The 72,089-nt window shown below is 43.7% G+C and overlaps 1 protein-coding gene across 1 annotated transcript; it reads right to left on the bottom strand.

Moving 5' to 3' along the window:
• Positions 1-22,692: 22,692 nt before the first annotated feature.
• Positions 22,693-65,469, bottom strand: LOC103176335 (endonuclease/exonuclease/phosphatase family domain-containing protein 1). Its single transcript, XM_042346044.1, has 8 exons — positions 65,067-65,469; positions 64,457-65,021; positions 41,889-41,940; positions 29,578-29,688; positions 27,917-28,051; positions 26,817-26,952; positions 25,949-26,143; positions 22,693-23,874 (listed from the first exon to the last, which is right to left on the bottom strand). Exons 1-8 carry the CDS (start codon positions 65,380-65,382, stop codon positions 23,675-23,677), a joined length of 1,710 nt encoding a protein of 569 aa, XP_042201978.1. The 5' UTR covers positions 65,383-65,469; the 3' UTR covers positions 22,693-23,674.
• Between the last annotated feature and the right edge of the window lie 6,620 nt (positions 65,470-72,089).

Raw genomic sequence — 72,089 nt, 5'->3', positions numbered from 1 at the left:
CAAGCTCTCACCACACGGACCGAGAAGCTGGAATGAATGTCTTTAACCTAACAGAAATTAATCCTCTGCCCTGGCTGTTTCTCAAAGTGTCTGTCATGAAGTGTTTGGCTATGCATACCCGCTCACCAGCAGGATTTCCATTATTACATATAACTGTTTTTCCAGGAGCAAAACTCTGCTCCCAAGGAAATAAAAAAACTATAATGTAATAATAATAATAATAATAATAATTCTTGCATTTGATATAGCGCTTTTCACGTCGGGAGGACGTCCCAAAGCGCTTCACAGAACGCACTGTAAAGTGAATTGACTGTATATTTGTGGGCGAACGCGGCAGCCAATTGCGCACAGCAATGTCCCACAAACAGTCGTAGATTGAAAATGACCAATTTATTATTGTTTTTTGTTTTGGAGGAATTAGGCGTGTGGAGTAAGGAAACTTGCCCAAGGTTTCGCCCTGCCTGGAATTGAACTCAGGTAATAATCCCTGCATGTGATGTAGCGCCTTATCACATTGTCGAGACACCTCAAAGTTTCACAGAATATACTATAAAGTGGATTGACTCTGTATTTTGTGGGAGAAATGCAGCCGTGGAGTGAGTGAACAATATTATTTGAGGGATTGTTGGCCAGGAGACTGTTAGAAACTCCCTTCTCTTTTCGAATAATGCCATGGGATCTTTAACATCCACCTGAACAGGCAGACAGGACCTTAGTTTCACGTTCCATCTGAAGGATGGAACCTGTGACATCGCAACACACACCACCAGTACTATGTTGAAGTGTCGTCTTAAACTATGTGATTCCCAATCCAAACAGGGCTTGAACCCGCAACGTCTGACTGAGAGGCAAGAGAGCTTCTACTGAATCAGGCTGACATACAAATTTCCTTCAGTGAAATAAAATAAACTGCTCCCAGAGAAATAAAACATAACTGCTCTGAATAAATAAAACAATTCTGCTTGGGTCCACTGGCTCCCCATCCCCCAGTGGATGGAGTTTAAGATTGTGGTCCTTACCTTTAAAATCCCTCCATAGTCTTAACCCACCCTAACTACCTCTCCGACCTACTCAAACCAACAAACCTGATCCCTCCCTCCACTTCTCACACTCAGCCTGTTTCACGTCCCCCATTCCACCACTGATGATCGTGTATTTGCCCCGACTCTTCATCCTGGAGTCCCTTTGACTTACCTCTTCCCTTATCTCCTTATAATAATAATAATCCTTGCATTTGATATAGCACTTTTCATGTCTTCTAGACGTCTCAAAGCTCTTCACAGAATATACGGTAAAGCGGCAGCCAATTGCACGCAGCAGTGTCCCAAAAACAGTTGTGAATTGAGAGACCAAATTTTTTTTTTNGAGTTTCCTTCTAGGTCTCCCTCAAGACCTTCCTCTTTGCCCGCGCTTTCAGCCATCTTCGCCCACCTCACACCCAAACCTTAGTCTGTCCGTGATCTTGGGGCGTCCTCCTGACGTGAAAGGCTTATATAAATGTAAATTTGTAATGTATTGTTTTCTAGTTACATTTGTGCTCACTTAGTAATCTTTTATGTCAACCGTAGCCCTGTTGTTATTTACCTTGTACTTTGTTTTGTAGCCTAGAGAAGTCGGATCACGGGATATTCTCCCGATGTGAAAGCGCTATACAAATGTAATTTTGTATTGTACTGTATCGTATTCTGGAGTTTTTAAATGGCCACCTGGACCATCTGCTGAAAGCCGTGAACGGATTACACCTCATCCTCTAAGTCCCATCAAGGAACGTTATTTGTTCCATAAAGACTGAGCGCTTTCAACCATTGCAACATCAATGACTTCTCATTGTATTGTCACTGGCAAAACTAAAAATGATGCGAAATATCCATTGCGATGTGTATCTCTGACAAAATATCTATTAAAACAAAGCATTTTCAACCACTGTAATCAATGATTGTGGAGTTAACAGCCTAAATGTGTCCCATTTTAAAATTTGCAATGTGACACATCACTGGGAAACATAAAGACGAATTAACATGCAAGGTAGAATTCAAATGTAAGAGACAGAGACGCAAAGTTTTCATCCTATTGCAGTGAATAGCTAACGATTTGAGAAACCATCATAGGCTGTGAATGAAATGAATTGTCGCTGCTGCTTCTTTGGCCGCTAGATGTCACTAAAGACTTTCTGCCTGAGCGACAGTACTGGTGACTGTGGCTGGTTTAGGATTGCGTTCTTAATTCGCATATTTCTGATCGTTGACCACGACCTTCTAGCAGTAGCAATCGGCGTGTGCTCAGCTAAACTTGTCAAAGTGAGGATATTCAATAAGGCGGGGGGGGGGGGGGGAAATAGTTGGGATTATAGTATAAGAATCATTAGTATTGATCATGTAGTGAATAGATGAATTAAGTAGAATACAATGCCATCCTGACCATCTGTGACCAGGGCTCCCTCTGCCTCCTCGTCCTCCTCGACCTATCTGCAGCATTTGATACGGTTGACTACGCTATCCTCCTCCACCGCTTGTCCTCCCACCTCAACTTTCAAGGCCCTGTCCTTGAGTGGTTTAGGTCGTACCTCTCCCACCGTCTTCACTTTGTCTCCTCAAATGGTTTTTCCTCCGGCCCCCGCACTGTCTCGTGCGGTGTCCCTCAGGGCTCTGTCCTCGGTCCCCTCCTCTTCACCCTCTATATGCTCCCCCTTGGTGACATCATCCGCAGACATGGGGTTAACTTCCACATGTATGCGGATGACACCCAACTCTACCTTTCCTCCTCTACCCTCAACTCCACGACCACCGATGTCCTGACAGCTGCCTGTCCGACATCGAGTCCTGGACGAGAGACAACTTTCTTCAGCTCAACGTGCGCAAAACCGAGGCCCTCCTGATTGGCTCACGTCAGCGCCTCCGCACCTCAGGCGCTGACAGCATCAGCATCCAAGGCTGCACTCTCCACCTCTCAAAGCCGGTCAGGAACCGGTCAGGAACCTCCGCGCCACAACTGGCACCGCCTTCCATCACCTCCGGAACATCGCCAGACTACGGCACTACCTCACCCCTCACGCTGCTGAAACTCTGGTCCACGCCTTTATCACCTCAAGGCTGGACTATGGGAACTCTCTCCTCGCCGGCCTTCCCGGCACCTTCCTCCGCAAGCTGCAGGTCATTCAGAACTCTGCAGCTCGTGTACTGTCCCGCACCAGGCTTCGGGATCACATCACTCCCACCCTCGCTCACCTCCACTGGCTCCCCATCCCCCAGAGGATCGATTTCAAGATCCTCACCCTCACCTACAAGGCCATTCACGGCCTTGCTCCCTCCTACCTCTCCGACCTACTATCCCCCTACTTACCTGCCCGTACCCTCTGTTCCTCCGGCTCCGGTCTGCTCCACATCCCCCGCCCCAACCGCCCTACCATCGGTGGCCGGGCCTTCAGCCTCTCAGCCCCAGGCTCTGGAACTCCATTCCCCCAGTGCCTTCGCTGCCTCCTCCCTTTCCTCCTTCAAGGCCGGTCTCAAAACCTTTCTCTTTGACCGTGCCTTCAGCTCCCCTCTCGACTCTCTACCCCTCCTCGCTCCCTCCCTTCCCTCCCCTCACCCTGACCATTTCCCCCCGATGCTCGGGTCCTGACCCAACTGTACAGCGCCTTGGGACGTCCTCCCGACGTGAAAGGCGCTCTATACATGGAATCTTGTTGTTGTAAAAGAAATAAAAACTGCCATGTGACACACACACACTCACACACAGTCCTAGTAAAGAGGCACCGAGCTAGTAGTACAAGGGCATGTGACCCATGGCCAGGGAAGATAAGGATAGCTGGATCTAGAGAATGGATGGTAGGCCATCTGCGCTTACAAGGGCATGTGACGTACAGACAGGAGAGATAGGAACCTGGGATAATTGGACCAGGAGAATGGATGGGATACAAACTTATCAGAAAACTTAAAGTGAGCAGGTCCCATGGACAGAGTTAGAAAAAGGACTGAAGCTTCAGGGCCATAGAGTCAGGTGGTTTGGTCAGGCTAGATAAGATGGAATAAGAGGAGTATTGTTCTCTTGCAGAAGATACTACGAGCTGGTACAAGGAGAAACAACTTGAAGATAGGAAAAGAATGCCAGGAAAGTGCAGAGAGTGTGAGAAAGAAGTCTTGGGAAAGAGTTAGAGCGTAGCAAAAAGGGATATATGAAAAAGGGTATAAAAATCGATAGCCAAAACTAGTTAGCAGAGAGAGAGAAAAAAAAGAGAAGAAAAGAGGAGAAGAACTGTGGGAAGAGCCGCAGGACCAGACTCGGAAGAGCCTCGAGAGGAGACTTGGAAGAGCCGGGGAGAAGAGCCTCTGGAGAGTCTCTGAGGAGCCTCTGCGGAGCCTCTGAGGAGAAAGGTAGAAAGGGGAGAAAGTGAGAAAGAGAAGAGAAGGGAGTGAACCGGAAAGAGGATAAGTCCAGCTCTCGCCGGAGTTGACCTCAAAGAGGACAAGTCCGGCCTTAGACGTTTGCAGCCAGCAGCAAGCAAGAGACAGTATTTAACTTTTGTGCCAGCCTTAGAACTTCGTCACGACTTCCTGCCTGCTTGGTAGTATCTCTCCTACTTACTAAAACACGCACCCAACATACATACAAAACAGTTAAGAGATTATTTAGGCACATTTCATATATCACATCGTTTTTTTATATATGTTTAGAATTTTAGTGTTGAGTGTATTTTCTTAAGTCGTAATTTAGTAAGCTTTAGCAATGTACCTTGTTAAGATGTGCTTTAGTAGTCATTTAAGTGTGATGAGTAACGTGTCGGGTGTAATGTGATGCTTATGCTTGTGCGTCTTTATATTTGCTAATAAAGCGATTTAATAATATCCTTAGTGTGGTTTCTGATAAATACTTGAACCCAAAATTTCACAGGGGGTCTCTATCCTGGTTTGTCGAATTCATTAGGGAGTCCTGGAGCTCACGGTTAGGGCACACACCTTTTAATTAGTTGGATAAGAGTGCATAGCAGTGAAGATTTTTATACACACCCTTTTCTTATCTATTTCTGATTTTCCCCGAAACAGAAAAACCTTTCTCACTCGATTTGGGCAGGGCAGGGGTGGGGGGGAGGGGGGGGCAAGGATCTGTAACTAAAACTTCCATCCTTGGGGCTTTGGATTTACTAAATAAGAAATTAACAAGAGGCTATCCCAAGATAGACAGCTGTAAGCTAGAAATATCCCTTCAAGATGGTCTGCCTTATTTGTACTCTAAAGTTAAAACATTGTTTCAAAGCTTGCAATGTATGCAATTCCTGTTGCGTAGTAATTACTGCCCTCGCCACACAACCGAGAGATCCAGGTTTGATTCCGGGTGGGGCGAAATTTTAGGTAAACTTCCTTACTCCACACGCCTCTGTTTACCTAGCAGTAAATAGGAACCCGGTTGTTAGTCGATTGGCGGATCGCTTTTCGTGGGCAATAATTCCTTAAAAAAATAATAAATTGGTCACTTCAATCCAGGACTCTTTGTGGCACACTACTGTGTGCAATTGGCTGCAGCATTTCACCCACAAAAAACATACAGTCAATTTACTTAACAGTATATTCTGTTAAGCACTTTGAGACATCTCGAAGACTTGATGAGGCACTAAATCAAATGCAAGGATGATTATTATTATTGTTAATAGTAGGAATGTATTCCTCAGAAGGTTCATGGGACTGAGGAGCCTTCTGGCTGTGGGCACCTTGCTTGATGGCCTCAAAAATTTTCTGACTGCCCATAGCTTCTCAGTGGTGATTGAAATACGTTAGGACTTGAATTTCAAAGATGGAAGAGATACATTTACTTACAATGCTCTCTGCTCGTTTTCCAAAGTTTGTCAATTACATGACATTAGTATGGGGATCAGAATAGCGCAGCGATTAATCATGCGATTCAGTCGCTTGTGGACCCTTTGCTTTTCAATTCCATTGCTTCTGTGTCAAAAAAGTTGATAGTACAATACAGGATGATAGCAGGTCAGAATGACTAATATCCCTTGTGCTCCTAGTGATTATGCCATGGTACACAGCCGTGTGAAGGATATTGCTGAGCATAAACCTGGCAAGAGCTCCAAAGAAAAGCTAATAGCTCTAGCATTGAAAAAGACTTTGCTGCTGAGGACTGTTGATTTGATGCTGACATGATACATTATGTGGCTTCATCAATATTGTGCTGACAAAGCTCAGCTAATCCTTCACGCCAAACACTGGCTTTGGTTTGCACAGGCTTTCACCACTTATGCTTTTTTCATTTGGTACAATTAATCTTGAGACTTGTCAGCATTACCTCAATAAAAGACTGTCAGGGAGATGTACAAATCCAGGGAGGCAAGAACAGAGATAAGTTGTTGTGCTGACATATATTACAAGGTACCCAGGGACCACATTCTTGAAATGTAGTTTGGAATTGTGGTGGAAGATAAAATCTATCCAATGGATGAAGTTTCTGATACTTATAACCAACTAGCTGTATCGTTACAGTCAGGGATCGGGGGTGGGGGGCCGCAGGGGGCAGGGTTGGGATGAGGGAAGGCAGAGAGGTAGGAGGGTGGCTGAAGGCACGCTTGAAAAGTACAGCCAGCCTGGCCCATTAGCAGGACCTGGAAGGGCAGATCAATCACTGGCAGGGAGTCATCCTACTCAGCTCCTGTTAACCCTGCAAACCAAAGCCCTAATGGGTTAGGGTGGTCCTAGCTGGACAAGTAGCGGGAAAGTGTGCCAGACAGTGTTATCAATGGCAAGCTCCGCAGTTGTAGCTGGTTAGACTCCAGCAGTACCCCAACGCACACTCTGGGGTCCACAAGCTTTGGCTCTTGCCAACCTGCGCCTAATACTTTCCACAATTAGGTACGCAGGAAGCGAGCGAACATTCCATTCCAACAATTTTATCTCTGGGATTTCCACGTGTTGGTGGGATGCATGGAATTCACAGTTTGTTTTGGATACTCTTAAACATTGTGATGGGTTTCCGCATGTGTCAGGCTCCCGGCTGACTCAAAAAAAAAGAAACCCATGATTCTTACAAAACACGAAAAAAAATCCAGCAGTTGCAATCCAAGGAAATAACAATTAACCCAACAATCCTGCTTGTAATTTTCTTAAATCAGATTTTATGTACTTGAAGTTTGCTTCTTTGGTCAGATGACAAGTTCATTCCACTCACAAAGGAAAATGGATTATAATACACATCCTGCACTGTAGGGCAAGCCACAGTAAATGCATTTTTAAATGATTATGCACCAAAAGGCATTGCCTTTGATCCACTTTTTGATCTTATGATGCTGGTCTGTGAGAGTCAAAACCCATCAGTTGTGCTTGCGTCTGCAAATTAAACTGAAGCATTTGGAAATCTAAGCCCAGAAGTTGTAACTTCCAATTCTTACTCTCATATGTGGACATGAATCCATTATCTACCAGGTTGCTGGACAGAGCACTGCGCAGGAACAGAACATTTGTTCTGTTAATCATGGAGCTACCCTGCAAATTGTTGGACAGTCTGGATATTGGAACACTCCTTACTTCAAACTGCAGGAATAAATGAGTCAGTGAGGCTTGAAAAAAAGGATTGAAAACTGGAAAGAAATTTTCGAGAATGTTTAGTTGGTTAAACCTTTAAACAGCAGTAACCAACACACACACTGGGATCTCCTCTTAATTTGGCTCTTACCAGCCTGCGCTTAATGCGCTCCAGAGCAGAGTAAGCAGGGTGTGCCCAACAACAAAAACAACTTGCATTTGTATAGTGACCTTGATGCGGTATCTCAGAGTCCCTCCAGAGTGCGTATTCCATTCCAGAGGCCCTAAAATTTTCATGTGTAGGTGGCAATGCAGGTGAAACTCTGCCTGGTCTGAATACTCTTTCAGTATGAAGTCCTGTAGCTTAGTGGATAGAGCACTCACCTTGTAAATGAGATGACCTGGGTTCAATTCCCAGCAGGGCAAAACGTTGGGCAAGTTTCTTTACTCCACATGCCTCTATTTACCTATCAGTAAGTAGGAACCTGGTTGTCAGTTGATTGGCAAATCGCTTTTCCGGGAGAAATAATTATTTTTAAAATAATAATAATTTGGTCAATCAACCACGACTGTTTGTGAGTCACTGCTGTGCACAATTGGCTGCCGCTTTTCACCCACAAAATATGATGTTAATTCACTTCACAGTGTATTCTGTGAAGTGTTTTGATTTGTCTCAAAGACATGATAAGGCGCTATATCAAATGCAAGGATTATTATTATTGTCAGAGGTCCCTTATTATTATGGTGATGGGTTTCCGCATGTGTAGGCACCCATCTGTCCAATACAAAAAAAATTAATGTTTGATATACAAGGCATTTGATGTTCTCTGTCATAAAGAGAAAAATCTTGGGGGCTCTCGTGTCAACTTCATTTTCTACATCTGTTGAATTATGGGCAAAATGGATGAAACCAAATAGCTACATATCTAGCTATGCTATCTACATAGAATCTGAAAGAAAGGTGGTTTAGCTCTGTAATTACTTATTAATGCTAACAAGTCATCTCTGCTTAGCATTTTATTTGTTGAAATAATGTGCATATGCCCACAAATATGCAGTCAATTCATTTTACAATATATTCTTTGAAGCGCTTTGAGACATCTAGAAGATGTGAAAAGCACTACACCAAATGCAAGAATAATTATTATATTATTGTAACATCTAGACTTTGAAATCTTTGCCCTGAGTGTGCACCCTTAATTCCACATCAAACTATTAATAGTCCTTTATTGAAGCTGTTCGAGTAAAATATTTTATGCACTTTATAGAGATTAAGAGTTACAAACACTGCATTTAATCCCATGTGTTGACCTCTGCTAAAGTTTGTCTTAAAGGATAAAAGGCTTTCTGAGTGAACAATAACAGCTCCATCAGTTACAAAGGAAGTTGCACAGGCCAGAAGGAGGTCAAATGATTTCCTGTCACTGCAGAAATCCACTCACTCTTTCCTGTGCTGTTCATACACTTGTTCTAGTTGAGGAACTGAGTAGTGTTGCTGATTGATAGATGTCTAATAACTGCAAGTAGCGAGCTAAAAAGATGGAAAGGTAATGTGTAACCGGAGTAACTTCATTTCTGACATAACATTGTAGCACTTTTAGGACAGGAAAGATCATCAGAGTGATTTGATTGAAGAAAGCTCTTCAGCCATTTTGTTTCATCCATTTTGCCCGCAAAATATACAGTCAATTTATTTTACACTATATTCTGTGAAGCACTTTGAGACATCTTGAAGACGTGATAAGGCGCTATTTCAAATGCAAGGATTATTATTATTATCTTTCCAGAATACCCATCCCAGTGTTCTCCCAGAAAGAATTATGATTAACATCCGTTGCTATTGATGTCACTGGGGAAACTGACTCAAGAGTAATTAATGAGGGTGTTAATTAATAGCAGCAGACAGACTGCTATCAGTGAGCCCTCTGTATTAATGATTTTCACACTGCATGTTAACTCATCTTCTTGTATCATCTCATTGTACCCAATGGCCAAAAAAAGCATTTAAAGAAAATCAATATAAATTGGATCAAATGCATAGTTCTTCCAGCAAGATGACACAGACAATATGGGCCAAATGGCCTCCCCTCTGTATTATAATCCTTGCTGTATTGTAAAATTGAATAATAAAAAAATCCTTGCATTTGGTATAGCACTTTTCATATCAGGAGGATGGCTCAAAGCGCTTTACAGGATTTACTGTAAAGTGGAATGCCTGTGCTTTGTAGGAAATCGCGTCAGCCAATCTGCGTACAAGATTTATTAATGGATTTGCAGACCCAGTGTAAGATGTGGAATCACAGGGGACAACAAGGGTCTTACAAAGAAAGCTTGATAGGGTATGCATATGGACTGATACTTCGTAAATTAAGTTTAATATTAATAAATGCAAGATACTACATATAAGGATCTAAGAATAGGAAACCCAAATGCTTTGTGGATGCCATTGAAATTGCCAAGGGGGAAACTAAAATAAATCTAGGGGTGTCAGTTGACTCATTGCTCTCTACATCAAAAGAGTGTGAGGCAGCAAAAAACAAGGCAATCAGGATGCTGAATATTGCTAAATCAGTTGATCTTAGATCCCTAGACGTCATTCTTAGGCTGTACAGTGCTCTGCAGCTCAGTGGTTAAAGCACTCGCTTTGCAAGCGAGACACCTGGGTTCAATTCCAGGCAGAGGGCGAAACCTTGGGCAAGTTTCCTTACTCCACACAGAGCCTAATAATAATCCCTCCAAAACTAAACAATAATAGATTGGTCATTTTCAATCCACGACTGTTTGTGGGACACTGCTGTGCGCAATTAGCTGCCGGGTTTCACCCCAAATATACAGTCAATTCACTTTACAGCATATTCTGTGAAGCGCTTTTGAGACGTCTGGAAGACATGAAAAGTGCTATATCAAATGCAAGGATTATTGTTATTATTATGGTCACTGTGACATTAGGGGGCTTTCTAGTCCCTAGAGTCAGTATAGAATTCTGACAAAAGATCTGAAACATTAACTCACTTTCCTCTCTCCATAGATGTTGCCTGACCTGCTGAGTGTTCCCAGCGACTTTTTGGTTTTTATTTCAGATTTCCAGCATCTGCAGTATTTTGCCTTTAGTTTTTCAATGTTATGGTTTGATTTTCAAAAAAATAGATTCCTCATAACTATGACATTCATGTTTCGTACTTGACTTTTAACTTGTCTATCCCTGTTCAGCTTTCACTGTATGTGGGTTTGGAATACAGCATTATGATACCCTCTTTGAAATGATGATTCAGTGGCTTGGGAGTTACAGGCTGTGTTTAAACCGGGTTTCAAATCCCAAGGCTTTGTGTGTTGCTCACATCATCCTTCATAGTTGCAATGAGTGCAGGCAGCCGGCTCTTATTTAAGTCAAGGGGATGGTGGTCCTGATAGGGTTGGGGGGTTGTTAGTTGTTGTGTGTTGGTTTCTCTTTATTTGAGATATTTGGTAATCTTAGAAGTAATCTGATGGTGTATTTTAGTGCAGAGAAAGGTTATGTTAATGTGGTCTCCACTGAGGGACAATCAGGTGAAACAAAAAATCACTACAAATAAGCCTTAGATCGAAGGCTGTGGCATTTTTCTCCTGCTCTTGGGAAGATTTAGTTTATTCAGAAATAAAAACAGCAAAGTGAAAGCTTCAATATTGTAAAAAAAAGTCTTCCTCAGAGTGTGATTATTAACCCCTCAAGTTTGTTCAACTGAGCAGGGGCTAACAACCATCATTAAAGTGGTGGATTCCCCCTCCTCACAGGAGATCCACAGGACCCCCTCTAACAATCAATGGCAGAAGAGATGGCAAATGCTGATTTGCTTCCGCTTGAACAGCAAATTCAGAATGATGCTGAAGGAAGAGGCCAGAGAATGAAATAGATGCTCCTTATTGCTTCTTCTGTACTTTGGTGGCTTTTTAGAGATTGAGTTAACTCTTCCCATCCCTTTTTGAGAATCCCATTAATTGAATAATAACTCTTGCATTTGATATAGTGCTTTTCACGGCTTCTTTCGTTTTTCAACCAAAATTTAAAAAAACAAGCACATGAACCAAACAAATGAATGCATCATTAGAAAAAGCAGCTTCAACAATTAACCAATTAAAATAATTATCATCAAACATTCAACAAAGAGACGATTTTGATGTTAAAAATTATTGAAAGTTGGTTCCTTTTACCTCTCCCCCTGTAGGATTTAAAACCATATTTGCAATCTAGGTTTTGTTTCCCAAATGTTTTATTAAGCGCTCTGAGCAGCTGCCCCACGTGAAGGGCAATTTGTTGTTATCTGAGGAATACTCGATGGATAAAGAAGTCCTGCTGAGTTTATGGAAAGACGGCAGCATCATAAATAAAATAGTACACAACAACACGTGCAGCAGGCCGGAGCTTGCTGAGCGGAGGGAGCAGGCGGGTTGGTAGGGGGTTAGGAGGTCGCAGAGGTAGGGTGGGGCGAGGTAATGGAGGGCTTTGTAGGTGAGGACCAGGATCTTGAACTGGATCCTCTGAAGGATAGGGAGCCAGTGGAGTTGGCCGAGAATGGGGGAGATGGGGTCACGGAGTTTGGTGCGGGAGAGGACACAGGCGGCAGAGTTCTGGATTATCTGCAGCCTGTGGAGGGAGGAGTTGGGAAGGCGGACGAGCAGGGCGTTTGCATAGTCGAGCCTGGAGGTGATGAAAGCATGAACAAGAGTTTCAGCGGCCTGAGGGGTGAGGTAGTGGCAGAGTCGGGTGATATTAGGGAGGTGGGGGAAGGCAGAACGGGTCATGGCTTGGATGTCGGGAAGAAAAGACAGTTGAGGGTCGAACAAGACACCTAGGTTCCTGACTGGCGGTGAGTTGAAGTGTGCAACCATGGAGGTTGATGTTGCCAGAGCCTGAGGTGCAAAGGCGCTGGCGCGAGCCATCAGGAGGGCCTCAGTTTTAGGATTTTATTAGGATTTTAGAGAAGGAAGCATTGTAATACCAGTGTCTGAAGTCAAAAGGATTTGTTAATCCAGTGATAAGCAGTAAAACCTCACTATATTAACCCTCCAGTGTTGGAATGGGGCAGGAGCAGTCTCAGTTACTATACAAATTGATCCTAAATTACATTATGATGTTCAATGTGTGTATTTTTTTAAAAAAAGCACTTGGCATTAATTGCATTCCAGTTATAAAGATCATTTAAAATTCTCAGAAAACAGTTTTTTCTCTCTCTCTCTCTGTGATTCAATGAGCTGCAAGTTTACACTACTACTACTAATAATAATCCTTGCATTTGAAAAAGTGCTTTTCACATCTTCTCGACATCTCAAAGCGCTTCACAGAATATGCTGTAAGGTGAATTGACTGTATATTTACGGGTGAAACGCGGCAGCCAATTGCGCACAGCAGTGTCCCACAAACAGTCATAGATTGAAAATGACCAATTTATTATTGTTTTGTTTTGGAGGGATTATTATTTGACGTGTGGAGTAAGGAAACTTGGCCAAGGTTTCGCCCTGCCGTAATTGAACTCAGGTGTCTCGCTTGCAAGGCGAGTGCTCTAACCACTGAGCTACAGGACTCCACGAGTTTGCATAACGTTGTGTCTTTCGAAGGTTAGAAATGAAAGTCTACAGTTTATCAGAATCAGCTTTGGATTTGTGCCATTATAAGCTTGTTCTCACTTAACTTAATTTGTTCCTAAATGGTACCTCTAAGGTGTCCAAATTCAAAACAAAAAAAAATCAGGAAAACAAAATAGTTGAGAAGACAATCTTGGCAACATTTAACAGAACTGATTCTCAGAGAGAAGCAAGACTGCAAGAAGCTGTATTTCAGTTCCAGATCAGTGGGTGAGTCTCAATGTCTTGCTGTGAAATGTAAACCACCTGCACAAAATTAATATGCAGTGTGAGGAAACTGAATTGCCTTTGATTCATCCCATTTATTTTCTGCCCAACATCCTGGAGAAGGTATCAATCAGTGTGAGATTCTTTGTCTTTTCAACAGTTGGATGAGACTTCTGATATCATCCATCAAAGACTCGTGGAGCTCGAGGATGCATCATTAATAATAGGAGAGACGTCACTGTCAACAGCTTGGAGCTGCTCACTAGCATATTGATAAAGCAAAGGGAGAAGAAGCAAGAAGCAATCCTGTTAAATTGATGTGGTGAAGACAAGAGGGACAGAACTAACACATTTTGATGCAATGGTAATCTTAGGATTTTAGGAATTTTGTGATAGAATTTTTACAGCACAGAAGAAAGCAATTCTTTGTCAATCCCAGACCTTTTAATATCAATTTTTCTGATCCATTTTTTCCCTTCTTCCTCACCTTTCGTCTAGTTCTGATCAATGCACTTCGACAGATTCCAGTTGCTCGCTCAGTTCAAACCTGTCCTCACCCAATATCCATACACACACACCTTCCATCTCTTGTCAAGGAGACTGAAAATGTACAAAGGTTGATCCTTTGATACCAGATAAAAGTCTGTTCAGTTCGTTTAAAGTGGCTCTGCAGATTGTGACCTGCAACTTCAGAAAAAAAGTACAGTAACATGGCCCTGTGTGGACAGCAGTGTATGTAACTGAGCTCAACCAGTCTTCATCAGCGTCCACCTGACCAGATAGATGGGACCTCTGACAATGCAACACTCCCGAGTATTGAACTGGAGTGTCAGCTTAGAGAATGTGCTTCCGAGTCCCCACATGGGGCTTGAACGTACAACCCCAAATAATTCCCCACATGCAAAGTGAAAAAGTGTATGCTGCTGACACAATGTAACAAGCCCTGGATGGACTCTGGATGATACATCCTAGATATTCTGATGGAATGAGCTGGTTAACCAGTCACTTGCCTTCGATGTGCTATTGTGCATGCTATGGTGAATGACTGATTTGATACAGTCATTAACAAATGTGTTCATCATTAAATCCTGTTTCCTTCCATTCCTACTCATTCGTGCTCTGGATAATGGTCACCATTGACAGCTGTGACCCAATTTACAGATATTCTTTTTCAACCAACTCTTACATAAATCAAAATATCTGGCCAGCTATTTATTTTTAATTGTTTCTTCCTACTGCGCTTGCAACTGTGTTCAGAAGCAAATTATTCAAGGATTTACTGATCATGAAATCTGTATCTGTAGGTCTTAATACAGTAGAATGACCTATACAGTACTTATGTAGCGATAGTTAAACAGTTACACAGTTATTAACAACAACAACAACAAGATTACATTTGTATAGCGCCTTTCATGTCGGGAGCACCTATTTAAGTGTTTGACATTAGGCTTTTCCAGAACTGAACCAATCACAGAAATTTACATCACAGAATTGATAGCTTTCTCTGAAAGCCAGTGCTATTCCCTGCCCCGCCCTATTTCCATACTCCTTCAAGCCTCTATCTTTCACATGCCAGTCTTCTTTCTTCTTGAAACCCACAAATGGACTCTGCCTCTCCCACTTTACTTGGAACGGCATTCTACGTCCCTTCAACTCTCTTTGTGGTGTGACGGACTGGATAAAATTGTGTGGGTTAAGGATCTTCTGAGAATTTCTGATCATAGACCAGATCAATCAGCCAGGACATCGAGGGCCACATTTTGCCCAGTCAATTCACTCTACAGTGTATTCTGTGTAGCGATTTGAGACATCTCAATGACATGACAAGGTGCTTTATGAAGCACTTTGAGACGTCTCGGAAGATGTGATAAGGCGCTATTATCAAATATCAAGGATTACTATTATTATTTCAAATGCAAGGATTGGTATTATTATCATTGCCCAAAAAGCTGTTTGTTTAGGACTTTGGAAACGACCAAGTAAAATGCTCCCCCACAATGTTAAACATCCTAATTCAGTCAGGGTGGAGGCTATAATGACAGTGGACATGAAAAGAAACCTGCAAGAGCTGGGAATCTGTGGGTCACCTGCAAGTTTTAGAATACTGTAAGTCTATTTACATTTTACAACCAGACCATACAACACAGCACTGTTTTGCATAAAAATATTCTCCAAACTACTGGATTATGAATGGCAAAAGGTTACTTCCTAAAACTGATATCATCGTGAGTTTACCATCTAATTTATAACAGTGGTAAAAGAAATACAAAACTTGCAACAAAGGGAATACTGAAAACCTGACCTGAAGGTTCTCAAAGTAATTTTTGATTGAACACAGCAAACTGAAAAGTGGGTATTGTTAAAATCACCAATTTTATTTTATTTCCAATGAAGGGGGGGGGGGGGCGGGCTCGACTTCCAAAAAGATATGTGGTCAAAGGACATCAATGTAGTGACAGGAAAAGGCACCAAGAGACATTGTTCTTTTGTAAGGAATAAGGACTGCTTCTCTTTTCCTTAAGATAATTTGGACGGAAATGATTTATGCATTTACAATAGAGAATAAGGGATCAATTCTGAGTGATTATAAAGCTCCATAGTCTAATTGAGGCATTTGTACAAGAGACTCATGCAGACAATTAGCTGCTTATCTGAACTGCTGACAAACAAAAAACAAGGTGCCAGAGAGCATTTTCTGGGTTGCACACCGCTTCCTACCCTCATTTAATCACTCAGTTTTGGTGCTGACTGTGGCTGCCAGTGCTATTGCCTGGATCAGTGATAACATTCACACAAAAGGATTAATAGCCTGTGACATCACTGCTGCAGATTAACCCAGAAATAATCTTTTATTCGTTGCTGGGAACTTCAGCAACCAGTACACTGTACTATACACACCAGGGCAGCACTTTGCTGAAACAAGCAATCGTTTTGCAGCCCATGTCGTTTCCCGCACCAGGCTCCGCGACCCTATCACCCCCATCCTCGCCCAACTCCACTGGCTTCCCATCACGCAGAGGATACAGTTCAAGATCCTGGTCCTCCCCTTCAGAGCTTTCCATGGCCGTGCTTCCCCCCCTACCTCTGCGACCTCCTAACCCTCCACCAACCTGTCCACTCCCTCCGCTCAGCGGACTCCGGCCTACTTCATGCCCCCAGCCCCAACATTTGCGGGCGGACCTTCTGATGATTGGGCGGTCGGGCTGGAGACCTGGAGCATTGGAGGCAATGAACAGGTTGATAGGGAGGTCAGAGATGAAGGAGAGGGCAAGGCTGGGGAGAGCCTTGAAGATGAGGACGAGGATTATGAATTCTATCCTCTGAGGGATGGGGAGCCAGTGGACCCGGGCGAGGTTGATGGGGTCATGTGGTCTGGTGTGGGAGAGGACACGAGCTGCAGAGTTCTGGATGATCTGCAGCTTGTGGAGGGAAGAGTTGGGGAGGCCGACAAGGAAGGAGTTTCCATAGTCAAGCCTTGAGATGACAAATGCGTGTATGAGGGTTTCGGCGGCCTGAGGGGTGAGGCAGTGGCGGAGTCGGGCAATGTTGTGGAGGTGGGGGAAGGTAGAGCGGGTCATGGCACGGATAAGGGGGAGAAAGGACAGTTGAGGGTCGAACAGGCTCATTCACAGCTCTTGGGTACATTTAGTATAATAACAAGAGCCTCAGCAGTTCAGAGGAAAACATTGCGAGTAATTCTTTGAGGCACTAAAAACAGCTGCAATCACCTCCACCCTGAAAAACCCTTCCTTGGACCCACCCCTGCCTTCTAACTATCAGCCCATCTCCAACCCCCGTTTTCTTTCGAAGGTCCTCAGAAGAGTTGTTGCTTGCCAGCTTCACTCATTCTTCTACCACTCCCTTCACGAGCCCCTCCATTCCAGTTTCTGTGCTGCTCACAGCATGGAAACTGCTCTGATCAAGGTGACAAATGACATTTGTCTGCCTCCTCATCCTCCTCAATCTCTCTGCTGCCTTCAATACGGTGGACCACTCCATCCTCCTCTACCGCCTCTCCTCTCACCACAACCTTCAAGGTTCTGTCCGTGAATGGTTCATGTATTGCCTCTCACACCATCTCCAATTTGTCTCAGCCATCGATTTCTCTTCCAGCCCCCGCAGTCTTGTGTAGTGTTCCTCAGGGCTCTGTCCTCGGCCCCCTCCTTTTCAACCTCTACATGCTCCCCCTTGCTGACATCATCCGCAAACATGGGGTCAACTTCCACATGTACGCAGATGACACCCAACACTATATCTCTGCCTCCACCCTCGATTTCAGGGTCTGTCAGATTGACTGTCTGACATCAAGTCCTGGACGGTAGCCAACTTTCTACAGCTGAATGTCAGCAAGACTGAGGCCCTCCTGATTGGCTTCGTACCTGGGCGAAGAACCCTCCTCTTCGACTGTGCCTTCAATTACCCTCTTTCCCCCCCCGGCCATCCACCCTCCCCGATACTGACCCCCAGCTCAAGTCCGAAACATTGACTGTCCAGCGCCTTGGGTTGTTAGTCGATTCAAAGATTGCTTTTCCAGTGGTAATAATCTCTTAAAAAAAACTAATAATAATTTGGTCATTCAATCCACAACGGTTTGTGGGAAACTGCTGTGCACAGTTGACTGCTGCGTTTTGCCCATTAAATATACAATCAATTCACTCTACTGTGAAGAGCTTTGAGATGTCTCAAAGACGTGATAAGGTGCTATATCAATTGCAAGGAATATTTTATTATTTAGAAGCATTCAAGGAATGGTACATCTGAGCTCCCAGGTTTGTTCACAGCTGTTGGGCACATTTAATATAACAACAAGAGCCTTGGCAGTTCAGAGGAACTCATTGCAAGTAATTCTTTGAGGCACTGTTTTGTGTTTAATTAATGAGTTACATTTACAACCAGAATTACAAGTACTAGATTTCCATTCAATAGTAAATACTGCAACAAAAGACAAACGGGGTAATTCTTCTGTAAAGAACAATGAAAATCAGATGTTGATGTAGTTTGTTTCAACTTGGCATCAGTCCAATGGTTTGCACTCAAAATTTCTCTGCTCTCGATTGTGGCAATCAACATGTGAATTCTGCTAAAAACAGGACAATTACTGAATTCAGTTAATACATAGTGAAGTAGCTTAAATGTTGTTTCTGTAACCTAAAGTAATTGGATCAGCCATATGACCACATCCCAAGCACTAAGATAGTGGCAATTTCGGGGTGTTCACTGATTATGGCCATTCTTTGTTGGAAAATTGTTGCATTTCATAATGTGCTATGTTTCAACGACAATTTATTTATCATAGCGGGAGAACATCTCAAAGCACTATTCACAGCTAACTGGGAGCCCAAGGTTGGGGTGGCGGGGCTGGGGGGATCAAAAATATTCACATTGAATAGAGTGGAATTTGAAACAATATGAAAATGCTTAATTCTTAATGTCATGATATTTTGGATTTATGCATTTTGATGCATTTTTATGATTAAAGCTCAAAATACAAATAAAATATTTATTTCCAGCACAACTGATCCTTGGGCCTCCTGAGAAAGCAACAGAATTGATTCTGTTTGTTAAAGGAACTATAGGACTCTTAAACCTCAAAAAGACAGACATCAAAGGGGTCCGAGAAAGGTTTGCAAGATGCTTAGAGAGAAAACAAACCCAGAACAATCCAATAAGATATGCCAAGGTACAAGGACACATTACATAGATTATACAGCACAGAAACAGAATACTCGGTCCAACCAGTCCAAGCCGGTGTTTAAATCCAAGGCAATTGGCTGCCGCGTTTCACCCACAAAATATACAGCCAGTTCACTTTACAGTATATTCTGTGAAGCGCTTTGAGACGTCTCAAAGTCGTGATATCAAATGCAAGGATTATTATTATTACTTTACTCCCTTCTATTTTCATCTCCAACATTCTGAAGATCAACACTATCTGATTCAACCATCAATGGATGCAGCTACACTATCAGATTCAACCATCACTGCAGGCAGTGAGTTCCACTATCTCACCAGCATTTGGTGAAGTAGTTCCTCCTAAATACTACTCTAGATCCCTATCTATCATTTTGAATCCAAAATCGAGGATACGTTCCCCCACCTCTGTCCTATCCACCACCACCCCCACATCACCTCTCCCACATGACCCACCCCTCACCCATTCCCCTTCGACCCTATCGCTCCCTCCTCCCTCACTGCCATCATTTGTAAACTTAAACCCACCACCTGCTCCCTCGATCCCATCCCCATCTCTCTCCTCATGCCCCAGCTCCACCTTCCGGCCCCTCTCTTGTCCGATGTCATCAACCTCTCCTTGGCCACCGGTTTAGTTCCCACCCACCTAAAAACAGCTGTTATCACCCCCACCCTGAAAAAACCTTCCCTGGACCCATCACTCCTCTCCAGCTACCGCCCCATCTCTAACCTCCCATTCTGCTCTAAGGTCCTGGAACGGATCATTGCGTCCCAGCTCCACTCCTTTCTCTCTCGCCATTCCCTCTTTGAACACCTCCAATCCGGCTTCCGCGCTGCCCATAGCACGGAAACAGCCCTGGTCAAAGTGACTAATGACATTCTGAACATGTGTGATCAGGGTTCCCTCTGCTTCCTTGTCCTCCTCGAATTCTCTGCACCTTCGACACTGTAGACCACTCCATCCTCATACACCGCCTCTCCTCTTTACTTAATCTTCGCGGACCTGCACTTGCCTGGTTCAGTTCCTATCTCTCTCACCATCTTCACTTTGTTGCCTCTAAAGGTTCCTCCTCCAGTCCCCGCACTGTCAAGTCTGGCATCCCCTAGGGCTCTTTAATATCTACATGCTCCCCTTGGTGACATCATCTGCAGACATGGTGTCAACTTCCATATGTATGCGGATGATACCCAACTCTATCTTTCTGCCCCCACCCTCAACTCCAGGACCACTGCTGTCCTGACAGACTGCCTGTCGGACATCAAGTCTTGGATGAGGGCAAATTTCCTAAAGTTGAATGTGAACAAGACTGAGGCCCTCCTGATTGGCTCGCACCAGCGCCTCTGCACCTCAGGTTCTGGCAGCATCAACCTCCATGGTTGCACACTTCAACTCACCGCCAGTCAGGAGCCCGGGTGTCTTGTTCGACCCTCAACTGTCTTTTCTTCCCCACATCCAAGCCATGACCCGCTCTGCCTTCCCTCACCTCCGTAACATCGCCCGACTCTGCCACTACTTCATCCCTCAGGCCACTGAAACTGATATTCCAGAACTCTGCAGCCCGTGTCCTCTCCTGGACCAAACTCGTGACCCCATCTCCCCCACACTTGCCTGACTCCATTGGCTCCCTAACCTTCAGAGGATCCAGTTCAAGATCCTGGCCATCACCTACAAAGCCCTCCATGGTCTCGCCCCACCCTACCTCTGCGACCTTCTAACCCCCTACCAACCCACCCTATCCCTCCGCTCAGCCGGCTCTGGCCTGCTCCACGTCCCCTGACCCACCCACCTCACCATTGGCGGGAGCCTTCAGCCACTCTGCCCCCAACCTCTGGAATTCGATTCCCCAATCACTCCGCCTCGCCCCCTCCTTAACCTCCTTCAAGTCTGCCTCAAGACCCTTCTCTTCGACCATGCCATCAGTCAGCCCCCCTCCCTCTCCCTTCTCCCTCCCTGACCCCAGCTCGGGTCTGAAAAGCTGTACACTGGGCCTTGGGACATCCTCCCGACATGAAAGGCACTATACAAATGTAATCTTGTTGTATCTTATACTTGCATCCCCTGGTTACTGACTTTCCAATCAGTTAAAAATACCAGGAAGATATTTCTTTATGCAGAGGTTGAAGCTTCAAGCAACGTTACCAATAATAACCTCACATTTAATATCATGCCTATAAATGTCAAAACACTTAATCTTGAAGCACTTTTTAGATAATTGATGTAAAGCACAATGACTGTGGGACCTTGCTGCGTGCAAATCAGCAGTTTCATTTGCCTGCAAATATTGCACTACAGGTCATCACACTTTGCAGTAAAGTCCAGTGAAGTACTTTGAGATATTGACAATGTGATAGGGTGCTATATTAAGTGCAAGGATTATTATTGCAATATGTCTCAGTGCCTAGACATCGGATGGAAAGTTCAGCAGCAATTTCAGTGACCTTTTTGGAAAGTCTCCAATATGTAGATGTCAGATGAAGAATGGCGATTTAGGCAAATATGATGCCCATGAAACTTTACTCAGTCTGTGCCTTCAGCAACATGTTTGTTCACCATCCACTCTTACACTCTCCAAATGGCACCCAGTGAATACACTCATACAATATTATGGCTGAGTAAATTTCAATAGCAGGAATGCAGTGAAGAAGCTATTTTACTGCCGCAAACCCTAACAAATAATTTTTTTTCTCTTGTGAGTGTACCACATAATATATAATGTATAATACAAATCAAAAGCATAAACAAATATCATACTCTTGTCAGGTTACAGTCAGATTTAATAAAGGAAATTAATTTTATTGCTTTATTTATTGATTGGATAAAAAAAATCAATTCATTAACCTGAAATAGAAGCTCCTATTAAAAGTGATTGAAAGATTATCAATGCTGAACATGGAAAATAATCAACAAATAATTTCCTGTACTTTGAAGAAGTACAAATTATCATCATCATGAACAATAAATCTGGTTATAAATGCCACAAACATTTAAAGTGCAACTAACAGTTTGACAGATGTGTTGGTTCCTCTGATTGAAGGTGGAAGATCCTAATTTCGTTATGTGGTGGTTTTCCCAAAGTTCAACATTTATACAGATCTCAGAATAGGAGGTTTAACAATAATAATCCTTGCATTTGATATAGCACCTTATCACATCATTGAGATGTCTCAAAGTGCTTCACAGAATCTACTGTAAAGCAAATTGACTACATGTTTTGTGGGCAAAATGTGACATCCAAATATGCACAGCTGTGTCCCAAGAAGTCGTGGATTGAATGACCAAATCATTTATTTATGCATTTATTTTTAAAGGGATTTATTACCCCTGGAAAAGCAGTTCAGCAATCGACTAACAACCAGGTTGCTACTTAATGCTAGTTCCTCATTCTGCATAACACCTTAAACAATGACAAGGTTGGAGTAACCCAGCCCTGCAAATTCAAGGCATCGACCTATAATAAACAACCAGAACACATTACCACATTGCTGAACTACATGAAATGGTTTGTCCAAGATCAACGCATGTTAGGCAACAATATGTTGCAGTTTGTACAGAAAAAAAAGGAAGCTATTACTGTACTCTGCTTGTCAAATACTGCCACTATCTTCAGTAGCACAAATAGTTTAATAGTCCAACAATCAAAACAGCACATGAAGAGTTTGGTCCCATTTGCTGTCAACATTTATTAGCTCATTTCAATGTGCAATTTAGAGTCACACAGTTCATATTACAGTTATATTTGTAGTAACAGTCATAGAAGGTACCATTTTGGTGCTCAAGTCACAGGCTCGGTAGACAGTCAGCCCTCAAGTGTCTGTGGACTCTCACTGTCTGCCAACAGGCCAGCTTCACCATCAGAGGGGTCTTGTAACTCAGAATCTTCCCTTTACTTCCCACCATGTAAGCAAAATGTAGCACCCACATCAGCATCAATAGCACACTGCCTACAGGGAACATGTGCAATCTTCCTGTAGCCATTCTTGTTTTATAATATATATATATTTTGTAGTACCATCAAGTTCAGTACAAATAAAATCCAATATTCAATTTATGATATTGCTATGCCAGACTTGGCAACTACGGTTCTGTGCAAACAAAACAAAATTACAGAGTAAAACGATCTTCCCCATCACGGCTATTCCAGCTTGCTAGTTACACAGGTCCAACCTTTCACTTCAGCAGACCAATACCGTTTGCCAGGAGTTTCTGTGCTCTAGCTAGGTATAGGTTAGTGGTAACAAACAAAAATAGTGCAGTACTTTGTAGAATATTTTTGGGGGCTATAGAATATTTATGCCTTTCTGTTGCATTTTTTTAAAATTACTTTTCGTTTAAACAGGATGCATTAGTTTGCTATCCATCGCCAAGTTACTTAGCATAAAGTGTCTTTTCATCCATTTTTAAAAAAAAATCATTTCCCCTCCCTCTAAATTATTATTAGGTATATTCTTTTATTTATTTTCATATAAAAAAATACTCATTTGCAGCAGAAGGTAAATACTAAATCACAGACGAAGGTTAATTGTTAAAAGGCAGATTAGGTTCTTTCACATTCAGTCACTCACAGGCTTCATTGAGGATATGATGAATAATTCTCGCTCGTAATTAAAGTCTAATAACACGGTGTGGAATAGTGAGTTGTGCGTCATCGTTCATCCTTTGTGCTTCCTTCTGTTTGTTCAACAGTCACTCCATTGCCATTTCCAAATGGCCCTTTTCTGTTCAAGTCTTTTTCCACATAGAACTCTGCCCAGACAGGACAGTGATCAGATGCCACTCCACCCCATGACCAGTTGTCAGGAATCCACGGATTAGTCAGCCCTTCCCTAACAACGGCCCACTGACCTGGAATAGGGCGGAAGGGAAGAGAATAAAACATTGAGAAAGGCAAGCCATGGAAAGTCCAAAGGACCATGAATAGGAAACCATCCGTGTAATAGCGCGTCATGCTTGTGGACGCAGAGTGAAGCTTCAAAACCCTGTTGGAGCGCAACCAGGGGTTTCGTCTCTGCCTCTGTTCCTCTCATCCTCCTATCCCTATTCTCCCTGGCCTCCACCCTTCCTGATCCCAAACCCCTGCTCGGGTCCAAATCCCTGACTGTCCATTGCCTTGGGACGTCCACCTGATGTGAAAGGCGCTATTCAAATGTAATTTGTCGTTGTTGAATCTGGGAAGCAAACTCGGAGATTAAAGGGGGACAGGGAAAAATTAACCCACCAAAAAACAAACCCTTACAACAATCCAGTAATTATACAAAGGAAATGACAGATGGAATTCTCAATCAAGGCAAGTCTGGAAAAACAAGAAACCTGTGCAGCAAATAAAAACAACTGAGCAGAATAAATTAACTGGGAGTGGAGAAATGAGAATCACATGACAGTAGCAGCTAAAACTACCCAAATGCACCAATTAAAAAAAAACAGTTCAAAGTACGTGGAAAATGGTATGAGAGCAGCTTTTACATAAAGTGGTAAACTGTGTTGTGGATACACTACTCTTTGTTTTTTTTCGCACCATCACAATTTACAAGGTTTGCACCACATTTACACCAGGAGTAATCAGTGATGCTAACTTACAATACAAATTTACGTAGCACCAATCCTGTTGGGAGAATCTAATAGAATGGTGGAACAGGCTTGAGCGGCTGAATGGCCTATTCCTGTTACTCTGTAATTGTCCCAAGACACTTAACAGTCCTGGCTTGCACCCGAGCTGGGGATGGAAACCAAGGTGGTTGCACAGCTATCTTTGTTGAAAGTGGACACTGGGAAGGATATCATTATAGCAACAACAACAACATCTTGCACTTATATAGCACCCTCCACGAAGGGTAGCGTCTCAGAGCGCTTAATAGTGGCAGGAGTGGGGGTAGGGTGGGCAGGTGGCCGTAAGCACGGTTGAAGAGGAAGATTTTCAGGCGGGACTTGAAAAAGGGAGGGGGCAAGGTGGAGGGATTGAGTGTTCGAGAGTTTTGGGGCGTAGTAGCTGATAGGGTGACCTCCGATGGTGGGGCGGAGGGTGCAAGGGACGAGCAGGAGGCCGGTGAGTCGAGAGGAGGCACCGGGTGGTGGATTGGGGAGTGAGGAGGTCGGAGAGGTCGGATGTGCCAGGGATTTGAACACGAGAGTGAGGATCGTACTCGTAATGTGGGGTAATGTGTATCCTGTCCCTCTACCTTTCCACACTCAACACAGACTGAGGAACTTACCAGTTTGGAGTTTTGCAAAGCACCCAAAAAATGCTGCTGTGTGCAAAACCCGCAAGTTTATCAAACTGTGCAACTTCAGATAACAAATTGTGAATCCCCAATTGGCAATCTGATACTCACAAACCACAAATCACAATTATCCACAAATCCATTTGTTTGCAAATATCTCAGTTTAGATTTCAATCTGTGGTCAAGTTCCATAATTTTACAAATAACAAAAAAACCTAAATGCTTTGACACTGTGTCTACCTGAAGCGGCACCTAACCAAATTAGTGCTCACGTATTTTTCTCTTCCAGATGCTGATTGTCTCGCTGTAAGCGTTTCTGATTTTGTATTAAGGATACACTATGATGACTGGTTTCATATATTTTTTTAAAAAAAACAGTATTTGTTGGTGATTAATTCACTGAGAAAAGGAGGAAAATAACTGACACCCATTGGAGAGGATACAATTATTCCATTCTCAAGCAGCATAAGCATTGCCAAAGAACAGACAGGCTCACAGCATGTTTGCTGTCGTCTTGTATCCTGTGTGATTTTAATGTCACAAGATGGCACCAATGGAAAGTGCACAGGAACATCTTAATTGAATTCACATGACATCTGTTCCTTGAATCACATGGTTTATTTTAATTGGAAAATAATCCAAATTGCAATCACTTGTCCCACGTACCCAATCTGTGCTGATAAGATCCGTCCAGTACATACCTGAGTACATCTTCTTCAGTGAGCGACTGATCCAGATATTATCTGTAGACTTTGAGCCCTGAGGGTTCTTAGTGCTAATGTTTGTGAAGGTATTTGCTGGAACACAGTGAACAAACTTCTCTTTCCGCAGGAGATCAATGTCGCAGGAGTCTGGTGACAGACTGAAGTCTCCCAAAATAATGATATCCTTCCCACCTGAAATGAAAGTATGAGCAAAGTGATCATTTTATACAGTCCAGAGAACAGCATCATTTACCGAGGCGATGTTATCAGAATGAAACCCAACTCTGTCATGGTTCTGCCACCAATATGGAGAAGTGTGAGCAGAAAGCCCATGCATTCATACTTGGGGCAATTTGGCAGCACCGAGCCACCAGTGAACTAGAAACTCTGATTCCATTGGGAAGTTGAGGAAATGCAGAGCTTTCCTTCTGTGATAAACTGGTACTTGAGTAGCTCTGGTTTGATGCAAAGCCATTTTCTCATTCGTAACAGCAATGTGATCTGCCTGTCAGCATTTCTGATTTTGCATTAAGGATCCACCGTGAGGACTGGTGGGGACATTACCTTCAATAAAAAGTGGGTTTTCGGCTTGAATGTGATACAGTGTGATACTGAATCATAAAGAACAGAGCGGTCTTAGTTTGGACCTTGATCTGTACTAAGTTTCTGATCTCACATTTAGTGGGAACACCACATTTAGCCTCAGCATTCCAAATCTAGCGAAAGGGCTGAGAGTTGGGGAGGGGCGGGATACGTAGACCTGCGTTTGTGGAAATTTGGGGTTTGGGTTGCATGCAGTGTGTAGTGGATGGGGGTGGGTAGGGAGGGTATTCTGTTCTCCAAAGATCGAAAGTGTGTTCTTTACCTTTCAGGGTATCTTGCAGCACATCTGTAAACAGGGAGGTTTTCTGGCCCTCGGGATGAGGTTTCACTGTGTTCTCTCCCAGGGCAACAGCAGCTTTCATGTGAATATTGACCAGCATTACTTCAATTGTTCCAATCTGAGTACAGAAACAAGTCAGAGTGAAATCACCTGCGGTGGAATGCTGCAGCTTGTTGAAATAAGTATATGCTTCTCTATCAGGAGGTTAATAATAAGATAATCGTCCTCGCATTTGACATAGCGCTTCCACATCAGAAGGATTGCCCCAACACGTCCTTCATAGGACACACTGCAAAGTGCAGCAAATGTGTAATTGTAAACAAATGCGGCAACCACTTTGGGCCCAGCAATGACCCACAAATAGCCCTGAAGTGAACGTCCATTTTTATTTGGGGGCTTGTTGGCCTTCTTTTTTTGAATAGTGCTTCTGGCAGGCTGACGCAAGGATAGTGATTAAAAAAAATCTTACAGACACAGGTGCAATAATAATAATAATCCTTGCATTTGATATAACGCCTTATCACGCCTTCGAGACGTCTCATAGCGCTTCACAGAATATATTGTAAAGTGAATTGTCTGTATATTTTGTGGGCGAATGAAGGAGACTCACTCAGTCATACTCACTCCTAAGTGCCCGTTCTTCGTGCCTCTTCTAACTTGGTTCTGTGGTTGTACTGTAAGTGTTGCCCTATGTTTTCTGATTAAAACTCACAGCCATTTCCATCCGGACTGTTGTTAAGCACAAGCACAAAACCTTTTGTTTTGCTTTTCCCAGACTGAAGTAACCCAATTAACAGTAGCAGGAGGTGAAAACATCAGTGACCTTACTCCTGACCTTCCTGGTTCTACTGTAGTTATTTAGCTAATGGCAACTGTGATGGTGAGGTGAGGTGGGGGTGAAAGACAGAGAAACTGTATGACAGTATGATGGTGAAACAAAAAAATCCCAGCACTATTCAATGGAAGGTCTCTCAGGGCCTGATCCATTTGCTCTCCCCTTCACATTTATTCCTTAATAAATGAACATAAACTCCTCCAGGAGGATTAATGTTGAACTGGCAGAAACAAAAGCGAGTGCTTACTTTGAAACGGGCAAGGTAAGGCTTGGAGAGGTGGAGTTTCCCATTCCCATTGGTTTGTGCGTTATCCAGGAGGATGGTGGTTTTCATCTCGAGCCCTGAGCTGCTGTCCCAAAGGTAACCAGCGTACTCCACACCCTGAGAGCGATAAAGACGATAAACTGTCACAGATGTTGAAATGGCGATCAATGCATTTTCTCTCAGGACAAAGGAAAAACAAGCCGTTTGTTCAGCAAACCCTCAATAATCCAGAGATTGGTAAAATAAACAGGCATTAAAGCAAGTCAGGTAACAAACACTGAATGCAACCCATTTTATAATGAAAAATAATAAAGCGCTTCTCAGAACATACTGTAAAGTGAATTGACTGTATATTTTCTGGGCGAAATGGGGCAGCCAGTTGCACACAGCAGTGTCCCACAAACAGTCGTGGATTGAATGACCAAATTATTATTTTTTTAAGGAATTATTACCCCCGGAAAAGCGATCTGTCAATTGACTACCAAATGGTTCCTACTTACTGCTAGGTAAAGAGGCGTGTGGAGTAAGGAAACTTGCCCAACATATCTCCCTGCCGGGAATCGAACCCAAGGAGTTACAGGACTCCACAGGAAAAAAACGGGTAACTTGTCAAACTTCTAATGAAGGGATGAAAAGTATTAACTCATGAAAATAATTTTAGGAAATTCCCCATGGAGTAATCAATTGCAAGAGTGATTCAAGCAACTCAACATCAAAGATGTTTCATTAACTAAAGTACCTTCTTTATGCCATTTTTGCACAAACTGCTGGCACCAAAACTGGATATAGGCAGTAGTTCATTCTTTGTTGGTCATAATAATAATAATACTCCTTGCATTTGGTATAGTGCCTTTCACATCGAGAAGGTATCTCAAAAAGCTTCACAGGATAAACTGTGAAGTGTAGTGACTGTTTTTAGGGTGAACTCTGAAGCCAATTTACTCACAGCAAACACTGCACTATAGAAGAAGAGGTAGTTTCTTCTGGAGGTGTTGAACACCATTCTTTGGCAGGGGGACGGGGGTGGGGCAGGATAGGGGCGATTTATCCCGCATCAGAGATGCACAAAGGGATTGAAAGGGTGGAGCTCTTAAAGAGTATGGTGCTGGCCGGGCAGGGGAACGTGGAGCAGGCTGGAGCCTGCTAAGCGGAGGGGACAGACAATATGGCGTTAGCAAGTCACAGAGGTAGGAAGGAGCAAGGGAGTGACTATCCTCTGGGGAGTCAGTGGAGCCGGGCGAGGGTGGGGGTGATAGGCTCACGAAGCCTGGTGCAGGAGAGGACACGAGCTGCAGAGTTCTGAATGATCTGAAGGGAAGTGTTGGGAAGGCCGATAAGCAGCTTCACCCGCTTTACGGTGACAAAATGGCAACGTGAATGAGTTGGAGACTTCTTAAGGCAGTACGGACAATGCCAAGCGGAGGAGCTTTAATGTGCGTTTCATGGGACGGCTGGTACAAAACACATAGAGACAGACGAGTGTCGTGTTCAGTCAGGATTTACTGCCCAGCATGACGGCCACAGCAGTGATAAGTGACTCCATTGTATGTGAAAACAATACCTTGCAACACTGTAAACATTTTTTTTCTCCAAAAACATTTCAGAGTTTTGCATTTCAGGTGAAATTTTAATTGGTTTCCAACCTTATGAAACTGTCCAGATGGTTTCTCAGACACAGCACATTTCCACCAACCCCTCGGACCTTTCCACCTACGAACATTAGGGAGAGTCGGCTGATTCATTTCCACACAGAACTGCAAAGTAGAAATTCAGACTCAGTCAAAGGGCCTCTGGATTAATTATTGTGAAAAGGTTAAAACATGACCCTTACAGAAAGGATTGTTTCACATTAAATAGACTTCAAAATACATCCACAAAATATACAGTCAATTCATTTTACAGTGTATTCTGTTAAGCGCTTTGAGACACCTCGAAGACTTGATAAGGTACTATATCAAATACAAGGATTGTTATATTATAAAATATTATAATAATAAAATTGATTATAAAATATTATAATAATAAAACCTCACATATGTGGTATCAGTTGGGACCATACATTTTGTATGACTTATGAGTCATATGAAATATGCAACGTACGAGTTATGTGAAACTTAGAAATAATAGAAAATTTAACAGGATTTAGGCAGATGTACGAATTAGGCGATTATACGATTTATACAGTTCAGAATTTTGCGAGTTTTACTATACTCCCTTCAAACCAATTTTGAGTTTAAAAAAATCCAAAAGCCTGGAAATTAAATGAAGGGAACATGATGGTCCTACATTAGATAAGATGTGTTACTAAATATGTCACAGATGCCGACAGAGAGCTGCAATTACTTTGCTGTAAAAGGTTACAGCCTCCAGCTATAGGATTCTTATTGATCAAAAGCCAGCGTGCTGCAAGAAGTTCATAAGATTTAAGTGGAAACATTTTTTTTTGTCTGTGTTCAGACTTTTCGTTAAATATAAATTCAACCTAGAGCTGCGCTGAAGTACACATTGGGAGCAGAGGTTGGCTCAAGACACAAAACAGCACTGGTTTTATTTCCAATCTGACCTGACTGCAGTTCCAAGTCATGGTCACACCAAGTGAGTTTTCAGGTCTCTTCTGCAACAAGCGGTTACAATACAGTGGCTTCAACAAACACTCTTATCCAGTCAGTTCAATGTTTCTGAGAACGACAGCACTGGGACTTTGGATAGTTGAAGGGTGAAACAACTTTCTTTGTCCTCTGGTTTCTGATGATCTGAACGACGTGGATTTCAACAAATGACGTGTTGAAACCCGCATCTCCCTGGCGTGCCTACAATCAGTGTTTTTGTGGGTGGGGGGAGGGTGGTGGGGGGAGGGCAGCGATGAAATTTGAAAAACTGTCTATTAAAATATATTCTAAGCACAGTTTTGAGGAATATCAGGGTGGGTGGGGGAGGCACAGTAGGCTTGCGCACTGGTGCTTTCAGATCTGGAAGTCAAGACCAGAGTAGGGCGGACTGAATTCCCTCCTCTCTGATAGGCGACAGTGAAATATGTCCAAAGCAGCTTGACGTCAGCGTTTAGCGTATGATAGTGATGCACCTTCCTTTTTGATTATGCTTACGGTCACCTCCCCGCTCCCTCTCCCCCTGGCTCGGGGGTCAGACTCCGCCACTGTCAAGCACTCTGGAACACTGTCCCGTGTGAAGGACATTGTTGCTGTTGTTGTAAGGGGTAAACATCCAACGTGAACAAAAGAAGCGCAGTAACGTCAAAGACAGGTGATGGCCTGCCTCTGTTCCCAATCCCATCAGCTCTACTCATCCATTTCCCCTGACCCCACTTTCCCAAAAGGTGGCAATATGGCCTGGCAGCATTTGATGTAGACACTTGTTGCTAAAAATGAAATTGTGGAACCATTCCCCAGAATTAACAACCCACATCGTCACAACCAGGAAAAAATTAAAAGAGTGTGTGTGTGTTTTTTTTTNACAGAAAAACACCATATTGACAAATTAACTTGTAATCCCTTGTTATCCTGAAGCATAAAAATCCTCAAGTGAACAAATGCGTTGTGGGTACCTGGCAAAGGGGCCTGGAGACAGTGATCCTTGACTGTAAGTCAAAATTACTTCTGTCGATTATAAGGATTTGTCAAACCTGGGCCTCCTAAATGCTAAATTGTATATACAGTACCTCAGTGTGCTGAAGGCAGCACCTGTAATGAATCTAAATGGGTGTAAGCACTGCACATATAGTTCATGCCTGGTTTACTCTTTAACCACATCAGTACATTTACGTGCACATGAACATATTTACCATCCTCAGTACGATTACTTCTATGCTGGCAATACATAACCATCTGCAGTTTTTTTTTAGAATGATTAGGTCGAGTCAGCACATCGATGAAAATCCTCTACACTGCACTGGACAACATCACACTCGCCTGCATCGTTCAACAAAAGCCACCCCATCATGAACTTCTCTCTCACTCTGACCCCTGTTAAGAGACTTCACCAAATCAAAGTTAAACAAGCAAAAAACTTGCAATATTCTTCCATCTCCACATTAGAAAACCTCCTGGCCTGCGCTTCTCCCCTTCCCCCAGTCCTAACATCACAGAAACAATTGCGTAGAGACCCAAACACAGGTCCAACCGAGTTTGCGTCTAAGATATGGCAACATAAGGTTCAGTAGCTATGCACCACGTGCAGTGAATGTCTCAAACGTGCTGCACATACTAAGTCTGTCATGTGCACATAAATCCTTTCTCTCTGGCTGTCAGGTGAAGGGCGAGTTACAAACCCTGTAAACATTTTATTGCTGCAGCAGCAGCAGCTAATGAAGATCAGTAAACCCTGAAAGTTAACTTATCCCCTGGCTTGTAAACACGTTGATTAGACACATTAGAACCTCCGTGGGAAAAGCCTGCAGTGTATTTACACGTTTTAGAGCTGATCTGAGACACGGCAGCACGCTCCAAACAGGAGCGCACCCAAAACACAGTCGTGTGCAATAACGCCTGCATGCTCAGCACTCGCGCGCGTGAAGATATCTCCTTTTTAGGTGCGCTACCTCCTCGCAAATTAAAATCTGGCAACTAGAGAAAGAAGGTCAAACCAAAACGTTTTCAGATTGTGGTCACCATTTAGCCTGTGGCTAAGACTTGTGAACTCGGTCCTGAAACAGCAAGCAAAAGGTTAACTGGCTGCCCCCAGCTACGGAGGTCTTGCTGAAAATAGCATATGGTTACTGATACACACGTTATACACTCGGGTCAACTGCTCGAACGTTCCTCACTCACTTCATCCCACCACCTGTGACTGACTCTTCAGACTCTGAGCCCCTGCTCTCTCCTGAAATCCCATTAACTTCTTTCTCTCACCGTCTTCAAAACTTTCTTTCACTATGCCTTTAGTTAACATTCAACTAGTTAACTGTAGCTCAGTGGTTAGAGCACTTGCCTCGCAAGCGAGAGACCTGGGTTTGAGTCCCGGCAAGGCGAAATGTTGGGCAGGTTTCCATACGCCACACGCCTCTGTTTACGCAATTGGCTGCCGCATTTCGCCCACAAAGTATACAGTCAATTCACTTTACAGTATATTCTGTAAAGCGCTTTTTAGAGATGTCTCGATGACCTGATAAGGCGCTATATCAAATGCAAGGATTACTATTATTAATATTCTTCATTTCTGCACCTCCCTGTTGAGTCCCTCTTCCCTCTATTGTTTCAATGAAGTACTTTTGAGACGTTTTAGCCTGCATAGAAAGCACTATATAAACCCATGTTGGCACTTTAATACTAGAATGGTGAATCTTCATGTAAGCACGGACGCCAAAGCTCATGCAGTATTAATCAATTTTTACTTTGAAGATCAAAAAGACACAGTGTTATCTGCTATGAACAGCTGATAGTTTTCACTAAACAGCATGAACTGGGAACTGGATGTCAGAGTTTTCAGAATCATGATAAGGATGATAAAATTCCACTGAAACAATTTACTCCTTTGTTTCGAACTCTTTCCAACTCTGACAAACATAACAAGTGGATACAGAAAAGGCCATTCACAATCTCACATCACTCCCTCCACAGTCCACAAAAAAATTATCCGGCCTCTTCTACAATAGAGCCACTTCGTTGAGACGTCTCAAAGCGCTTCACAGAATATACTGTAAAATGGATTGACTGTATTTTTGGGGCGAAACTCGGCAGCCAATTGCACACAGCACTGTCCCGCAAACAGTCGTGGATTCAATGACCGGATTTGCTTTTGAGGGATTATTACAAAATACAAAATTATATTTGTATAGTGCCTTTCACGTCGGGAGGACGTCCCAGAAAGTGAACTGCCAATCAATTATCAAATGGGTTCCTACTTACTGCTTGGTAAACAAAGGCGCGTGCAGTGAGGAAACTTGTGTATGTGTGTGTGAGTGGCGGAGGGGGGCAAAATGGCTGACAGTCCTCCCACCAATAATGGAGCGGGTAGGGAGGCGACAACAAAGAAGCCGACTGAGCGTAGCAGAAGTGTAGGATTGGGGCATTGCAGTAGTGAAGGGGAAGAACAAGAAGGGGAAGATTCATGATAGTCATGAGCATTTCTGCTCATAGCTTAAATGGATGCAATTCAATTCCCCAGTGCCTCGGTGCAATGATAGATTTCTCTTCCTCATGAAAATAATTGAGAAAAAAACACGAACGATATCTTAGATGGACAGAGCACGATTGCCAGCATCAACATTTCATAACAATAATTCCAACCAGATGGATGGATTAAGACTAAACCACTGCTATCAACAAGTTCAGCGAATCATTGCTTCACTGCTTCTGCTGCTTTTCACTTAAGGACATTCCATCGGGATCAGCCTACGGCACAGATGGAAAACATCGGTAATAAGATACCGTAGCATCATTTTAGTTCTATTGCAACTAACATCATGAAAGGAGCCACTAATACTTAGCAACATTTAGTTACAGCATCAGGCCATTACGCCCAGAGAGTCTGTCCTTCTGGGAGTCAACAGATCATTCAAATCCTTCTCTTTGAGACTTCTCAACAATGTGACAACGCACTATGTCAAATGTAAGGATTATCATTTTAACATTAGTCAACGAAAACTAACATTCCAAAGCACTGTACTCCAAACTGCTGTGATTTAAAATTTATGAAGCGGAATTATAAAATCCATTTTTTAAAAAAAAAACGTAAAATTGTTTTACTCCTGCACAAATTACAAACTTTCTGGGTGTTCAGCTAACGAGACGCCCCTGGCAACCATGCTATCCTTTTTCGGCAGGATAGAGTCATTCGATTCCACCCTCGACACTTCACCTTTTGGGCTGACCGCTTAATCTTCCCATTCCTGCCAGGCTCAGCAGTGCTGACTGAACCGCAGCATGATCTTTGGTCGTGAGAACCTAACTGCTGAGAGAGCATTTGGATGTAACGTAAAGGTCAACAAATTAAGCAGTGCCAGCCAGCATTTTGGCCTACGTTCAGTTGTTACACAGGGAAAGCAGCCTGCTTCATGTCCCCCTCTTACCCACACCCCACCATCGCAAGGCAGACTTTCAGCCATTCTCTATCCCGCAGTCCCTCAGATTCGATCGCTCCTTCCCCTCTTTGCGGGTCTGTCTCAAAACCTCTTTGACCGTGTTTTTTCTTAACTTTCTGTTCCCCACTGCCTCGCCTCCCACCCCCAGCTCGGGTATCCATCCACTTAAGCACTTTGAGACGACCTCCCAAAGTGAATAGCGCGAAACAAAGCTAAACTGTATTTCACCCAGAAAATATACAGTTAATTCACTTTACAGTATATTTTGTGAAGTGCTTTGAGACATCTAGAAGACATGATAAAGTGCTATATTAAATGCAAGGATTATTACTATTGCATTATCTACTCAACAGTAAAGGTGATGCACAATGATCCGCAGCTATAACATACATCTTTTTCCTCAAAAGACCACTCATATAGCAGTAAACCTGGTTACATGCTCCCTCTTCTGTTACTACAACAAGAGTTTGTATTTATTGAACAGCTGTTCCTGTTGCTGCCCACAGGAACAAACCACTCCAACTTATTTTGGGAGAGTGCAGTAAGGCCTTGATTTAAATCTAGTGTATTTAAGTTGCACCATTCAAACATTTCAAGATCTAAAGAAAAAATAAATACTGCAAGTGTAATACATTTTACTGGGGGTGGTGGGAGTGGGGAGTGGGAGAAGAGAGAAAGATCGAGGATGAATATTCATCTCAGTGGTAACACATGGGCCAGATTCACTGAACCAAGCAAAACATGGTTAATGGACCAATTGTTTTAATTATACGACACACCCGCAGCTTCGGACCAGCTGGGGTCTTAAATGTCTTCATTAAAAAAGTTTACAGCTTTTGGTGTGCAATTACGTTATGATTTGAAATCAGGTTGGAACCACAGCCCTGCTGTTTCACCACAACCTTGACACCTGGGTCTCATCGCTTCCCAGACAAAAACAGAGTGGAGGAGAAGGCGGCCATTACAGCTTCTCTTCCCGAACCTCCACGGGAATGGGGTTTGTGATATGCTGTGAATCAAAATGGATAAAAATAATACTTTTTTTTAAAGAAAAGGATAAAAATAAAAAAAAGCCTGTTTTGCTGTTTCTTGTAACTAACATTGTGCAAAGTGTTGCCTGGTGACTTTCAATATTATTTGGTTCCAACAGAAATGGAATACAGCAAGAGCTTGTCAGTGTAAATATCCAAAAATAAAGCAATAATCAAAACTATAATCGAAACTAACGACCCAAAACATCCCTCCATAGTTTTTGCCATTTCGTTCATTTCAAAACAGCAGTAAAAGTGTATATGAACCATGTAAATGTTACAATCATTGCTTTTAAAAGAGCATTTTTTTTACAAAACAGCTAATGTTAGCAGTAGAATTGATAATCGTGTTTTATGCTGCATGTTGTTTTTCTCAATCAGTTCCAGTCGGCTTTCAGTGGAGATGTCAGAGCTATAGGAAATTATGAGAGATTAATGTGCCACTGAAAGAGTATGTGTTGCAACTTCAGAGACATGGGTACCAGGTTTCAAATGAAAATCTGCAGTGGATTAGATGATGTGACACCGTGAATGGATTTTTCAATGCTTCAACCCTTTTCACATAATCTGAACAGGATAAATATAGAAAAGCTATAACCACTTCCTCCAGCGGGCCACTAAATCCTCAACACTTAAATCTCAATTCAATATGTCCGATGTGAAAGCTCACCTCTTGTTCAGCATCGTAACTGAGCTGACAAAGAGCACTGGTCAAAGTAATGAGTCTATAGGCACAGAAGAAAAAAATGAATGAAAAATTAAACGTATAAATGTATTTAGATGATATGAATATAAGAAAGAGACTGATGCAAAAAGAGATATCTAAAGAGAAACAACAACGAATTACATTTGTATAGCGCCTTTCACGTCAGGATGACGTCCCAATCATAGAATTATACAGCACAGAAGGAGGCCATTCAGCTCACCGTGTCTGTCCCAGCTCTTTGAAAAGAGCTATCCAAATCAATCCTACTCCCTCGCGCTCTCCCATAGTCCTGCAAACTTGTCCTCCCCAAATAATTATCTACTTCTCTCTTAAAAGTTGTTATCGAATCCGCTTCCACCGCCCTTTCAGGCAATGCATTCCAGATCCGAACAGTAACGTCCCACAAGCAGCCGTGAATCGCTACGTGAAAAAAAATTCTCCTCACCTCCCCTCTGTTTCTTTTAACAACTATTTTAAATCAGTGCCCTCAGGTTACTGACCCACCCGCCAGTGGAAATAGTTTCTCCTTGTTCACCCTATCGAATCCCCTCATAATTTTGAAAACTTCTATTAAGTCTCCTCTTAACCATCTCTGCTCCAAGGAGAATAATCCTAGCTTCACTAGCCTCTCCTGATAACTGAAGTCCCTCATTCCTGGTACCATCCTGGTAAATCTCCTTTGCACTCTCCCCAATGCCTTGACATCCTTCCTAAAGTGTGGTGCCCAGAACTGAACACAGTACTCCAGCTGAGGCTGAACCATTGTTTTATAAAGGTTCATCAAGGCTCTGGACAGTCAGGGATCCGTACCAGAGTTGATGGGGAGGGATAAGAAGGTGACCAAAGGCACGGTCAAAAAGGAAGGTCTTGAAGGAGGCAAGGGAGGGAGCGAGGCGGAGGGACTGTGGAATGGAGTTCCAGAGGGTGGGAGCAGAGAGGCTGAAGGGAATGACACTCACACACAACTGGGGTAACGTCTCAACATCCTTCACAGAGATGGTGGCGAGCTTTGAATGGGGGACAGACTTTTGAAGGCAAGCAATATTCTTCTGATTTTCTAGGCTATACCTTAAAAAGGCTATACCTTGTTGTCTAGTATCAGAATATCATGATTTGATCGGCACTCATTGCTGCTTGTATACTGTAAACAAAGGTGCGCCCATATGCGTCCAGTGTGGTCATATTGCCATTACCCCCAGATGATTGAGCCTGGAAGATCTAAGCTTGAGGAGAAACATTGTAATAACCGCATATTTGCATAACTGACCATGGATCTAGTTTACAGTTATCTTTTGAGACTTGGGCACTCAACACCTGGCAACAGCGACAGACTCTTTGCTCCAGGAATTTTTTTTCCAGACCCTTTTTAGAAGATATTTTAAATTCCACTTATGGACGGTGGCTTGAAGGGGTATGAAGTTAGAGAAGAGCAATGCGATTTAAAGCACAGCTTGCTCTGAGATGCAGAAGCAATGGCTTCCTTCTGCACTGTAAATTTCTAGAATAGGGACGCAAAGACATAAGAGATTTAGGAGAAGTAGTTCATAAAAGAATGAGTAAACTATAAAAATAATACTTGTATTTGATACACCCTTATCGTGTCTTCAAGATGTCTCAAAGCGCTTCACAAAATACACTGTAAAGTGAATTGACCATATTTTGTGGGCAAAACGCGGCTGCCAATTGTGCACAGCAGTGTCCCACAAATAGTCGTGGATTGAGTGACTAAGTTATTATAGATTTTTTTTAAGGGATTATTACCCACGGAAAGCGATCTACCAATTGACTAACAACAACATTACATTTGTATAACGCTTTTCACGCAGGGAGGACGTTCCAAGGCACTGACTGGACAGTATGCAGCATTTCAGACAACCGGGATAGTGGGAAGAAGAGATTCAATTGAGGAATTTAAGATTATAATGGGTGGGGAAAATTTGGATTCAGATCAGATGAATCATCAGACCTCCTCAAAATAAAAGATACAAAAGTGAATAAGAAATGCAAAAGATTGTTTTCTATAAAGTAACAGGACACAAGATATGTGGAATAATGTACCAGTATAGGGGTAGCTGACTAAGGAACAACAAAGGGTTTAAAAAAGGAAGTAGACAGGTTCCTGAGAACTGAAAGGTTTGAGGGATATTAGAATTAGGTATGTGAAACAAATTATCTCCACCAGGGCTGGAAAGAGTCTGAAAAAGGAACTAGACATGTTCCCGTCATTGAGAAGGATACAGAGCTTTGAATTTAGAGATAAATACATCAAAGGGAATAACAAGCTGGGTGTATGGTTAGCTTCTACCTGAAACTGTTACTAAATGTAAATATGAAGAACCAACCTTCTAAGTGCACTGGGGATGTAAGCTTGTTGCTCCACTTCTGCCTGACATTGCATAATGAGACATCTTCCAATTTACTGCAACTATTCACCCACAAAATATTTACTTCAATTTACTTTACAGTATATTCTGTGTTTTGAGAAGTGTCAATGACATAAAGTGCTCTATCAAATGCAAGGATTATTATTATTCAGTTTGGTATGGACATGTTTTAGATTGGTGATGGGTCTCCATGGGCCAGACACCCAGCTGAATAAAAAAATCCACATATTGGTTAAACAATAAGTCAATTACTTTGCAAGACTGGGATGAGAGCAGTATTAAAATGCTAACCAAGTCTCGCTTAGATGAAGAATATAAGTTCAAATAAATATTTAACATGTGCAAATGATTTGCAAACTTTGGATTCCATTTGGAAAAGCCATCAATCAACAGCAATTTAAAAATGCATATGACAGTTCATTTCTTTGAGCTCTTAAGTACATCAATAGTCAATGGCATAGAAATGTAACTTTGCATTTCACTGGAACATTAGTTAATTAACAACTGTCCCCGAAGGATTGGGTAATTTTGAAATCCTGAATGTGTAATAACTAAAGCAAGTTCAATAAATGGCAATTTAGTGTAGTTATACAAACTTACTTCCTCCCCTCCCCCACATGTGTATTTTTATCCTGTTTGCTTCTTTTCTATCTCTGTCTCTCTCCCTAAGTTGGTGTCTCAGGAGATTTTACTCACAGAGCTCTAACTTGGGTCACAGAAAATGCAGTCTTGCAATACATTACTATGCATATCTGTCTGTGTGTGTATGCGTTGCTCCATCCTCACAAAGAAACACTGGCACCATCAACAGAACCTGAAACTGTGTGCTTTCTGATGAGGCTTCTTAGTGAGTGTCCCAGCTTACAGTATAATGTACAACATCAATGAGGCGTCAATCCATGACTGTTTATGGGGCGCTGCTGTGCGCAATGGTCTGCTGCGTTTCATCCACAAATTAGTCAATTCATTTTACAGTATATTCTGTGAAACACTTTGAGACGGCTCAATGAAGTGATAATGCACGGATTATTATTATTACTATTAAGGCAGGTTTTGAAGGCATGGAGGGAGGGGTGAAGATGGGAACCTACAAGACAGAAGTTATAATAAAAAAATTAAAATCCTTGCATTTGGTATAGCGGCATCAGGATGCCCCAAAGCACTTCTTGGGATATACTGTAAAGTACAACAACTTGTGGGTGAATATAGGAAGTGAAATTTTTAGCAGCCTTAAAATGCATCAAACTTCCACTTTCAGGTGGGAAAACAGAACGCTATGGGTTCTTGGAGACTGCATGCTTTTAATCAGTCTCTTCACGTATTTCGTAGTTAAGAAACAGGAATTAGAATATTTACACACTAACTCGAATGATGTGCTGAGACCTTCTTCCAGATATTTGCTATTTGAGCTCAGAGTTTTGCAGCAAATCCAGTATGTACAAAACAACAACTTTATATATGCATTTACACGGCAGCCTTCAAGTATATATTCTTGCAGTGCGTTACAATGACAGGGTTGGACGGTGAGCGAGGGAAGGGGAAAGGGAGAGGTGACCACAAGCACGGTCGAGGAAACATATTTTACAGTGGAACTTTAAGAGAGATAAAGACGGAGGACATGAGGCAGGGGAGAGGGGTATATCTAGCAAGGGAGTCCTGGAGGTTAGGGGGCATAGAATCTAAAACCATGGCCATTCAGCAAGTCTGAGGTAGCCTAACGGAGGGGGAGGGTAGTGGAGTGGGGAATGAGGAGATCAGAGAAACAGGGAAATAAAACTTTAGACAGCATTTCCTAGTAATCAATAAACCAACTGAGCTCTCATAACTACTGAAAGTTATCACAATCAGTTCCAGGCAGTTCCAGGCACTGGCAAGCTACGACTGGCACGAACACGGAAGGAACCGTAGCATGAAAACTGCTGTACAACTATAGATGTTACATTTCGGCAACAGGACACTTGTCTGGTTGAAAGAACTGGAGTGTCCCCGTCGCCTACTATGGCAAAAGGTAACTGAGACAGCAGGTTCCAGGCACAGTTTCTACTTTGCTTGTGGTTCAGGGTTGACCTTGGAACCAACTCTATTTCTGCTGGACCACGGCTCCGTGGAGTTAGAGTGTGTCCTCACAACAATGACAACCATCACGTCGTCACCAAACCCAGCTGCCAACCTGGAGGTCCTGCACATTGGTTAGTCCTCTCCCCAAAACCACTGGCGAAGCTCAAAAAACAACTGGAGAGGTCCCGGGCAATCAGGAAATCTCACGTGTCTTAAGATAAACTTAGGGAGAAGGAAGAAAGGCCCACCACATTCTACACGTTACAACCTTCCCAACCCTTCCTAGCACTTGAAATAATTAGCAGCTTGCGGTCAGTAAGTCTCAGACAGGTACAGCTGAAAACAAGAGTGAAACCTCAATGGTTTTTACAGGATTGTCCAACTGGCAGCCCGCAGGCTGATTTCATTTGCCCCCACCCCACTCCCTTCATTTCATCTGACCCCCCATTCCCTCCAGTTCATCTGGCCCCCCCATTCCCTACATAAACCGTACACGTTATGTTAATAGAAGGGAGACACAAAAATATTACTTATGTGGCCCGAAGATGTTTCTCAAACAGAGCATCCGGCCTTCAGCAAATAGAAGGTTGGACCAAACTTTTAAGACACCAAATAAACCACACCATGGATGTTTGTGTTGTCATTCACTGGCAATCAATAAATGTACCTGTACTTTGCACAGATTTGATAATACATTCTTTATACATTTATCAGTAATAGATTTTTTCAAAAGCTCTACCTTTTCCAAAGCTTCTCGGTCAGTAATATCTTGCACTGCCAATAGTTTGATGCTGGAAAAGAAACAGAAGGTACATCAGTGAACGCCCACCATTTCTGCAACCACATACACACATACACACGTGCACACACTTTGCAGCAAGCTGAACAAAGAGCAGTCAGACACTACAAATTATACCTGGAAAGGAGGACCATTGGGAAAATTTTAAATGATTTTTTTTAAACAAACAGATACTGGAATGATACTCACAGTGGTACAAATGTCAAGGCTATATTGGGTAACGTAGGGTAACAAAGTGCTGGTGGCTCAAACAATTGTTTATCTATTACATTTCTGACCAAATTCTTTCTTTCTGTTTTCACTTGACTCCAACAAAGGCTTATAAGGACTATTTCACGCTTCATGACTTCATGGTAAATTTAGATGCCACGTGTGTCATGAAGAATACAGGATATATTCCACTTTCTTACGCTGCTCTATAAGTACAGGTGACTTGGCTAATTGCTCCCCATCCCTCAGCGGATTGAGTTCAAGATATGTGTTCTCACCTTAAATCCTTCCACGGTCGCTCCGTGCCTACCTCTATAACCTCCTCAAACCAGCTTGCTTGATGTCCCCACTCTACCCGCCCCACCAAGAAGTCCTTTTAGCTCATTTGATAACTTCCCAGAATACACGCCCTACTGTTTCCCAATTGCAGGATTAAGCAGCTCTTTAAAATGGGTCCAGTTTCCTGGCATTCCTGCTAATCTTCTTTCAATTCAATCATCTCTGTATAAAGAAATATTGGACACTTTGGCAACAACAACAACAACAAAATTACATTTATATAGCGCCTTTCACGTCGGGAGGACGTCCCAAGGCGTTGGCCTACAGTGATGCTCATTGATTGGCATACTGTGTAAAGAGTGAAAACACTGCAAAAGCACCATCAAATCATCTGCCTAACTTACACGTTTATTCATGGGTTTATAGGGAAGTGATTTCTACAACTAGTGCAAACCGTGGAATAAAACAGAAATGGCCTGGCATTGACTTCAAGCTTTTCTGTCAGTATCTGAAAGAGGTTATTTCACTCCGAATTCTTCATCAGAACTTAATGTTTCTGATGAAAGGAACGGCATGAAACATTAACCTGTTTTCACTCTTCAGTGCTGGCTGACCTGCTGTGGATTTTGAGTATTCTAAGCTTTGGTGCAAAGTACGGATCAATCAAATAAAAAAAACTGAAACCACAATCATAACAGGAAATGATTTCATAACTTGAAAATTAAAGATATTAAGAGAGGCTCTAATTTTCTCCTTCTGCGACAAAACAATCCACCGATGCGGGCCACCAACCTCATTAGCTACAGTTACTATGAGCCCAGAGAGTTAACAAGACCAATGAACCATGGGGAGCCTCAACACCGTGCATATCCCAGCAAAAGATTGTGATCTGGAGCAGAAAAGCAAGCTGCTCCTTATTTTCCCCGTCCTCAGCCCAGAGGCAGGAGAAATTTAACCTGCATCACCCCAACTTAGCAACGACCGGGCACACACCAAAGATCAGCACTTTCAGATGGTTTAATTTTACTCCGTGTTCCTCTTTGCTCAAGTGCTGGAGCACTAATAATGGATCCCAGAAGATAATCACATTTATTTAGCTTTGCAGAGCCAGCTGGCAGGGCTGACATTCATTACTGGCTCCTTTTGCACACAGTTGACTCAAGCAATTTTGAGCCAGTCTTAAATATTTATTTAATTCAATTTGGTGAATGCATAAACTAATGCAAACTCCGCTCTGGCAATTGAACCTGTGCTGTTTGTTTTTGCAGAAGATACGTCAGTGTATCAAGTGGAGGTACGATTTATTTCAATTTAACATCTTGGAACTAGATGTTGGTTCTGGCGACCAGAGCAAAACAAATAGGGGAAAATGTTTACAGTTACTGCATTTTCCACAAACTGCTGCTAAGTAATTTTGAAAATCTTATTTAATATTAATAATCCTTGCATTAAAGCAATGTTTTAATAGCTAAAGGACATATGTAGTACATCAGATTATGTCTGGTGCCTTCATCGAAAGGAGCTTTGTATCTGAAGCCTCTTTTTTGAAGTCCCTTATGGCTTTGACAAAGGAGCACCATTGTAACCTTAAGTGTCTACTACCTTGAGAATTCCTCCTGAAGTGAAAGGCACTACGTAAATGCAATTTGTTGTTGTTGTTTCACTCTGGTTTCTGTAGCCTGTAACATTATGTTTTCCCCACTACCTTGACACAAAGCTGCTTCTCCTTCATACAACTCATTCTCAAAATGCTTTATGGTCACCTTAGGCTCTGTAATTGCACCTCATTTTCCAGAGACTTCTATCCCATTAATAATGAAATAACGTTGTTACTTTGCTCCTGAAGTAGCTAAACCTTTTGCAGAAAGTCTCACTGCACAGTTATATTTCACAAGGTTGTCACAGAGATGTCATCCTTCCTAGAGCGCACTGGCATTAAGCAGACATACACTTTGTTACAGCTTTCAGCGGTCTCTCAGTGCAATCAGCATAGTTAACTTGGCAGAGGATTATGTTTATAAAGTATGGAAAAAAATATGCTCAATTGACTTGTTGGGATTTTCTTGTTCTAACAAACCATGTACAATCGGCGGCAACAAGGACATATTCCAATTCATTCTTCAAGACGTTTAGGCAAACAGTGATCACATATCCTAACATTGCAAGTCTAAAATGTATTACAGTGGGCAGGAATGAGGTTAGAAATCCCACTGACAAGCACAAATTGTGCTCCGCAAGTAGATTGAATCTGAATGAAGTGCACCATACTTCCATTTACTGGAAGGAGGCCCTGTTTATAATAATAATAATCCTTGTATTTGATATAGTGCCTTATCCCGTCTTCTAGACATCTCAAAGCGTTTCACAGAATATACTGTGAAGTGAATTGACTATGTTTTGTGGGTAAAATGCGGCAGCCAATTGCGAACAGCAGTGTCCCACAAGCAGTTGTGGATTTAGTGACCAAATTATTATTATTATTATTTTTGAAGGGATTATAATCCCTGGAAAAGCAATCCGCCAAACACTTAACAAACCAGTTCCTACTTACTGCTAGGTAAACAGAGCCGTGTGAAGCAAGGAAACTTACCCAACGTTTCACTCACCCCAGGAATCAAACCCAGGTCCTCTTGCTTGCAAGGTGACTGCTCTAACCACTAAGCTACAGTACTGTTTGAATGTAATTTGTTATTGTTGTTGCACTCCGTAACATTATATTTTTTCCATCGCCTTGAGACAAAGCTGTTTCTCCTTCATAAAACCCATTCTGAAAATGCATTTATGGTCGTTCAAAATCACACATTTTAAACCCCATATTCCCAGAAAAACAGAACTGTGCCAATTTTGTACTTGTTTCATTGAGGATTGAAGAGTGCATCTCATCTCATCAGGGACCTTGTGGGCGCAGAATGCTTTGAACATGATAATGTTTCGAATGGGTTTAAGTTCCCCTCTAACATAGAATACAGGATAACATACACGACCAAGGCAAGTGAGTTTGTACAAAAATATAACTGCACAGCAGGAATAAAATTAACAGAAAAAAACTTAAGTTAACTGAAGAGAATATTATCTGTGGTGCAGATTATAGAAGAACTGAAACAATCTCAATTCATCAGTAACTTTTAACTCAGTTGCAATTTTCCAAGAAAGGCAAGTTGTATTCTTAGGATTATTTTCCTCACCTGGTATCCAAAGGAACAAGAAAAATAAAACTTAGGATCATACAAGTAAGAGTCACTTCCCTCCACTCCCGCTGTTTTGTCAAAATCTAACGTAGCGCTCTGGTCAGATTTCAAGTAGACAACAGTTTAGTTAGCTCTGAGAAGATTTCAAGTTCAGCAACATACAGAGAAAATTATCGAGCCATCAGTTTCACCATACAAGGAAGAAGAATTTTGCTTTGAGTCTATCAAAAAATACCAGAAAATTTAATTAGTTTCTCTACACATCAGTTCCAAAATGGTAAAGGATAGTGGTGGAGCTGAGCATAGATTCTCTTAGATCCTCTGCTTAGGTTCTCAATTAATTGGGGGTGGGGGTGGGGAGGGTGAAAGAAAAAGGACCTAAAGTCAGTGAATCACCTCCCCGTCAAAGGGTAAATTCAAGCATATTGCAGAACCTTAGAAGTAAGATTACCGAATAAAAAAAGACATGAGGATAAAGTGGACATGGCATGCATATATTATGCAAATAAAACACAGTCTACATCTATGGGTATGGAAAACAAAGTTTTAAAGTTTGCAGGTGACACAAAACTTGGAAACGTAGTAAACAGTGAAGAGAATACTGCAGGAGGACATATACAGTAATAAAATGGGCAGAAACATGGCAGATGGAATTTAATGAAGAGAAGTGTGAAGTGATGCATTTTTGGAGGAGGAATGAAGAGAGGCAATATAAATAATCATAATATAATAATATTGGATTAATGGAACAATTTTAAAGTGGGTGCAGGAGCAGGGAGACCTGGGGGTCCACATACACAAATGTTTGAAGATGGCAGGACAAGGCGACAAAGTTGTTAGAAAAACATATGGTATCATTGGCTTTGTAATGAGAGGCATACAGTGTAAAAGCAAGTTATATAAAAGGAAGTTATGTTAAACCTTTACAAATCGCTGGTTAGGTCTCAGCTGGAGTATTGTGTCAAATTCTGGGCACCACACTATAGGAAGTATGTTAGGAGCCTGGAGAGAGTGCAGAGAAGATTTACCAGAATTATGTCAGGGATGACGTACTATAATTATGTGGAGAGACTAGAGAGGCTCGGATTATTCTCCTCACAGCAGAGAATGTTGAGGGGACATTTAATAGAGGTGTTGAAAATTATGTGGGGTTTTGATAGAGTAGATAGGGAGAAACTGTTTCCTTTGACGGGTGGGTTGGTAACCAGAGGACACAGATTTAAGATAATTGGTAAAAGAACCAGAGGGGAGACATGGAGATTTATTTTTACCCAGAGAGTTGTTACGGTTTGGAATGCACTGCCTGAAACGGTGGTGGAAGCAGATTCATATTAGCTTTCAAAAAGGAATTGGATAGGTACTAAAAAAGGAAAAATTTGCAGAGCAGCGGAGTGGGACTAATTGGTAGTTCTTTCAAAGAGCTGGCACAGGCACAATTGACTGAATGGCCTCCTTTTGTGCTGTAAAGTTCTATGATTCTAAGTGAAAGGCACTATATCAAATGCAAGGATTATTTATTATTATTCTATGACCGACTACAAGGCCAGAATTACAAGACATGGGTTTAAAATGAACAGGCTTCAAGTGGTATCTAGACTTCAGAAGAAATGTTTCTTCCTCCACCTCCTCACCACCACAGAAAAATGGTTATATGGTGGGAATACGTAGTCAAAGTTTTAAGAGGAATAGCTGATGTTTATTGGTTGAACTGGATAAGTATCTGCTTTGCAACAGCACTGGAAGACACGGGTACAGATAAACTTGAGAAAATGCACTGCAGGACACAATATTTTCATGTCTCTGGTGTTTGGAAGGGGGGAGGCGAAGGGATGGAAAAAGAGCAGTCTTTGAAGGGAAGCGAGACAGGAATTAAATCATAGAGATTGTTGGATGGAGGCATATTCTGGAGGTTTGCCTTCATGATCTCTGGAGAGGAACAATTCATAATTTGAGATTTCATTTTACTTTTCTGAAACTATAATATATAGTGTGAACTCGAGGTTTATAAGACAACAACAATCTCCCTGGAGCAGAGAAGTTTCTATTCATTACCAAATAAACGGTTCCTCATTCTTTCTCCCTGGACGTTGGCACAATCCAACAACTGACTCAGTCCGAGAAGAAAAGTATTTTTAAAACAATTACTACTTGCAAGTTCTGTTTCTGGGCAACTGTTTTACAGGGATTACATTACATTCAATTCACACTCTGACACCAATACACCAAGCAATCAATTCACGCCTAAGCACCTCACTACCTCTCCGACCTGCTTACACCCCACTCCACTAATCCCTTTCCGCATACTCCCTCTGGCCTTCTTCATGCCTCTTGTCCCTTCCAGTCCACCACCTGCGGCTATGCTTTCAGTCACTATGGAACTATCTGCCTCAATCGCTCCACCTTACTCCGTCCTTGCCCAACTTCAGATTATATCTGAAGACCTTCCTCTGAATGCCTACAGTCACTTCCCCTCTCTCCCCAGCTGGGTGTCAAAGCCCACCATTGTTAAATATTCTGAGATTCCACCTGCCTGAAGAGTGCTATATAAATGCAAATTATTGTTGTGTTGTTACATAGTCACCAGAATTCTATTTAAATGGAAAGCCATGTGTAGTGGATCAGATGTTGAAAGCAGTCTCATTGGAAACGTATCAATTCTAAGACAAACAGAAAGGTCTTGTATATGAACAGATAGTACAGTATGCTCAAGAAAGTGGTGTCAGCATTGGTGAGATCAGATGGACAGACAACCCTGGCATCTGAATTTATGATCATTTGGTTCGAGTATAAACACCTTTGTGATACAATGCTCAAGAGAGATGTTGGAAGTCTGAACATGATGATTGATGGAATGTTATTCTGACATTAGCTGGTCTGCACCAAGTACACCTTGTGTAAAGCAGTTACTGCACAACCCATTAGGTTTCCTTTGCAATAAGCATTCTCTCAGTCTTCTCACTTAGATTTGCAATGTCTGCATTCAAAATTCTCCAACACCGAACACATCTCAATAATGGAAACTTGGTCATGGTGGTGGTGGTGGGGGTAGAAAGAGAGAAAGAGAAGGGTGAAATTAAAAACAATACAGCACAAGGTTATAAATCTGTTCTGTACACCCCAAGTGTAACAACTGTTCTGATTAAACTTGAACTCTGATGTGTGATGGTAGTATCTGAACAGGAAAAACATTCTCCTGGCATGACTTCAAACTGCAGTCTTTAAGATTTTAATGGGAGGTTTAAAAGCTAAGCCCTCAGCATTACTGCATCAGACAAGTCTGAAAACACCTTTAACAATTGACCAACTGCTGCAGCTGACCGTACACAAAATTAGAGGATAAAGCATTGAAAATGGGGGTGATAGCATGCTCACAATGGTGAAATCTGACCACACCTCATGCCATCAACTTTGCTGTGGCTGCAAAATAATTAAGTAGTGGAATGAGTATTATTAAAGGGAATTTATGGCTTTGTGTCAGGATATTAGTATAGGGATGGCATGGCTTAAAGTGGGCCCACAGATGACCTGTTTTACCCTGAGCCACAGTAGAAAGGAAGTCTAGCAAACATGGTCAATTTAATTGGGGTTGTGGGGAGAGAAGCCAAGTACAAAACCATCGGGTACAAAAGGAAATGTGCCAGCCAGTCTTGTAAGATACAGGGGCATGAGGAAAGAACGGGTAGAAAGGATTGCTCTTAAAAGAGCCATACAGACAGAATGAGCCGAATGACCTCTATCTGTGCGATAAATTTCCACGTAAAGTGCAACTACATTAAAGCGCCAGCTGGCCGGACCACGCATTAAAAAGTGTTTACCTTCAATGTCTGAGAGCACACTCATTTTACAGATAATTGGGTAAATAGTTCAAAAGAAGCTACCAAAAGTAAAACATTAATGTAAACTACATAAATAGAATAGAAAATTATAATAAATAATAATAATCCTTGCATTTGATATAGTGCCTTCCCACGTCGTTGAGACGTCTGAAAGCGCTTCACGGAATATACTGTAAAGTGAATTGACTGTATATTTTGTCAGCGAAAGGCGGCAGCCAATTGCGCACAGCAGTGTCCCACAAATAGTCATGGATTGAGTAACCAAATTTTGTTTTTCTTTTATAATTTTTGAAGGGAACATTACCCCCGGAAAAGTGATCCACCAATCGACTAACAACCGGGTTGCTACTTACTGCTGGGTAAACAGAGATTAGAGAAAATAGAATAGAATAGCTGTTGTTTTGGTGTTTCAATGTTTTTCCGGTTAACCTTATTCTTCTCTTGACAGCCCCTCCTCCCAACAAAGCTGATTTCAGTTTGCAGCACAGGCTCTCCCATCTTCAGTGTTGATACAAATAAAACAGTTCACTTGTTATTCAGCAGAATAGGAACAGCATTTTGACCTTTAACAATGTTCACTTATAATGGCAACTCATGTCCATAGCACCTTCTGCATTAATAAATAGCTGTACCCGTTGCAGCTACCCTTGTAACCGAAGGATCCGATAGGGAATGTAGATTAACACACAGTCATATCATCTTTATCTATAAATATCTGGGAGGACTCCTGTGGGAGGGCTCGTTTTGCGAGGGCTCAGTGGGAGGACTCGGTGCTTTTAAAATGTAATTTTGTTGTTGTTGCCACAGCTTAGCTTGGTGTGTGTTCTTTATTTTGTTCCTGCCACTTGGCTACGCGTGCTCTGTGGCACAGGATGCAACTGCGCCACATTGATTCGTCAGCCGGCGCGGCTACCAGGTATAGCTGCAGTGCGTGCGTACATACGTAGGTGCTCTGTGACGCATGATGCCACAGCACCGCATTGACTTGGCGACCACCAGGTGTAACTGCAGTGAACAACGCAAAACTGAAAATAACTCATAAACGATAGGAGATACCCAAAAACAAATATGCCCATGTCACTCCTAGTTACAAGACCTTTCCCATGAGGTATAAATCATGTCTCTACATCAATCGGTTATTGGGATCCTTCTTGAAGTGCAGACAGACATTGTCGTTTTATTAGTGTATATATGATATATATATACACATACACACACGAAGATAGATGCAGACTCATCCCCAGCGAATTCATTTGGAATAACTAACATGTTTGTAGAACAGCAACCCACAAATTGTATAGCGAAATTAATTTCCACGGTTTCTCACTTCAGTAAACACTAACATACCATTCTGTGGAAAACAAGTGTCATTTTTCTATAATTGGCTCTATTTCCATATGACCTCCCTAAACAGCAACAATACTGAAGTCAACATCAAACCAGTTATAAACTCTTTGCATTTTCACTCCCATATTTCTAAATATATACCAACGGCCTTTCAATCAGCTATGCAACACAAAAACTGTGCAACCACAGGATGGCCGATGCTTATTCTTCCGTCACTTCACTTCTTTTATTTCATATTAATGTCATCTTTTTCCGTCATTAGCCACCTTTGAAAATATTCTGCATTTGATTCTTATACACGTTGTACAGACCAATTCACTGAAGCCTTGAATTCAGTTTGCCCACAAAACACACACTCACTCATTTCGAATCCTGTAGTGTATTGGTTAGAGCACTCGCCTGGCAATGAGGACCTGCATTCGATTCCCGGGCAAGGCAAAACCTTAGGCAAGTTTCCTTACTCCACACGCCTCTGTTTAGCTAGCCTTAAGTAGGAACCAGTAACTTGTCAGTTGACTGGCAGATCGCTTTCCAGGGGGAATAATCCCTTAATAAAAAAACATTTTGGTCATTTTGTGCGATACTGCTGTGCCCAATTAGTTGATACGTTTCGCCCAAAGAATACACAGTCAATTCACTTTACAGTATATTCTGTGAAATGCTTTGAGACATCTCAACAACGTGATAACAACAACAAATTACAATTGCAGAGCGCCTTTCATGTCAGGAGGATGTCCCAAGGTGCTGGACAGTGCTAAGGCGCTATAGTAAATGTTAGGATTATTATTATATTGAAGAGCTTTGCGATGTCCTCCTGTTGTGAAAGGTGCTATACCTAAGCAAATCAAATTCCAAGGTTGCATCTTGAGAGCATTTGCCTGCAGGTTTAATAGAGAGAGAGGAATAATTCACATAGGACCTAAACTGGCTAAATAGGGCCCCCTTCACAGGTAACAACAGGGGCCCCTTCCAGGAATAACTAGCTAGTCAGATAGCTGATGAGGATGGATTTCTATATGTGTTAGACACCCAACTGAGCAAAACCAAGGAAAACTGCAAGAGTAAAGGTGGGGGAACTTCAAGAGTTTCAGGGATGCAGTCATCAGCCGACGCAGATTGTTTTTTACTCTCTCCCTTTCAATCGCTATTTATTTTGTGACTTCTGTACTTTTTAAGGGTTTGAAGATAGTTATGGGAACTATCCACTAGAACTCAAGGCTGGATGGGTTAGACCCACACCCACTAGATCCTTGTCATTCCTGGACTAGCTGTATCCCTTTTACCCCATTCTTCACATAACTATGCCTGTGGCTGTCTGTTTGTAATTTCATGGCAGGTGTTGATTTGCTTTGCAGATTATGGTTTACAAAAATTGTAAACATTGGATTGTTACTGTTTTTAATTAAAAATCAGCACAACGCAATCCGTAATCTTTTTTTCCAGCTTAGTCCAGCCGACTATGGGAACTCTCTCCTCGCCGGCCTTCCCGGCACCTCCCTCCACAAGCTGCAGGTCATTCAGAACTCTGCAGCTCGTGTACTGTCCCGCACCAGGCTTCGCGACCACATCACTCCCACCCTCGCTCGCCTCCACTGGCTCCCCATCCCCCAGAGGATTGAATTCAAGATCCTCATCCTCACCTACAAGGCCATTCACGGCCTTGCTCCCTCCTACCTCTCCAACCTACTATCCCCCTACCTACCTGCCCGTACCCTCCGTTCCTCTGGCTCCGGTCTGCTCCACGTCCCCCGCCCCAACCGCCCTACTATCGGTGGCCGGGCCTTCAGCCTCTCAGCCCCCAGGCTCTGGAACTCTATCCCCCAGTGCCTTCGCCGCTTCCTCCCTTTCCTCCTTCAAGGCCGGTCTCAAAACCTTTCTCTTTGACCGAGCCTTCAGCTCCCCTCTCGACTCTCTTCCTCCTCCCTCCCTCCCTTCCCTCCCCTCACCCTGACCATTTCTCCCTCCCTTCCCTCCCCTCACCCTGACCATTTCCCCCCTCCTCTCTCCTCCCTTCCCTCCCCTCACCCTGACCATTTCCCCCTCCTCGCTCCCTCCCTTCCCTCCCTCACCCTGACCATTTCCCCCCTGCTCGGGTCATGACCCAACTGTGCAGCGCCTTGGGACGTCCTCCTGACGTGAAAGGCGCTCTATAAATGGAATCTTGTTGTTGTTGTTGTAGTCTTATTGTAACTAAAATATTGCTTAAAAGTTAAGAGAAAACTATCTTCCAAAGTTCAACAAAAACAATTACATTGATATGACACCTTTCACGTCAGGAGGTTGAATCAAAGCATTTCAGAGCTGACTGGGAGACTGAGCTGGGGACGGAGGAGGGGGAAAAGAAAGATGATCAAAAACATTGTTGAAAAGCAATCCTTTTAACTTTCAAACTGATTGCTTGATGCAACAGACAAGAAGAATTTCTGACTGTATGTGTGCCCTCTGTACTAGTGCAGCAGAGCGACAAAGCTGCTAATGTAATTTCTTTCTGCTAAATTTCAATCAGCAGCTACCCTTCCTGTAAAACTGAAACAACAAGTTGCATTTATATAGTGCCCTTCACGTGGGGTAGCGTCCTGGTGCGCTTGACAGTGGCGGAGTCTGACTCCGAGCCGCGGGGAGAGGGCGGGTAGGAGGTGACCGTAAGCACGATCAAAAAGGAAGGTCTTTAGGCAGGATTTGAAGGTGATGACGGAGGAGGCAAGGCGGAGGGATCGAGGGAGAGAGTTTCAGAACGTAGTGGCTGAAGGCACGGCCACCGATGGTGGAGCGGAGAGCACGAGGGACAAATGGGAGACTGGAGCCGGCCGAGTGGAAGCAGCGGGTGGTGGAGTGGGGGGGGGGGGTAAGCAGGTCGGACTGGTAGGGAGGTTTGAGGTCATGAAGGGATTTGAAAATGAGTGAGAGGATCTTGACGGCGATCCATTTGGTGATCGGGAGCCAGTGGAGCCTGGCAAAGACTGGTTTGATGGGGGTACAAAGTTTTGTGCGGGTGGATATCCAGCAGCAGAGTTTTGTGTATGGTGCAACTGGGGCGATCAGTGAGGATGGCATTGGAATAGTCCGGCCGGGAAGTGACCAAGGTGCGGACGGGGGTTTCAGCTGTGTACGGACGGAGACGGGCAATGGTGACGGAAGTGAAAAAAAGCGCTCCTAGTCAGGGAATGGATGTGGGGTAGAAAGGAAAGCTGGGGATCGAACCTAATGCCTAAGCTGCACACACGTTTGGATAGTCTGAGGGAAAGCCCAGGGAAGTTGAAGAGTTCAGAGCCACAGAAGAGAAGATGTTGATGGGAGCCAAAGAGTATAGCTTCCGTTTTGCCAACGTTCAGCTGCGGGTAATTTGTGCTAATCCATGCTTTGATGTCCACCAAACAAGCAGCTGGAAGAGGAGAAGTAGATTTGTTTGTCATCTGCATACATGTGGAACATGACCCCATGTCTGTGGATGACATCGCCAGGAGGGAGCATATAGATGAGGAAAAGAAGGGGGCCAAGTATGCCTTGGTGTACCCCACAGGTGACCGGGCTGGGGGCGAGAGGAAAAAACATTTACCGAGATGAAGCGCTGGCGGTTGGTTAAGTAGGACTCGAACCATATGAGTGCGGTCCCAGGGGAGGCGGTGGAGGAGGATGGCGTGATCGACTGTGTCGAACGCAGTGGAGAGGTCCAGGAGAACGAGGAGGCAGAGGAAGCCTGGTCACAGAGAGAGAGAGGAGGCATTTGTTACTTTGACGTAACGGGACAAACAGGAGGATGGATTATTTACAAATAATTAGGATCATAATTACAAATAATTAGGATCATAATTACAAATAATTAGGATCAACCCCACTCAATCTGCTAACAGATGATTTTTAATATTTAAACATTAAATGCTGGTAGTGATCAGGAAACTGGCTGAGAGAAGTTGCTGAACCAAACATCAGAACGGAATTAACATGAGGAGCGATACAGCCATTCATCCAAGATGACTCAGATTCAACTGTGCATAAAAATTCAGTTTCAAGGCTCAATAAACACTCAAAAAAACAGCCTGCCGCACAGTCACACTGCTCGCTGTCTGCAAAAAGTTTTTAAAATCAAACTTTAACATTTTCTTAATTTTGAGTTTTTAAAAAAAAAATCTACCCAAGTTTTGAAATCATTACAGCTGAAGAAACTCCTTTTTCAAACTACAGAATTAAGCCAAGCATATTATCTAGATATATATATATATATGTATGTATATATATATATATGCGTGTGTGTGTTTTATGCTGGGACGCTATCCAGCGTGAAGGGCGCTATATAAATGCAAGTTGTTGGTTTATAAAATCTCTCCTGGTCGTATTATTGTCGCTATGGTTATGGAAACCTGCAGTGGTGGGGAAGCACAGGATTTGACAGAAGCCATTTTGGGGCTGAGCAGAACAGTCACGATCAGGACCCAAAAAACTACGCAGCAAAGTTGTGAAAGAAAGATGGGATGTGCTGGGAGCTGACATGCGCATTTTATCATTTAGAAACAGACTCCTGCAATGCCAGTTTTTAATTGAGATTCTAAAGAGATTCTGAGATCCGAAAATAATCTTTGTTGTGCTTTCTGGATCACGTCGGGAATCGAGTTAATAATGTGAGCAGTGCAGTAATGTGGCTGCTGCCGGCTGCAATGTCAGACCAGCCAGTGGATGTCATGTTAAATCAAGGTCCCATCTGCCTGTGTCAGGTGGATATGAGCCGTCTCAAAGCGCTTCACAGAATATACTGTAAAGTGAGCTGTCTGTATATTTTGTGGACAAAACACCAATTGCGCACAGCAGTGTCCCACAAACAGTCGTGGATTGAGTGACACAATGATGCAAATGTGCGCTGTTTTTATCCACAAAAAAAGTCACGACATTTGACAACAATTAATGCACTTATAAAGCACGTTGAGATGTTCAACATAAACATACATTTTTTTCTTCTTTTTTTCCCCCATCAGCTTCTTAAGATTGGGACCCTATCGTGAATCAAACTGTGTGGAAAAGGAGATCAATTGATAGCCATTGACAGTCTCTTCTGTTAACGTGTTTTTAAAGCCAGTGTGTGGGGCAGGTTACAGCAAGTGGGGTTCGGAGACTGTGCATGGTGCAGACCAGGGAAAACATTCCTCCTCCTCCCCCCCCCCCACACACACACACACAGGCTCTCGTTCCCCCACATATGACCCATTCAGTAGGGGGATAAACTGTCTTCCATTTATACCACTTGTTGATCATGAGAAAGTCCAATCACAAATTATTTAAAAATATTTTTACAATCTTGCAAATAAAATGTCTTGCTTTTCCAAACAGAAGAGTGCCACCATCCCATCGAAGAGAAACAGTAACTGACTGTTGAGCCAGTACACAGGTGTTCCAGCTCAAGAGAAAGACTCACAAACACGTAGTCCGCCAGTGACAGACTGTACAACACCAAAACCTCCCCGAAGATTACCACTGGACGTTTAAAGACACAAATGCATTCTGCATTGGAACCGGCTGTAATGTTTCAGCAATTACAATCTATTGGAATAACCGCACAAACAGGAAATCAAAGGGCTCAGTCATATCCATGCATTTAACAAGCAGGAACAAAAACAAATGGTCAGATGCTGAGTACAGCACAGGAACAGAGCGACGATTGAAGCTCTCCAACCATTAGATCATGATAAAGAGTGTCATTGGCTGCAGCTATCAACACCGGGGCTGTCAGAATAACACAAACTGTAACATGGTGTTGCTGTATCTTACAGAGCCATGGCTAGAACCTGTGTAAAAAAAAAAGCCCTTAATGCGACTTGCTCCTTGTTAAGCCTACTGCTCCCCCGTTAGGAGAAACAAATGGTTAGGAAGGGGAAAGCGAAGTGGAATGAAGTCTGTGATACTGCACAAGCGTAAACACTGGTGTTCCATCCCTGTTCAGAAGCAATTTTTTTTTAATAAAAAGTGAAAAAATGTAATTGAAACTAAACTTGTTGCTATGTGGCAAGTAAGTGCAAAATCGTTCTGTGGATGGGTTAAAGATTTTCCTGATGATAACTCGCATGCCTCATTCTCATTTCCCTCCTCCCAGTTAAATTCAGAATCCTGCTGGTCTGACAGTCCAGGTTGACACTGCAGGCAGCGCTGGGGAAATCAATGCATGGTCGAAGGTGCCGTACTTCGGATGAGATGGGTCCTGGCCACCAGTCATTCAAAATGCAAATAAAATGGTCATTCATTTCATGTTTGTTTAGAGGACATTGCTGCGCTCAAATTGGCTGCTCCATTCACCTAAAAAGTACAGTCACTAGACTTTACAATAAATCCTGTGAAGCGCTTTGAGACATCTCAAACATGCTAAGGTTTTATACCAAATACAAGGATTATTAGCAGTAGTACATTGAGGTGGCTTTGCCCTGTGCTGTCCATGGGAGCAGCTCTAAGGAATAGATTTCTGTGTGAGCTCCTTCTAAACAGTCAGGCAACCTCCTAAACTTGAGGGAAAAATAAGTAAAATCTGCAATTACAATCAGTCACTCTGGTTCAGAGCCACTGTGATGTAGCCAAAGGCGACATAAAATAGAAAGCTGAAGAGAATCTCTCCTGAATAAACTTCTAAGGAAAGTAAGGACACATTTTCCATGTCTGACAGTTTCAATGGCAATACTCAAACCATCACTGTAGTGTGTAAGCGCAAAAGTACCGTTAAGAGCTTCGATAAATCTCTTTCAGAAGCCATTACTTCAAGGATTAAAAACGTGAACCTTAAGAAGCATAAAACAACATTTATATGGTTCTTGGCACTAAAGAAAACCACGGACACTGAATGTGAAATGGCACCCAAATATTTGGCTGCAGCCCAGTGACTCTTGCACTAGTAAACATTACTTTTATGTAATTGTTGAAGTAAATGGTGCTGGCAGGAAAATTCTCATTTAGGGAACTACTTCTGCAACACAGTTGTACCAATCTATGCAACTGTAGCTACGTAAGCCAACAGATGTGCCACAGTGAAGAATGCACTGGTCTTAAGTCCGCAGAATACAATAATGCAGAGACATGTTTTCAGTTGATTTTCTATAGTCTGAGGAGGAAGGATCCCACTACAATTGTGCTATGTTCATTCAGATAAAGAAAAAAATAATCCTTGGATTTGATATAGGACCTTTCACGTCAGGAAGAAATCTCAAAGCGCTACACAGGATGTACTGTAAACAACAACAACAACAAGATTTCATTTATAGAGCGCCTTTCACGTCGGGAGGACGTCCCAAGGCACCCCCAAGTGCAGTGACTTGCTTTTTGTAGGCGGATAAGTGCACTTCTGGACAGTGATGTAGCAAAAGCCGTCGGTGTATTATCAAAAATTTAAATACAGTGAATAGAGAGAGGTTTCAACACTCCAAACAACCAACACAAGAATTCTGTCTCTCAATTACATTTGCGGACAGTACCGTTAGAACCATCTGCTGTGTCCTCTGAGTCAACTGGTGAATAAAATCAATAGCACAAGATCTGTAAAATGCACTTCATATCCTGTGAATAAGCTCGATTCCCTTTGTATCAGAGGCAACTTAAAATAAATCAAGAAAAATAACACTGTGCTGTGCTTCTAATGCATGCAAAAGGATTATATAAATTCCAACACAATACTTCAAAACATTTCATGGAACACTGAAGCATTCTTCTCCTGTGTATATGAAAACAAATTTAGTTGGGGGTAAAATATGAATATCCAATAAAGTACCTGTTATGCGTTTCTCAGAAGAATGCTTGTGCCCTCTGGAACTCCATCCCGCAGTCCCTCCGACTCGCCCCCTCCCTCGCCACCTTCAAGACCCATCTCAAGATCCTCCTCTTCGACCGTGCTTTCGATCTCCCGGCCTCCCCCCTGCTGCCCTCCACCCTCCCCCACCACCAGCTCGGGTACATAACTCTGTCTGTCCAGCGCCTTGGGACGTCCTCCCGATGTGAAAGACGCTTTACAAATGTAATTTTGTTGTTGTTGTTGTGTCCTACTGAGGATGGTGCCATTCAGTTTACATAATTAAAGCCTATTTGAGACATTTTCTAATGTTCAGCAATAGGTTTCTGTAAATTTCTCTTGTGTTTTTCTGGAGTCAGCTTAACTCACGGAAGGAAGGCTCAAAGATTTGCAAGAGGAAAAATGTTTTGAATAAAAGGCTTAAATGGCAGTGGACAAAAAGGCTCTGTGCTATAATTACACTTTTTTCGAAAAAAAAGAAAAACGTGGATAAAAGATTGAGTTTTAATCTTGGTGGTATTAAATCTTGTCCATCTACAGAAATGGGTCAACAGCAATATGTGCTTTAATATCACATAGAATGGAACGAGATTCATCAGCTACACTTCATAAAACTAACCAAATCCAGACTTCTCCACTTGGCTCCATACAACACATTGCTGCATTTACCAAACACAAGTCTGACATTTAGTACACAGCACACTGTATGTGGACATATATGTGTGTGTGTGTGTGGGTAGGTATGTGTATATATGTGTGCGTGCATGCGTGCAGTTGTGTAGTATAACAGCTTTGCACACACAAAAACTGTTGTGGAAACACAGTTGTTGTTAAAGCCTCTCAGTAAATACTTAAGTTTAAAACAATAATAATGATCCTTAATAATAATAATAATCCTTGCATTTGAAATAGCGCTTTTCACGTCTTCTAGATGTCCCAAAGCAGAAGACACAGAACACACTGTAAAGTGAATTGACTGTATATTTGTGGGTGAACGCGGCAGCCAATTGCGCACAGCAATGTCCCACAAACAGTCGTAGATTGAAAATGACCAATTTATTATTGCTTTTGGAGGGATTATTATCCCTAATCACGTCTTCGAGACTTCTCGAAGCGCTTCACAGAATATTCTGTAAAATGAATTGAATGTATATTTTGTGGGACACTGCTGTGTGCAGACAATTGCACACAGCAGTGTCCCACAAACAGTCGTGGATTGAGTGACCAAATTATTATTATTATTATTTTTTTCTTGAGGGATTATTATCAGACATGTGAAGTAAGGAAACTTGCCGAAGGTTTTGCCCTGTTGGGAATCGAACCCAGGTCTCTCGCAGGACTCCTGTAGTAAATCCACGACTGTTTGTGGGACACTGCTGTGTGCAATTGGCTGTCGTGTTTCCCCCACAAAATACAGTCAATTTACTTTGCAGTATATTCTGTGAAGATGTCTTCTAGACATCTAGAAGACGTGATAAGGCGCTGTATCAAATGCAAGGATTATTATTATTGTTAATCTTTTAAACTTAAGGTTTGGTAAATGCAGCAATATGTTGCATGGAACAAAGTGGAGAAGTCTGGATTTGGTTAGTTTTATGAAGTGTAGCTGATGAATCTCGTTCCATTCTATGTCGTGTTAAAACACCTATTGCTGTTGACCCATTTCTGTAGATGTGGACAAGATTTAATACCACCAAGATTAAAACTCAATCTTTTATCCACGTTTTTCTTTTCTTTAGAAAAAAAGTGTAATTAATGCCAACATTGTCAAATGGCTTAGAAAAACAAGGATCAACCATTGGCACAGCCGAGTCCAGCCACTTCATTAAGTTAGATTAATGGCAAACTTTCCAGTAAGCAAAGTTTATACACAAGTTGTGCACAGTTGGCACGTTTAATTGAGTCACAACACATTACCACTTGGTACTTGGGGGTGGTGGGGGAGTTTTTTGAATTTTGCCTTCACTTTTCACAACGGAGAGTAACATTTAAATAAAGGATTATAAAAAAGTAATGGTTGAATGTACGGATGATTTGTCCCTGAGCTATGTATATATATATACACACACACATATGTATATAATAATCCTTGCATTTGATATAGCACCTTCATCTCAAAGCGCTTCACACAATAGACTGTAAAGTGAATTGACTGTACATTTGTGGGCGAAACATGGCAGCCAATTGCGCACAGCAGTGTCCCATAAACAGTCGTGGACTGAAGTGACCAATATATTATTGTTTTTTGGGGGGGATTATTATCAGGCGTGCGGAGTAAGGAAACTTGCCCAAGATTTCGACCTGCTGGGAATCAAACCCAGGTGTCTCGCTTGTAAGGCAAGTGCTCTAACCACTATATATGTTGTTCAACAGATAGTAAGCAGATAGTACACCAGTCAGAGTGTACCCTCACCAATGTTTCACATGGCTGATACTAAGACACCGAGGCCATCCCAGGTGAGATAGAAACAAACCAGTGGATTGGATCTGCGCGACTCAGTTTCAAGCCAGGTTAAACCTTCACCATTTTGGGTGTGTGGTGGGGGGGGGGGGGCAGATACTACAAGCTGTGAACCTGGAGCTGTAAATGATACCCTTGTATACGTAACCTATTAGCATTCACTCCAAAATTTCCGTCATAATTTTTTTTCCAATGAAAATAAAATTTCCCTCCCCATTCTCTCTCCTCACCCCCGCCCATCCACCCACTACATCGTCCATGTATATTTTACACAAATGCTGAACCTATGTGTACACATTAGGCGACAAAAAGCAAGTATTCTCAATCGATAAAATATTCATTTCTCTGTGGCTCCCATCGTGAATCCTGAAGGCCACTATGTTGCTCCACTATGTCTCGTAATAATAACAATAACAAATAACAAAATAACAAAATAACAAATAATAATAACAAATAATCCTTGAATATAGCGTTTTTCAACAACAAGAGCCAACAAGTTGCATTTATGGATCGACTCTCACGTCGGGAGGACATCGCAAGGGGCAGGACAGTGAAGGGATTGCACACGAGCTGGGGATTGGAATCAAGACGGGTGAAGGGCAAGGGGAGTTGGGGTGGGAGGATGCCACGGTCAAAGCGGAAGGTTTTGAAACGACGAGAGGACATTAAAGCACTTCACAGAATTCACTGTAAAGTGTAGTGAGTGTACTTTGAGGTCAACACAGCAGCCAGTTATGCACACAGCAATGTCATGGCTGTCATCCTAACTGCTTCTCAGACAATATTCAAAACCAAATCAAGTGGTGCATTAATTGGACAAGACAGTTAACTATCACGGTTTCAAACTCTTGTCTACGTATTAGTTCTTCAGGGGAACTGTGCCATGTTTTCACAGCTCCGATTGTTTCCGGTTTTCTCGTACAAGGGCTGACTGGGCTCACACGGCATCCTTTGAGCTGAAAGCACAAACTGTACAAACTCTGCACTTGCTGCAGCAAAGAACGTGCACTACACGGAGAGAGGTATCCAGACTACAGAAGGCAACACGGCACAGTACTGCAGATGAGAACCGCAGGGGAAAGCGTATGTCAGGGCTTTCTTTGCTGCTCCTTTACTGAACAAGATCCCTGTGTATAGATGACTACGGTGAGGTTGTGCAAAAGGGGATCAATGAACAGGGTTCTTAATTATGAAAGTCCACGCAATACAAACCAACACAAAGCACTTGCGTCTTGACCACTAAACTACCAATACTCTTATACTGTACTGAGAACACTCTCCTCCCTCGGCCACACAGTTTTATCTTTTACATTTTTAAATCTGGAAATGATTACGTCAGGGAAATGAGATAGTGGCAGCAGAGTCTACGCAGCACCTTGTAAAGCTTCAATTACAAGACTGAAACCAGGAACCAAAGTGACGTCCAGAGTGTGTGGTTGGGGGGGGGGGGGGGGGGTGGGATGGATGACATTAAACAGCCGTTCCCACAAAATGTCACAGCATTCGGTCAAGAGTAAAAACATTAAAAATGCTGAATTAACCTTTCTCCTAGAACTTAGGGCATGTCATTTGGCAGAGAGACACACACACAGCGGAGGACTTTACAGAGGAGTTGTTTGTTTTGCAAAAATGCCTTTCTTAAATTAAACCTCGACACCGAAAACTGCGGACGGCAATCCTTGTGCGCTTCGGAATGTTTTAAGCTATAATTAATCAGGGATCCCATTCAATTAAGTAAATGGGTGGTGTGTGTGTGTGGGGGGGGGGGGGAGAGGAGGGATTACATCTGTTTCTGAGAGAAGTTTACAGCTTGTTTGAGCATTTGCTTATAAAGCAAAGACTGTCAGGACCTGAACCCTGACAACGTTTCACACACATCAATTTCAGTTGGTGTAACTAGTGATACACCAGAGAGACACAGACACACCGACACACACACACAGACACATAGCCACACACACACACACACACAGACACGCACACACAGACACACAGCCACACACAGCCACGCACACAGCCACACACACACACACACAGCCACACACACACACACACAGCCACACACACACACACAGCCACACACACACACACAGCCACACACACACACACAGCCACACACACACACACAGCCACACACACACACACAGCACACACACACACACACACACCACACACACAGCCACACACACAGCCACACACACAGCCACACACACACACAGCCACACACACACACACAGCCACACACACACACAGCCACACACACACACAGCCACACACACACACACAGACACACAGACACACACAGATACACAGCCACACACACACACACACAGCCACACACACACACACAGCCACACACACACACACAGCCACACACACACACACAGCCACAACACAACACACACACACAACAGCCACACACACACACACAGCCACACACACACACACAGTCACACACACACACACAGCCACAGCCACACACACACACAGATACACACACAGATACAGAGCCACACACACAGATACAGAGCCACACACACAGATACAGAGCCACACACACAGATACAGAGCCACACACACAGATACAGAGCCACACACACAGATACAGAGCCACACACACAGATACAGAGCCACACACACACACACACACACACACACAGGGGCTGTGGAGAAAATAAGTGCATTGACCGACAGTTCCCGGCAGAGCGCCAGTGGACAGTGAACCGCACACACATGACCTGTCAGCCATCGGACACGGCTTCTCCGTCTGTGACACCGTGAGAAGGAATTGGGGAGTGGGTGAGGGGGGAGTGGGTGAGGGGGAGTGAGTGGGGGGGAGTGGAGGAGGGGAGGAGTGGGTGAGGGGAGAGTGAGGAGGGAGGGGGAGGAGTGGGGGGGAGTGAGTGAGTGGGGGGAGTGAGTGAGTGGGGGGGAGTGAGTGGGGGTGAATGAGTGGGGGGGGAGTGAGTGGGGGTGAGTGAGTGGGGGTGAGTGAGTGAGTGGGGAGTGAGTGAGTGGGTGAGGGGGCAGTGAGTGAGGGGGGAGTGGGTGAGGGGGGAGTGGGTGGGTGAGGGGGGGGAGTGAGGAGGGGGGGAGTGGGTGAGGAGGGGGGAGTGAGGGAGTGGGGGGGAGTGAGTGAGTGGGTGAGAGGGGAGTGAGGAGGGAGGGGGAGGAGTGGGTGAGGGGGGAGTGAGTGGGTGAGGGGGGAGTGAGTGGGGGAGAGGGGAGTGAGGAGGGGGGGAGGAGTGGGGGGGAGTGAGTGAGTGGGGGGAGTGAGTGGAGGTGAGGGGGGGGGGAGAGTGAGGGTGGGAGTGGGTGAGGGGGCAGTGAGTGGGTGAGAGGGGAGTGAGTGGGGGAGTGGGTGAGTGGGGAGTGGAGGGGAGTGAGTGGAGGGGAATCAGAGCCCCAGTGAACCCCGTGGCGGAGCCGTTTACCCGCTCTCCAGGAGGCTCATGCACACGACCTCTCGGACTCCGGGGTTGTTGGCCTTCTCGGCGGAGCAGCGCTGCAGGTTCCAGCTGCCGAGCCTCAGCACCCGCCCCCCGGCCCTCAGGCCGCCGAACGCCTCCACGCTGGGCCGCGCCGCCACGACCTGCGCGGGGCCGCCGGGGGGCAGATCCAGGTCCAGGTCCAGGTCCTCGCTGTGCAGACTGAGGGAGGTGGGGCTCGGGTGGGGCCCGGGCCCGGGCCCGGGGCTGAAGTGGAGGCCCCCGTTGGTGTGCGCGGCGGACGGGGGTCGGGACCGCTCGGCGGCGGCGGCGGCGGAGGCGGAGGCGGCGGCGGAGGCGGAGGCGGAGGAGGCCCCGAGCAGCTCGTCCGGGCTCCGGCCCGGGCCGCGCCGCTGGCGGGAGCCGACGACCACGACGACGGCGTCGGCCGCCGTCCGGCTCGGGCCCCGTCGGCCGTTTGCCGTCTCCGTGGCCGTGGCGACGTCGAGCGGGGCCGCCTCGGCGGGGTCGCCCCGCGGCGGAGAGCCGGGAGAGTGCTGGGCCGAGCCCCCGCCTCCTCCTCCTCCTCCGCCGCCCCCTCCTCCTCCTCCTCCGCCGCCCCGACCGCTGACGCAGATCTCCGGCTTGATGTGCTCCAGCCTGGCGGCCCCCACCCCGCTCACCAGCGCCAGGTCCTCCACCTTCTTGAAGCCGCCGATGCGCTGCCGGTAGTCCACGATGTTGCGGGACACGGCCCGGCCCACCCCGGGCAGGGTCATCAGCTCCTCCTCCGTGGCCGCGTTGATGTTCAGCCGCTCCGGGGGGCGGACCGAGACGTTGCTGAAGTTACAGGCCGCGCTGAACTTGCGGCGCCGACCGCTCTCCAGGGGGTCCCGCGGGATGGAGCGGTGGCAGCCCAGGGTGCCCCCCATCGCCGGTCCCCCCTCTCTCCCGAGCCGCCGCCGCCGCCGGGGAGCTGCCAAGGGGTCATCCGCTCCCACTCCCCCCTCTCCCCCTCCACCGACCCCGAGAGTCCGACTGACCGCTCAACCGCACCCGGTGCGCTCTCGGGTCTCAGGTCCCACCCGCGCGCGTGTGTGTGTGTGTCTGTCCTCTCTCTCGCACACACTGCTCTGAACCCCCCGGGGGGGGGGGAGGACCGGATGGTTTAAACACACCAGAGAGGGGGGAGGGGGGGGGGGACGGGACTGGGTGTCCTGTAGTGACCCCCTCAACCGCTGTGGCGGTCACAAGCGTCAGTTAACCGCAGCCCCCGGGGTTTCCGCGGACAGACCCGACCCGACCCGACAGCTTCACTCTGGATTTTACATCCCCTTTTTTTTTTCCCCCCTCTCTCACTCTCTCTCTCTCTCTCTACGGCAAAGTGTTGGGTTTTGCAACGAGAGCCCTTCTCTCTCTCTCTCTGTCTGTGTGGGTGGGGGGGAGGGGGGGGGGGTGAGGGGGTGGAGGGGGGGGAGGGGGGGGGGGGGTCCTGGTCGGGCTCTGCTGCTGAATTCAAGAGCGGTAGATGCAGACGCGGTGCCAAACTCGTTCAGTCAAAGCACTGGGAAGCGTTCAGCAGCCGAAACGCACCACTGCACTGGCACTTCATCTGCTGAGAGGGAGGGAGGGAGGGAGGGAGAGGGAGGGGGTGGGGGGAGTGCCACCAGGACCTCCAGCTGACTGACCACCAATAACTCAGGGGCAAGTCATGTGCTGCGATCTCTCATGACAGACAGTGATGGAGGAGGGGGGGAGTGGTGGGGGGGTGTAGTCTGCGGTGTAAAGGTACAGCTCTGCACAGGGTTGGGAATCCCTCGTTCCTTTGGATTCTTCAAGTCGTTGGAAGTGAAAAGCAGCGAAACATAATATGCGTCTCCGCCGCCGCCTCCTCCTCCTCCTCTCCACCCCCTCAGCTCCTTTCTTCAGGACCTAAGCTTGCCGTGTTTTGTTTGTGCGAGCAGGCGGCTGGCGTGCACTTGCCAGGAGTTTCGCTGCTTCCCTGTAAAAACAGTCATGAGTCGGTTAATGTTCAGCAGCTACTTAACGTGGTTTAATCACAGCTAAGCACAGGGATCACGGTCACGTTTACGCACAGCAACTTGTATTTATACAGTGCCCTTCGCCCAGGGCACCGTCTCGGAGCGCTTAACAGTGGTGGAGCCTGACACCGAAACGGAGAAGGTGAACAGAAGCATGGTCGAGGAGGAAGGTCTTCAGTCGTGATCGAAAAGAGGGGAAGGAGGGGGCAAAGTGGAGGGATTCAGAGACAGAGAGAGAGAGAGTTCCAAATCCTTCGGGTGTAGTGGCTGAAAGCGTAGCCGCCAATGGTGGAGGGGAGGGGACGAGGGACAAGCAGGAGGCCAGAGCCAGCCAAGCGGAGGCTGGTAGTGGAGTGGGGAGAGAGCAGGTCAGAAAGGGAGGGAGGTACCAGGGCATGAAGGGGTTCGCAGATGAGTGAGAGGATCTTGAAATCGATCCAATCTGTGGCAGCGAGCCAGTGAAGCCTGGTGAGAACTGTTTTGCTGGGAGCATGGAGTTTATTGTGAGTGAATATATATATAAATTATATATATATATATAAAATAGCATAAATAAGTCAGGGTTCTGGAGCAAATCTGAGTTTTTCATCACTCTAATTGTTTTTTTTTGCAAATTGCAAATTCAACTGTTGCACATACAATAACACAAAATACAGCAGCTCACAACAGTCTGCTCCTCCCTCAATATACCAGAAGAAGTTCACTGTTTCATTTTGCATCTCCCACATGTCAAGCATCTTGTCAGCCTGGCTTACAGCAACAACAACAACAACAAGATTCCATTTATAGAGCGCTTTTCACGTCGGGAGGACGTCCCTACGTGAAAGGCTTAGTTGCACTCTCTCCTCTAAGTCAGAAAACTCTCCATTGGGCTCACAGGTTAACACTCCAGTATAGTGTTGGATGTGCTGCATTGTTGGAGGTGGGGAAATTACACACTTGCCGTACTTCAGATGCAATGTTAAACTAACGTCTGGCTGTGCAGGTGAATGTAAAAGATCCTCTGCATCTATTCAAAAAGAGAAGGGAGTTTCTCCTGGTGTCCTAGCCAAGAAGTCCACCAGATAAAATTGATCATTCATTTCATAGATGTTTGTGTGCACAAATTGACTGCTGCATTCACTTACAAAATACATTCAGTACAGTTTACAATTATTCCTTTGAGACATTCTCCTGATGTGAAAGGCGCTATACCAAATGCAAGGATTTTCGCAGCATCTCCCTGAGATAACTTTTTTTTTGGTCAGCTGGGTGTCTGGCACGTGTGCTAACAAATCACCGCGCTTAAGAGGATCCAAACCAAGCTGAGATTTCCAGGCATCCCACCTACACATGGAGATTCCAGAGAGAGATTGTTGGAATGGAATGCGCACTCTCTTCCTGGAGGGACGCATCCTGCTTACCTAATTTCGGAAAGTATTAGACGCAGGTTGGACCTCAGAGTGTGCGGTGGGGTAACTGCTGGAGTCCAACCAGCTAAAACCACATAGCTTGCCATTGATATTTCTATCTAGCAAACTTTCCCACTGCTTGTCCAGCTAAGAGTCCTGTAGCTCAGTGGTTAGAGCACTCGCTTTGCAAGTGAGAGACCTGAGTTCAATTCCAGGCAGAGGGCGAAACCTTGGGCAAGTTTCCTTACTCCACACAGAGCCTAATAATAATCCCTCCAAAACCAAAAACAATAATAAATTGGTCACTTTCAATCTACGACTGTTTGTGGGACATTGCTGTGCGCAATTGGCTGCCGCGTTCGCCCACAAATATACAGTCAATTCACTTTACAGTGTGTTCTGTGAAGCGCTTTGGGACGTCCTCCCGACATGAAAAGCGCTATATAAATGCAAGGATTATTATTATTAAGATCACCGTATCCGTTAGGTCTTTGGCTTGCAGGGTTAACAGGAGCTGAGTGGGATGACTCCCTGCCCTCAGTTACTTTTCATATCCTGCCGATGAGCTAGGCTGCCTGTGCGATCATCGGCAGAGCTAGTCGATTGGCGAATCGATTTTCTGGGGATAATAATCCATTCAAAATAAATAAAGGATCATTATTATTATGTTACCTTGGAGCCAGTTCAGCTCTAACAAGGGCCCTCCCCACCAAGAAGGATAGTCACGTTTTAATTATTAAAACAAAACTATAGAACTATGACATATCATTGACGCTCAATTTCATAATGAAAGTAGAAGGAGAAAAAACACGTGAACCGTGGATATTGTATGTCAATTTCTCAGAACAATTAGGAAATCCTGGCACACGTGACTGACAATGCTAGAAATTAGGGCCAAATCTAACTTGTAAAAACACACAAAAACAGATAGCATTCCCCAGCGTGATGTCCTAGATTTTACAGAACTCACATAGTTTATTGTACAACAGCATCGTTTCTTTAAGAATAATAAACTGGGAGTGGGCAGGCACTAAATATCTCCCTGCACAGTTATATAGTGCGCCTCACTATTCCATGGGTTTTATACGTAACGTGGTTGTAGAGTGAGGTTCAATGATGTCAACTTTGGGAGTGACTGTGAGAGGACTATAAACGGGCATATTTATAATTGCATGATCTCACTTTAAGGATGCCCCCCCCCCCCCCACTGCCGTCCCAACAAGACTGTTCTAATAAGGCCGGGCTGAACTGGTGGTGACGCTTTACTGTTTAGAATGACACTTTTGGGTTACTCAGCATCAACCTCGCAGCCGTGGTTGGATGGACTGAACCGCAACAATCCAGGGTTAACGAAAAGCAGCAGCAGTCATCGGAGGAGTGACCAGTGCTGTACGGGGTGGGGGGGGGGGGGGGAGAATTGTTAGATCTGCACCCGTCTTGTGGTGGCTGCTCAGTCATCTTGCTCAACATTTCTGCTCCAGGATCACGATTACTCTTTGGTAATTCCATAATTGTAAGTCTGCTGAAGACACGCATTCCCCTAAAATCTCCAGTTCTCATCCGTAAACCTTAGCTCATCACTAACCAGCTCTGTCCAACATCACTCCACAAGATTCATTGTCAAGTAATGTTTCAGTGATCGCAAGGATACACATTGTTTCCTACATGATATACTTTCAGACAGTTGGAATGTGTAGTTATCACAATTTGGCTCTTTTGCAACATCTGTTTCCATTGGGTTTTTACACAGAGATACAAGTGAACTTTTGTAACTTTTCTGACAGTACTGCTTCTTCCTTTTCAAGACCACAGGACACCTCAGTAAGCATTCAGTCTCATTATTTGATCCCTGGTAGGACAACAGTACAACGTAAGAGCAGCCTTCATCCCAAATACAGAAGTTAATTTCGTGTTTAACGGCACCCTAACCGACATGACGCTGAAGTTTCACAACCCACACACTTCATCCTAAAGCCCTTCATCCTCCATATAAATTTGTTTTATATCTTTGAATATGTTTTGTAGGGACTTTACGTCAGACAACATCTTGGTATAACAGTAATAAGGGGTTTCATAATCAGGAATTCAGAATCCAGTGGAGCCTTCTTGTAATATAGTTGTTGGGATAACAATAATAATAATAATATAATAATAATAATCCTTGCCTTTGATATAGCCTTATCATAAAATCCGAGCACAGTGGTGGGTTAGACGCAAGCAGGAAAACGATTCAGACAGCAATCAATCTGATGACCTGGAAAGCTGTCTCCCTCCCCACCCTCCCGCATAGCTTTCCATTTGGTCCACAATTCAACATTTCTGGATAGCTTAGTCCCAGATTTGGTCTCCTTGACCCTTACACACGTTTTCCACCAGAATGCAAAGCTACCTTCAAAAAGATCCCATCAAAAATGCTAAGATGACAGTGGAATTTGTGAACCACAGAATGTGCAGGAATGAATGGTCAGGCCGTGCTGTATACTGAACAGACAAAACTGGCTCAGTCACTTGCACTCCCACCTCTGGGTCAGGTCGTGAGTTCAATCCCCACTTGGGAACTTTTAGCCGACCGTGGCGGATGAACTTCAGGGCAGTGCACGGGAATCGGGGCAGGTGGGGGGGAGGGAGTGGGGAAGAAACTGGGGGGGGAAACTGATTCATTGTCAGGGGCGTTGTACTTTAGATCAAACATTACTAATACCAAAGTCCCATTTGCTTGTTCATATGGATGTTAGAGTTCAGACTATCTGTAAAGAGAAGGGAGTTTCTTGCAATGTCAGAGTGGCAGTGCTTACCCTGATATTGCTCTACTATGACAAACAGAAAGTAATAAAGTTTACAATGTTAGTCAACGTCATAATACAGAACAATGGCCAGGCCAATCTTTTATTTCAGCAGTTGACAAACATTGCAAATATTCTTTTTCTCACCTTGATTCAATCCACTGGTGTTCACTGCATTGCCAAGAGTGCAAAGGAATTTCTTTTCTTTTTAAAAATGTTTCCCACATTCCATAGCCTTCGCTAGCAGGAAACCCTGGTCCCAGGGCTGCCAATGATGCTCTTGAATGATTCACAATTAGGAAGAAGTTATCATGCAGAGAAACACCAGGCATCTCACCAGTCCACAAACTGCACTAAAAAGCTCTCTTGATTCTACTCTGTAAATTGGGGGAAGGGGAGAGGAATACCCTAGGAAACCTTAAACACAAGCATTCATTTAAGAACTGGTGTGGCCTTAAAAAATTACAATATTTTATCTAAACCTCAACACATCGTGATACAGTTAAAAGAACATTTTTTTCACCTATTGTGATAAACAGAGGGGCAATGAGTGCTTAAAAAAATGTGGTCACTCAATCCATGATTGTTTGTGGAACACTGCTGTGAACAATTGGCTGCTGCATTACGCCCACAAAATACACAGTCTCCAACTTACAATATATTCTGTGAAGCTCTTTGAGACGTCTCAACAACGTGATAAAGCGCTATATCCAATGCAACGATTATTATTGCAGAGAAATCTGTGGATTTCTTCCTGGATCAGTCTTTCTTGTTTCAATTTGTAAAACTCTCCTATCTTATATACTACTTAACATTGGAGCAGCATTTCTGGGGTTTGATGGGAAACTTGGATGAAGAACCAAGGCAATTTAGTGCAAGTCTTAAAAGAATAAGCAAGAGCAAGAGATGAAATGCACTGATGATTAGATTGGATTTTAAAATTTTATGTACAAAGACTGAAGTAAGCAATTGCCACATTATTGAGGAAAGAATGTTAGAGTTAGAGACAATACAAAATGATTTGATTGCAGTACAGTAATGATGCCGGGATGAGGAGGAATATAGTAGGATGGCCCACTGGAAGCATATTAGGAAAAGTTGGAAAAAGTTCTTCAGTCGTCACACACTTCAAATAAATTTAACAGAGGCCCCTCCATCTGTTCAGAAATAGCACGTTAACCTCCCCATTTTTTTTGAACATCTGATCTTCTTAGTCCAACAAACATACTGCATTGTTTTCTGATGCATTCCCATTTCCCTCAAACATTTTCCTTTCATTTCCAACCATTCCCCTCACCAATGCTGTCTCCTGTCACTCCATCCAACAAACCATCAACATCAGAAGCTATCAACAACTCCTGTAGACTTGCTGACTTGGTGAATTCTACATGACAGTTAGCCAGGAAAATTCATTACACCAATG

The sequence above is a fragment of the Callorhinchus milii genome, unplaced genomic scaffold, assembly GCF_018977255.1.
Source record: "Callorhinchus milii isolate IMCB2004 unplaced genomic scaffold, IMCB_Cmil_1.0 Scaffold2, whole genome shotgun sequence".
Taxonomy (NCBI): Eukaryota; Metazoa; Chordata; class Chondrichthyes; order Chimaeriformes; family Callorhinchidae; genus Callorhinchus; species Callorhinchus milii.
Note: the sequence above shows the minus strand (reverse complement) of the source record. Positions and strands in the feature narration are given on the sequence as shown.

What these genes read in the sequence shown, in the direction of transcription:
- LOC103176335 (XM_042346044.1), bottom strand. Translation starts at nt 65,382, where the DNA reads ATGGGGGGCACCCTGGGCTGCCACCGCTCCATCCCGCGGGACCCCCTG. An exon ending in ACCGAGAAGCTTTGGAAAAG is followed by an intron (nt 29,689 to 41,888) that starts GTAGAGCTTTTG and finishes TCTACTTTGCAG; the next exon opens with TTCTGTGTGGAAATGAATCA. An exon ending in ACTGAAGAAGATGTACTCAG is followed by an intron (nt 23,875 to 25,948) that starts GTATGTACTGGA and finishes GCCCTATTCCAG; the next exon opens with GTCAGTGGGCCGTTGTTAGG.